We start from the raw sequence: 60,490 nt of genomic DNA on the forward strand, positions 1-60,490 counted from the left end.
CTGATAATCTTTGAATATGTTTGATTTTGGGTTTAAATCTTATTTTGTTTCAGGAACAATTTTGTTTAAAGAATGTTAATCATTGTGTTTTCTGTTTATATTTAAAGGTTTTTCACCTACTACTACTACTACTACTACTAATACTGCTACTACTATTGTTGATTGAACTTTCAAATAAAAGACAAAAAAGGAAAGAATCAACTTTGGTGTGATGAGTGAAATCCTGTGAGATCTCTGGAAGCAAACTGCCTTTTCAAGTGGGGGAAACCTGCAGTTAAAATACCAAAACAAAGTGTGAACCACTTGACATATATATATACGTATATATGTGTGTGTGTGTGTTTACATACATACAGGAGTCATGGAACTGTGCTTACAGATCCTTCATATTTCATGTACACTAATAACTTGTGTACATGGTTCTTGTTGATGGCATTAAAATCATTTCAAATAGCATTAAATTAGAGTCACTCATTCCTGTATGAACCCTGTGAGCGCTTAATTTAATATGACATATTAAAAAAATCCCACCATCATCCAGCATATGTTCAGTTTCTGCCCAAATATATATTTATATTTTTGTAGATTTTTGTAACGGGGATAAGGATAATTCGAAACTGCTTTTTTTGAATGAACTTGTTCTCTTCTCCCAAACATCTCTTTTCATTCCTGTAATAAGAATTTTCTTTTGAATGGATTTGATTAAAGTTTAAGTCCCTCGGTATAAAATAAATATTTTGATGGAGATGAGAAATCTGCTTCCTCGTTGGTGAATAACCAATAGTTTGGATCCAATCATTTAAATAAACGGTGTTAGTTTTTTTTTTTATATATATATATATATATATATATAAGAATTGTGCTATAATTTCTAGTCACCGATCTGTTGCTGCTATATTTTAATTTGACGAACCGGAATTTGTCGATGTTCTTTTTCCTGTTTGGTGCGATTGCAATTGCGGATCTTGACCTGGCCGGACCTTATGACCACAGTGTACCAATCTTCTGATGGCTACTTCCAACAGGATAATGCACCATGTTATAAAGTGAATCATCTCAGACTCATTTCTTGAAACTTTTCCACTTAAGTTATTGTGAATTGAGCATATTGACAGACAACATTTTATTTTTTATCTTAAATGCAATTTTTTTTTTTTTTTATAATTACTGCTCTAAATGTATTGCTCTGTCAGCTAAAGATCTGTTTTGGTCTCTATACTTTAATTAAATAAATCAATTCAAGCTAAAATGTAAGAGGCTATACTGAGCCTGATCTCTTTGTATCAGAGATTTTCTTACCTTTTAAAAAAATCTCACTTGGAGTAAAACCCCCCCTGCAACCCTGATTTGCATTTGTATAGCTCACAGCATGTTCATTTACATGTTAAAGCCTCCCCTAGAATTCCATGGGGGGGAGGCATGGGGGGAACACTGCCTAACAAAGTCTACGTCGATTTCTGACAATTTACGGGAGTTTTCGGCGAAGCCTGCAAATTGTCGTAAACTGCAGTTCCACGACAATCTACAGTGCCGCATATTGACGAAAATCCCACTTTTCATGCAGTGTCTGTCATGCAGAAATGTCTACAGTGTGTTAGCACTGAAAGGTAAATTTTCCTTAAAGTCTTAGTTAGATTGCCCAAGATATTACTCATTTCAGTGACATGTTTATTGGAACATACAGGGTTCTGCAGGTTCTTGGTTCAGACGGGCATGGTGACACAGGAAAGACAACAATCCGGTTCAGAGTGGAGCTCTACTCCAGCTTAAATAAGGAGAGCTCTTAATGAACTGATGGAAAACAGCTTTCCATGCTGAGCCCAAGCTCCCCAGGCATGGATCCATGGCGCCCTCTGGTTAGCAAGGCCCCGGATCCTAACAGTCATACGTCTCAGATGTAGAAGCGTTGTCTTTCTGCACTGACTGCATAGAGGGATAGTGCACCACCTTTTTCTCTGTAAATTACATATGAAAATGTTTATATTGGCTTTAAACTAGTGTTGCGCCGATGCCATTTTTTGGCCCCTATACCGATACCCGATACCTGGCTGTGCAGTATCGGCCGATACCGATACCATAATAATGTAAAATTATTGCCATCATGGCTTTGTCAAGCTGCTGCTTAACTTTGTGTAGCAGGAAAAAATCTAATACAAAGTGAATCCTGTAGAACTTTTTATTGCCTACCAGGAGTGGGTGACAATAATTGAATAAACTTATGGCTCTCAAAATGGTATCTGTGCCCTATTTGTTGGTACTTGCCGATACCACCATTTTAAAGCATGCATCATAACAACAACATGTTGATCTTTGCCTTGCAGTTCGCAGCTCAGCTGATTTTGTTTTCCAGTATAATGTCCTTCAAAAATGTAAGGTCAAGCGTCCACTCTGTGTCCTCCAGCAGTGAGATATCTTCACCTCTGCGGTGCACCCGAAAGTAAGAAAAAAAGCAAAGAACACTCATCATCTGCTTAGCCATCAGATTTTGGTGTGTAGCAGCCAGTGTTGGGAAAGTTCTCTTTCTACGTGAACTAGTTCAAAGTTCAGTTCACACATTTTAAAATGAACTAGTTCAGTTCATAATTCAAAATTTTGAACTAAGTTCACGGTTCCAAAAAATGAACTACTAGTTCATAGTTCTTTTTTTTTTTTTATATATTGCTCAATTACACCATAGCCTACTGTAGAACCACAGAGAGCAATTATTTTATCAGTTGTAACACTGAAACTGTGCGTCAGATTTCATCTTCATATCCAGTTTTGAATCCTTATCCAACCAGGGTTTACATTAGCATTGAGGGGACAGCATTTCCCCATTGTTGCTTTAACGCTTTGTTGCTGTCCATTCACTTCACACTAGTAGCAGCTGCCACTTTAACCCCTACAGTATATTCTCAAAAACATCAGGAAAAATGTGCTGCTTGAATGGTCTTTTTTATGATGAATTATTAAAAGAAAAACAGGAAAGTAGTCTTTAAGGTGCAAATGTTTTTTTTTATTTTAATATTTTTTTTCCATTTGAAATTCCATTTCAGTATATATCCCGTTTCAGATTTGCTTTAGATGTTACTGAAGTGCGGATTTTTTTTACTGAAAGCCGGCGGGCAAAGTTTGCAGAGAAATGTAAGATTGTTGCCATCATCCTCACCAACCACCTGGTTATAAAACTGTTTTAAGTGATCATACTGCTGCTTTGTCACATCCATGGTCGTCTCCATGCTGCTGTGGCTTCAACGCTGCATTTTGTTTTGATGACGCACGCGTCTGTAGGCTACGACGCTGGTAGCTGGTGTTGCCAGATTGGGTGTCCCCCCCCCCCCCCCCCCCCCCCGCTACATATTAAGGCCTGTTTACGGTGTGATTTAGCCGGGGTTTCGCCTGGAGGGCTCTATAGAAATCTGGCAACCTGTTGAACGGAGTTGAACTGAGAGAGCGTGCCGTTCACAGACACCAGAATGAACGAGTTCACAATAACGTTCATCAGGCAGTAATACCGTACGTTCAGTTCACGTTCGCCCAAAATATGAACGAGTTCATGAACTTTTGTTCAATGAACGCGTTCAGGCACAACACTGGTAGCAGCAGATCACCATGTTCAGCTGACAGCACCTCTAACAGCACCTTGAAAATCCTGTGCTGTTTGGCTTTAGATCCGATGCTGTTTATTATTTTTACAATCGGAGTCATTACATTCTCAAAGCCGATATCATTTGCACATAATGCCTTCTAGTGAATGACACAGTGATAATGTGGACATTTTTGAAAGGCTGGGTCACCTTGACAGTGAGTGATGAAACCTGTATGTTGACCGATTATAGCATGAACTCTGTCTGTAGTCCTGGCTGCGAGCATTTCCATTGTTATCTTTCTCTGTATGAAAAACTCTTTCCCTGTTTTATAAATGTCACCTTGCCTTACGGTTGTCTTTAAGGGGAGTGATGTCAGGAGTTCCTCATTGTGGAAAAAAACATCATCAGGATAAAACAACTGCATTATACTGCTGCTGTCTACGGACTTCTCACACTTGATGCCACCTAGACTTAGCCAGATCCTGATCCAGCTGATTAGCAAGGTTACTAGAAATCGTACTGTAGATACCCTCAGCTGGAGAAGATCAGATTGATTCTGATCTCCACTTTTCTTCTTCATCAGAAAATATGTAGCTCAAACTAGGCTTTTGATGTTTTTTGTGAATTTTTATCCATTTTGTTAAGAAAGTCTGTTGTTCACCCAAAGCTGCCTTTAGCTCACAGACACTGTGAAAAAGATACAGTAAGTTTTCTTTTTTTCAGTCATTTTAGGGAGTGGAAACTGCATTAACCAATCACATTCACTGTGTCCACGAGTGTACTCTCCATGACGACTGACTGCCATGCACAATATTGAAATGACGCAGCTCCGGAGTGAGTTGTGCCATTTTTTGAACAGGCCTAGCAGGCGACTCAAACGATCTGTAGGGTCGACCGGGCACTGTGTTTGTGTCTCCTGTTCTATAGTCTGTAATCTATACACAAGCTTAGATCATATTTCGTTCTCATAAACTCCACACGGAGTGACAGTGTGAAGATTAATTCAATTAATTCTTGGATCCGTAGTTCCCATATGTGTGCTTTTACTTCCTGGTAAGCATGAGAAAGGATCACATTGTATGCTCTCTATATTAGCAATATCTTAAAGCTTATAGTCTATCTACCAATATTTTATTATACTTGTCCTAAAGTCATTCCTAATTTGCAAAAAAATCCCACTCCTCTGTTTTACCTGATGTTGACTCCTCATGTCAACAAGATCCTATGTCTCAGTTGGTGCCAACCGGCTGGATTGCTCTGTCCAATAAAAGCTTTTTTGGCCTTTCTTGCCTTCGATTTCCAGTGGAGAAACTAAAACTTTAGGCAACAAGCAAAGTTAATTCAGTTTAATTCAGAATATTTATATGGTGTCAATTCGCATCATGTCATTTAAAACGTCTTTATAAAGTCTATTCAGTCAAATCAGAATGTTTGAAAAGTACTTTAAGGAAACCCAGATTGCATGAGATCATTAACTGGAGCATTCAGTCCTTCTGAAAGAACAGCAGTGGACATTTCTTTGCTTTATGTCCTTGATGTTCATTATACTATGCATGAATGTTGAAAGAGAGGTAAAAAAATATATATATTTGAACAAAAATAAAACTTATCAGAACCAGGGTGAATGTGAATAGTTATCTATCAAGACCATTATGGGATTCAAGCTGGTACATCATATTTGTGCCGGGGTCAAGGGAAAGGCCGGATTAAACAAGGGGTTGGATCAAGAAACTCACCTCTTCCAACACTCAATAAGCATGCGCAGAACAGCTTTTTAACCAACAGATGGTGCAGCTGTGCCATTTGAGGTGGCTGTGTTTTCACCTTTCTATTTTATCAATTTCATCACCTAATTGAGAACTGGAGCCCTGTCTTTATCCAACTTAACCTTGGAAAAGTACAGGTTAAATGAAGCAGCAGACATGTCATTTAAGTCTGGTCCAGACAGTACCAAAATTTGTTGCATTTATGTCTTTAAATAAGCTTTCCTGTACATACAGAATGTTTTCATCCCTCCATTATACAGTGTGTATTTCTTTGTATATTAACAAATACACACACACACACACACACACACACACACACACACACACACACACACACACACACACACACACACACACAAAGAAAGAGAGGGACTGTATTGGTTGCTTTATCTCCCTGTCAGTGTTTAACAATTGGAAAGATGTTGTTTTTGTTTGTTTTGTTTTTTTGGAACTTTTGGTTTGCCTACATCTTGTTTTTTTTATGAAAGATTAGTTTTATTTAGAGATAAGTATCTCTTTTTTAACCTACCTTCTCGGATGCTAAACAAAGCCCAGTTAGGCAGTAAAAGTTTCAACTCATTGAAGGGATTCAGCTCCTGGGGCTGCCTTGCTCCAAACTTGTCACTGGTACTATGCAACCTATTCTGTCTGCTTTGGTTAGAGAGATGTTGGTATAATAAGAGCTGAAAGTCCTCAATTAACGTCTATGCATTGCAAAGAACAAGGTTTATGAAGTTAGAGGCAACTTTTATCTTCAAGGTTTTTTTCGTTAAATGGAACCACACTGAAACATCTCATTAGCTGAATTATCAACACATGTGGATTGCAAGTGTTAGTGTGGGTGTTTAACAGTTACCATGGCATGAAAATTGAATCTATAGGAGTAAAATCTGACTTTATTAAAGGCCACCTGTAGGTGTCTGGTCAGATATATTTAGAAATAAGAATGCTGTCCTGCAGTAATTTCTCTTGGGTTGTGCTCTTATGAGTTGTTATACAGAAAAAAATAAAAAATAAAAAAATAAAATATATATATATATATATATATATACATATATATACTTGTTGAAATATGTTCTTAATAGCCATTAAGTACACCAACCATCGTGAAATGAATTATTTTATTTTTTTTTAACCAGTGTGTTTAAATAGTTTAATATATATGCTCATTTGTAAGATCCATGTAACATTCACTTTAAATAATCAATACAGCATCACTGACGGGCTGCCTCCTGGGAGTTCTACACTTTAGTTTTTTGGCATATTAAATGCCCCAGCCAGAGAAAAGTTTGCTCTTTTTTTTTGCAATCCGCAATGTTAGAGTAGATTTCTCTGTTGTGAGTATTAATAAGTAGTTCATTAAAGAATTTTACTAATTCTTCATTAAAGGTTTGTTGATCTTATAATACAACTCAAGCTTTTTCATACAGGATGTCCAGAAATTTCCTCAAATAGATAGTTCTGGTGTCATGTTCAGACTACGGTAGGCTCATTATGGCTTGTACACTGTCATCTTTCATTTTTCCAACCATTTCATCTGAGCTTTCCTGTTTGATGTAATAACTTAGCTTTGTTTATAGAGAAAAAGCTGCTATCAGGGTTAGCTTCGGTTGCTTTGACCTTCTGGTTCACACACCTGGTGTGACATTTTTCTTTGGTCTAGTGTGAAGAAAAATACCACAAATACATGTTTATGAATGAAAAAATATAGTTTATTTTAGGGTACATAGAGAAGAAAATCAAATCAAAAAAGACTATACAATATAAATGGGTTTGCTGCATGCAACCAAGTTAAGCATTTCCTGAGAGATGTATTCCCTCTTAATAGGGTAATTTGTGAAGAAAAAACAACAACAATATTACTCACAGCTTAAAAAGACTGGCTGAGGAGACCAGCCCTTGACTAGTGCCTTTATCTGAACAGTTTAACATACTGGTTCAAGTAAAAGTGTTGCTTTGTGAAAAACAGCCTATGTTAAATATTCCAAAAAACTCCTTCATCAATTACCTTTTTGGTGTTTCAGCCTGTTATAGTGAAAGACACTGAGATGTAATACCAAAGGTAAAAGTAAGGAAGTCTACACATCGTCATTCAAACATCCGCAGTACCAAAGAAGGGTTTTGTTTACCAGGCTTCATCAGCTTACATGACCTGAACTCCAATCTGAAAACAGGTTTTTCATCAGCAGACAATCACAGGTGTGGTTTTACATACAGATGCATACAAAACTCACAATGAGTGCCCTGACCCCTCAGGTTTTTATCTGTGGTCAATACAAAAGAATAACAAATCATCTGGTTTTGATTGTCTCAGGTTTAAATCAGTTTTTACGCCATATGCCTCTGGGTCAGCCAGGAAGGCCATCATAACTGTCTGTCCTTTGAGAATCAGTGTTTCACATCTTAGTGACACTTTGAGGGTTGTCGATTTCGATCACTTCAAAGCCCCGGTTGTCAAGTCCGTCTCTAGAATGCAGATGGTGTCCCTTTATGTTGTGGTAGCAGTATGCACAATGTGCAGTGGCTACCGGCACCACTTTGGAGAAGTTGGAGAAATCTACTCTGTATTTGCCCTCTTTGCTTCTGGAGATGATCGGCAAGAAGCTGTAGCCCCACATGATCTCCTGGGGGATAAAGGAGGTTCTCACCTGACAGGAAGAACTTGTAGACTCTGCAGTACCATCTAAGAATACCACAAGCTCAAACTCTTTCTCATGTAGAGTGTCTACCGCCATGTCGAAGAATGGGCTGCTCTTGTCAATAACGTGATGCAACGTGAGAGGGGTTACAAAGAACAGGTTGTCCTTTCCAGCATCTACCATGAACTCAATATTCACTTGATCCATGATGATCGTCTCACCATCTGGTGTGGTTGTCGTTCTCAACAGCTTGCCATAGATGTTGCTTCCAATCATTAGGGTCTTGCGAAGGTTGGCTACTCTGATTGACAGGCAGAGAGAGCCATTTCTGGGACTGATGACAGCCATCTCACTAAATGTGATGGTCTTGGCCCTCTTTTTTGGCAAGGAGATCTTGGACAGGATGATTCCACACATGAAGCAGTTGATAACCGCCCCAATGAGAGACTGGATAATGATTAGAGCAACAGCACCAGGACATTCAGGAGTGATTGCTCGTCCACCGTACCCAATACTTGTCTGGGTTTCAAGTGAGTAAAGGAAGGCTGTAGTAAGTCCAACAACATTGTCAACGCATGCAGTGTGATCAGCAGTGGGCTCTTGCCATGTCAGATCTCCGTTGCTTCGGGCAATCCAGTACCACAGCAGGCCAAAGAGAAACCAGCTGAGAGTAAAAGATGCAATGAAAAATAAGAGGACAAAACGCCACCTGATCTCTACAAAGGTGTTCCAGAAGTCAACTAGGAAGGCGAAGTGGGTGCTATACTTGATGTTTCCGTACTCAATGTTGCAGCGCCCATCTTTAGTTACTAATCTGGTGCGTCGCCTTCTCCTCTCCAGCATATAGTCTTGGATTCGCTTGTTTAAGGTGCTCATCTTTCTTTATAATTCAGTAACCTATAAGACAAAAATAGAAGGACATATAATGTCAACACAATGCACATCAATTAAATATCATGCAAAATAAGCAAATGGTATTAATAAATGGATGAGTAGCTGCTACTTTAAATAACAGCATCTGACTTGGGTGGATTAAATAACATTAGGAGGTCCTGCAAAAGGTTGACTACATAAAAAGAAGAATACAACTTTTTTTCTTTAGTAAAAAAGTAAGCTTAGGAAAATACTTTTGGTTTTACATGTTTATATTTTCTTTTTTTTCCTGCAGCTTTAGGATTGTGCCCATTATGCTACTTTTAGTATATAAAGCAGTACACACAAGTGTACTAAACTTTAAGTTTCTAATGAAGACTCTGCTATGCATGGAATTCTGCTTTAGGTGATGTGTCTTGACAAAAGAGAACTTAATATGGCAATGCAGTTATTTTGGAGACCATTACGACAGGTCCCATAAAAAAATCTAGTGCAAAGCCCTTGTTCTTGCCCAGTCATGGAAAAAGCCATGTTAATTATGTCATGTCTGTTGGTGAAATGTGACTAAACAATCAGTGTTGTGAGTTTACATTTTTTTAGCAGTGTTCAAGCACCACAGTAAAACAAAATTGGATAAGCACACAGCATTTCTTGTTTCACGAGCTCTAACCCACTTTGAAGTAGACTGTGTCATTCCATACCTAATCATTAGGTCAGCAGGTTTTCATGCATTAGTTTTGCAGTGAAATCATTTTAAGCATTTAGGGATTTTGCGTATCATAAGTCATACTAAATTATAGCTTTGCATGGAAAATGACCACATGCAAAAATGAAGAGATGTTGACTGAGCCTTAAAAGAGGCTTCAACACAGTTTTAAAGTCAAAGTAGAAGTTCTTTGCTGGTATGTGCAGTTATCCCTGTTTATTTATGCAACTATTTAATTCAAAATATCACAGAAGACTTTTTAAACAGTTTGGTTGAATTAAATTAAAAGCATATAGCAAATGCCATTCATGCATTATATATTTTTTTCTTTCATCAAAGACCTTTTAAGTCAGTCTAATTTTATATGCTGTGTGTGTCCATGGGATTCGTAAACCTTTTTTAGTAAAAACCCTCAGAAACATTTTATTTAACTTAAATTTTACACTTGAAATCCAGCCTTAGTTTCTGACTTAGTTGCTGTTCTGCTCGATTAACCAGTTCTGCATTTTGGTGCAAAATGAAAAGAAATCAACTGGAACTCACCAAAATGAAGAAGTTTGTGCAAAGCATCCAAAGGTGAATGAATGACTGTCTCCTCCGTCTTTGTGGTCTAAGGCAGCTGAGGTGTGTCCTTTTCTGCCAGAAGAACCACCTTGTGTGGCTTTATACTCTAGTGTGTCAGCGTGTCAGAATCAGTCTTGATGTTAACGCCCACAGGTACATCAACCCCCCCACCACCATACCAAAACACACCCACGCATATGCGTACAATTTTCTGGCACTAAAAAAGTCTGTTTTGTCCACAAATGCCATGCACCGAGGACCGAGATGACCTCTGGCGTGCAACTACTGCATTAAGTCTTGCTCTACATCCAAAGTTGGTTGTTCCGTGTTTGAACCATGGTTTTGTGTCTGAACTCACCTTAAAGAAGCCAGTGGAGCTAATGTTGACAGGGTAAAGGCAAAGCCAGTACCTGTAAGTGACTTTGGTTTTCAACATTTAAAATGTCAAATAGACATGAACTGTGCAACGTTTCCATGCATGCAGCCCTAAGCACTCCCTTTAGAAATAAAATTCAGCTCTTACTATTTTGAACTTTGAAGATGTGAGATTTAAATGTGTTTGATCCAGAAATGGATCAAACGAAGGTGTTATAATTGAGCTGATGCCCTAATATGTGTATTATAGTTAAGCCAAATGGTATCATTTACTGCAAATAGTTTCAAAACTGTCAATCTGTAATAAGCATTTCTTTACTCAGTGCAGTATTTTTCTAATAATGAAGTAATTAAGAATTTCCCTTCAGTCTAGGGGTGAGAGAGAGACATCAGAAGCTGTAAAAGATGAGAACATGACAAAGCCAAATAGATTCTCTCTGGGTTTTTATTTGGAAACAACCTATTTAGGAGCTGCAGATATGTGAATGCTGGGGGTAGAGAAAGTTGTGAATAGTGAAAGGATTGATTTTTAAAAAGTGAATCTCATTACATTCAAAGCACGCTGCAGTATTACCTTACATGCTGTCCACTGTTTATTCTTCCAATATTTAATTACTATTGACATAGCAATGAGAGGGCTCACAATTATTTCTTTCAATTTTAGGAGTTTGTACCCATATAAAATGATTGGTATTTGCTTATTTTAATTGCATGTCTATTTTTAGTGTCAATCTATCACCAAATTTTATTGACAACTTTGTTTTATACTGTTAATTTGCAATTACCTGTGAAAATATTGCCTTAAAAATACATACTGTATTGTAGCTGTCTCGATTCTTGTAAGGGTGCATCAGCAAAAGAGCGTTTAATATGATAAAAATAACTTCAATGCAAGAAAAATATCTCAGCTTTATTGGTAATTGGTGTACAGATTGAATTAGTTCTAAAGAATCAAATAAGGAAAAAGCTACGCTTTGACATTTTTCTAAGGAAATATATTATTTTGGGGCTTTTTGGATTTCTATAAACAATTTGTGAATAAAACATGAAATGAGGATTGTTTATTTTACTGACAGAGATTTATATGCAGAGAAACTGTGATGGTGACAAACGTCTTGGCAGCCTCTGCAATGCATATTGCTCTTGAGATTTTCTTAGTTAATCTAGAATAGTCAGGTGATTTGCCCCGCATCATCTTTCAAGTCATCCTTTTCTGCCACTACCAAATCCTTAAAAACAGTTTTGATATTTTCTTCTCCAAACTAAGCTGTTGGTATGATGTTCATCAATACATTGCTATCATTAACCTGACCAACATTTTTAATTGGTTCAAATATTTTGTAAAAAACCTTAATTCAACTCAATTCAATTATCCTTTATTAATCCCCGAAAGGGAAATTCAGTTTCAGTACAGCCCGTCTGGGGATTGGGGGTGGTGGTGACTGGGTTGTGGGGCAGGGGTCTGAGGTATCCGAGGCCTTGCTGCCATAAAAGGTGCTGCCGTAAGTCAGCTTCAGTCTGCTTTTCTTATGTGAAGAATCAAATGCATCAAATACTCAGATAGTATCAATTCATTTATTTCAGCCATAGCTCTTAGAACAAAGTTTCCTTTAGAAGAAATAATGTTTCGGTGGCCAGGCATTGCCAGAAACTCAACATAACTGTCCTGCTTTTGTTGGGTTTGGGACTTCCAGATGTTGCCACTAAGGGAAAATCAAATTGTTAATTACCCCCACTTTCGGTTCAAAACAATGGAACAAAGAAAAAAAGGCTCTTGGATGCAGCTTCACCTGAGCTAGAAGTTTCTAAGTAGTTAACCAGTTTTATATTTTAATGTTTCTCTAATTTCAACATTATATTTTCACTTGTTTATTACCTGCTCCACAGGTACTTTTCTCCATTCCGCGAAAGCAATCTTAACCGCAGAAGATGTGTAGAAGAAGAATAAAGAGAATATTTTAGGACCCTGTTTTAACTCACCCAATTAAACTTGGAACAACATTAATCATCCAGGTTTACATCTGAGCTAACTTTATATTTTACTGTGCAATTTCTTCGCACAGGCCACAGATTCCCCGACATTCAGTTCAGCAAAAAGGGAAGAAGTGAAAAAGCTCCTGGATGTAACTCTATCTTTTAGCCCATGATAAAAAAAAAGAAAAACATTTTTATATATTTCATCAAGTTAGCAAATGTTTAATTTTCTTATGTCTTTAGTAAATGTACAAAAAAAAGTACATTCCAGGTAAAATTGATAAGTGGTAGGATAACAAAAAGTTTATGAACAATTCATATGACTCTTAAGTCAATAGAAATAATAATTTTATATCAGTTTTAACTTTTTGGGTGTATAGTCCAATAAGACAATAGCTCAATACTTTAAAGAGCTTGAAGGGAAACCAGTAAAGAAATAGTTAGGATATAGAGGTTTTGCCCTTGAGTGAACGTGAGTATTTGTGAGCAGAGAGGGTGAGAACTAAGAGAGGGTGCAACATTTTGCTGGGTCATCATGCCACTGGGCATTCATATTCCATATCCATCATTCTCAGAGTAAAAATGGCACAGAGCTAAATGCCAGCCACTACAATCCCAAGCTGTGCAATGTGCTTGTCAAGAGTTTACCTCCTGTGGCAATAGCAGTATTTTCTAGAATGAATTTCAAAAAGGGGATCCTTTGTCAATTTGCATGCGTTTCTGCAATGAGATATGGCTTGGAAAATCAAGATGCATGCTCAAAGGAATAAAACAAGCTGTTTAGATGAACTTAAGGCTTAGGTCTCCAGTATGGTTTGCCAGCGCTATGTGCATTCCAGTAGAAGGCTAGGACAAAAGCGTTAAGGCTTGAATGTGAACAAAGAAAACAAGTCCTGCCAGGCAGTTAGAGTTTGCAGTGATTTTCCTGCAGAGTCGTTTGATTGCCTGTTGAATACCTGTCCAGCTTCTTTAAAAACAAACAAACTACATATTTTCATAATGAGATATTTAATGTCCCATTATTTAAATGTCATCTTCAAATAAAGTCTGTGAATTATGAAATGAAAGAAGCCTGACATGCACCAAAATTACAGCATGGTTAGATGTCATCAGCTTACTCAGATTTTGTGAATTTAGAACCTAAAAGTTTATTGGATTTCATTAGAATTTTCTTAATGATAGATCAAAAATTACAAACAATTAACTGTGAAGTTAGAGTAAGAGCAAATTACAGCAATTCATTATAGCTACCGATATGTTTAGGTTCTTACCCCTGTCGGAAGGTAAAAATTGGTTCAAGTCTCCTGTCTATATCTTTTTCTAGAATCATCCAGCATTTGGCTTGATCCAATTTCCAATAATCTCTGCTGAGTTTCCTTGTTCCTGCAGAAAGAAAACATCCCCACACTATGATGCTGCCTTTGTGGGGATTGTGCGTTTAACAGTGATATTTTTACACTGTACATATATATCGTTTGTGGAGCACTTCCTTCCTCATGTTTGGTTTGTCTCTTACACTTACAGCAAACAGCTAACAAAACTTGTTCTTGGTTTCTTTCTGCTGTTCTACCAAAAAGTGAACAATTAATAGATCAATCAGAAGTTATCCCGTCAACGCTTTTTCTAAATAAATCTGTAGATTGCTGCAGCTGCTCCAGTGAAACGATTAGTCTTTTGAGCTGCCCTCTGATTGATGTTATTTTTGTTCAGGCTTTTTAAACGCATTTTTATATCAGATGACGTCAGCATTATCACTTTTTTTTTTAAAGCTGTTTGAATGAAACTTATAATTCATACCTATCTTCCATGTCTTTGGTTGCAAATATAAATAAAAGCATTAGTAACAACCTGTAGTATTTTAAGAAACCTCACCTATAAACCTTGGTGTGGAAAAAAACAACACATGACATTGTTAAAAATATGTGAAAAAGAATATCCTTCTGTATTCTGAAATGTTTCCTAAATAAGATGATATAGCACAGTGTGTTGTTTCTGAAGGCTTTTACTAATGAGACCATCAGTTTCTCTTATTTTATGTTTTCTCACCGTGATTACAGCTTTTCATTGACTTTAGCCGATTATGTGTAAAAAAAAAAAAATTTAAAAGGTACTAATTGTAATTTACTGATAATAATTTGATAGTTACATTTAGACTTCTGCAGTCATGCATTGCATAATCCCAAAACAAAACTCTGTAGCACTATAATTAAGTATAATTTGCATGGTAAGTATTTTCTTGGCTTTTAAGCAGGGTTGTGCATTGCTACCCAGGCTTGTTTGGAAAAAAGCTTAAGGTCAGGTAGAACGTCACAAACTTTCAGGTCGATTAAAGTCAGAGTCATTCTAACACATAAATAATACTTCAATCCAAGTAATATTCCATAGCTCTGGTTGTTATTTAAGGTTTCTGTCTTGTTGGCTGTTAAAACTCAACCCCATTCCCAGCTGTTTTGATGAATTGTCATGATGGGTTCTCAAATGGAGACCCAGTTATGCAGAACACCACTGACACAAGGATGGAAAGTTTAACAGTTTATTAAAGCACTACACACAGAATGTACTGATTCAGGTTCTGGTCTGGGTTCTGGTTCACCGGAGTCTGCGAGGGAGACAGCACAGTTAGTGACTGCTGACAGGGTTTGATTTCCACAGGTTCACTGATTGTACCTTGAGGGTTCTTGAGGTTTACTTTGGGAGAGTCACTGTTGGTTCTGGAGAAGAGTTTATCAGCAGAGTCCGTTTGCTGCTTCAGCGTCTCACATCTAGCTTGAGCAGACCTTGGCCTTGGTTTCCCAGCTCTAGTCCAGAGCTGCTTAGAGGTTCTCTGAGAATCTTCAGGGTTTGGCTCTGAGGGTCGGCTCGGCAGGTTAGCTCTTCCTGAGCTTTCACAGAGGAGGCACGGGTTTCCTGGAAACACAGAGACAGTGGTTAGAATCCAACCTGGATTCAAAGTCATGGAAATACAACAAAGATCTAGGCTTTAGCGCTGACCAACTGGAACAACACTGCGGCGTTGAGGCAAGGTCTGAAGACAGCTTATATAGTGGATCCTCTGATGATCTAGATGAGCTGCAGCTGTGCAGGAGGCTCCCTCAGAGGATCCACAGCGGACTCTGCTGGAGAAAGATGGGATTTTCTCCAGCTCCCAACAGTAACCCCCCCTCAACGACCGCCCCTTGGCGGTCCGGAAGAGGTAGATGGGCAGGAACGCTCGTACTCCTCGATGAGCGCAGGGTCGAGGATGTACGAGCCAGGGACCCACTGACGATCCTCCGGTCCGTAGCCCTCCCAGTCGACGAGGTACTGCCATCCGCGACCTCGTCGATGGGAGTCTACAATGCGGCGCACTGTGAAGGCCGGATGGCCATCGACCTCCAGGGCGGGTGGTGGGGAGTCGGACGGTGGGCACAGAGGACTCGAGGAAACAGGCTTGATCTGGGAGACGTGGAAAGTAGGGTGGATTCGGAGGGACTGGGGAAGTTGGAGACGGACAGCTGAAGGGTTGATGACTCGAGAGATTTTGAAGGGTCCCCTTGGGTCCCCTTGAGGGGGATGTCTCGAGTGGAGAGCCACACCTCCTGGCCCACAGAATACTCAGGGGCGGGACGTCTCTTGGCGTCGGCGAAACGTTTGACTGACTCGGATGACTGGTTGAGTGTGGCGATGGTCTCCCTCCAAATCCTTTGGCAGCGACGGATGTGTTGGTTAACGGACAGCACCGATATCTCTCTCTCATCTGCGGGGAAAAGAGGTGGTTGGTATCCGAGACTGACCTGGAATGGAGACTGTCCAGTGGATGCAGAACGGAGTGAGTTATGGGCATATTCTATCCACGGGAGATATTGACTCCAATCCACGGGGTTATTGGATGTAAGACAGCGGAGAGTGGATTCCAGCTGCTGGTTCATGCGTTCGGTCTGGCCATTCGATTGAGGGTGGTAACCTGAAGTGAGAGATGGTTTGCAACCGAGAGCAGAACAGAAAGCCTTCCATACCTGAGAGATGAATTGGGGACCTCTGTCCGAGAGGATTTCCTGGGGAATGCCATGAAGCCGGAAAACATGTTTAATTAGCAGCTGAGCTGTCTGGAAGGCCGTGGGAAGTTTTCTGAGGAGAACTAGATGGCAGGATTTCGAGAAACGGTCAACAATGGTTAGTATGGTGGACATACCTCGAGAGACAGGGAGACCGGTGACGAAATCAATGGCGATATGGGACCAAGGACGCGAGGGAACAGGAAGTGGTTGAAGCAGACCTGAAGGAGGTTGGTGTGAGGCTTTGTTACGGGCACATGTGGGGCAAGCCAACACATACTCCTTTACGTCTCTGTGGAGAGTGGGCCACCAGAAGCGCCTGGAGATGTGTCCTGGCTCTGAGGGTCGGCTCAAACATTGTCCAAACATTATAATTGAAAGTAATTGAACTTCATTTACTTTGAATCATTAAAAAATTAATCTAAATTAACAGTACAACTAGGGTAAAATTTTTAAATTACAAACTAATTCATAAACTGAATAAACATAGATAGAAATAATACGCCTTACCAAAATACAAGCAGAATATATCTAATAGATAGCTTGTCCAAGTAAAACTCCTTTTAACTGCTTTTTTTAAGTCACTGGTGCCTATGTATCTTGTGCTTTACTCAGACCTTTATCAAAGTTATGGAACTGCTAAATACAGTATGCTTATCTAAAATCTGGAAATTGAAAGGCCAGTAAACTCTACAACAAATGAAATATTTTGTAACTACATTTCTGTACATTCTTCCTTTATAATACTCTGCAATCTTTGTTTGTTGTCATTATTGCAAAATGGGCAGCTAAATGCAATGTATTTTTTTTAGAAGCTTGAATAAAGCTATACAGTAGGTTTAAAATTTGAATCTTGATTTTGCATTAATAAACCAGACTATATCTGAAAGTCGGTTGTAGTTGAAGTTAATATGTCTGTCTGTTAAGTATTCATTAGTCTCAGATTTGTGTGGGTGCAGCTAATCCTTGTGTTATAAGAAAAAAAAAAGTGTATGATTCCAGTGGAAGCAATAAGCATTGAGGCTATTGGAATGAATAAGGAGAAGAGAGCATCAAAGTGAGCCTGAATGGGTTCTCTGGAAGAAGAACTAGGAATCATGAAGCCAGGGAAGGTGGAGAGGAAGATAAATTATTTTACAATCCCCATGCTAGAAAAGGAAGATCTAATTCCTTTGAAACTATCCCCTCACCACTTCTCCCCCTCCAACAATACGGGGGCCCTCATGGTACAAAAGGGCTTCCACAATGTCCACATCAGATTTACGTAGACTCAACTTTATTTATCACTTGGGATTACTCCCTCAGGGAAGGAGTAATCCCAAAGGATAAATTGTGATCTTGATGTTATCAAGTGATGATGAGGTTTGTTCGAATAGATCATTTATAAATAGTATTTCTTTAGTCTGTGTAGATTTAGATTGTTTATAGGCCTAAATTGCCATAAACTACATTCAAGCATATTGGCGATCTCTACAGTCACTAATTTGTCAGCTCTCTGCTGCTGTACCAAAAAGATGTCTCCTCCATACATGGGAGACGTTCTCCCATGTATGGAGGCAGACCGGAGACCCCTTCCTATGTAAATATAAAAGCTATTTCTAAGACAAAGCAAACATAAAGATTTAGACTTTCAGTTTATAGATTAAAATAAATAACACACATGTATATATTATATTACATTTCTGTCCGTTAATCTCTGTAACTATTACACACTATAGCTTTAAGTTGAGGTAAAGACCTTTTTGGTTGGTACTTTGGTAGAGGTATCATGATTTGGGATTTTGTTGGATCTTTATACAGATAAATTATTAATTTTGTACATTTTTCTTATAAAGTTTGAAAACACTTTCAAGCTTTTTGTTTTTGTGGAAATCCAATATTTGTTATGTTGAATATTAAAACAAATCCCTCATCCTATATAGAGAAGGAGTAGGTAGTCTGATAATACTGTTAAGGTATATTAATTAGGAACCTCTTTGTTGCTATGAAACAGCTTTAACGATGAACACAGTTCTGCCCTGTATATAACTGTCTTTACTGTGCCACTGAGATTTATTTGTGTATGATGTGTGATTAATGTAAACATAGAGAAGTCTGAATGGATTTCCCCACAGAGTGAACAGCACTGGCAATAAAGCGGAAGGCGCTGGGCTTTGATCAATAGTGGAATAACCTCAGGAGGGGAAATTACACACATCCTTAATCTCAACAGTTCAGTTCCAGAAAAGGCTCTGAACCAAACACAGTATCCATTTAGACTTAAAGTTTTATTTTAAGGTGGGTCACGCTTGGTGATAATTGGCCCAGAGCTCTTATCCTCGAGGCAGCCTTTGAGATCTTTATTTGTTGCAGCCTCAATCCTTGAAAATCTTCAATCAAAGGTGATCGAATCCACAATGGCTAGAGGAAGATAAAAGAGGTAAATCCCTGCAGTGTCACTATGTTTTAGCCGGTGGAGTACATGCAATAGGAAGGAACCTGAGGGATGGCTGCAGAGTCATAAATCACATTTTAAACTCAATCCAGAAAGCAGCCCTCTGGTGGTAAATACTTACAGTGTGTTATTTGTCCCCTTTTTATCATCAGCTTTTTTATGTATGTCCAAGCATGACGCTCCTTGCAGAGCATGCAGTACCTATCACTCTGTCTTTGCCATCGAACATATTACAATAAAAACATCCACATTTATTACAAGCACGGCTAAATAAACTGAAAATCTGAATAATAAATGATCCCAGCGAATCCATTTGGCTGTTATGCAAGATTAATTTGTTATAAATTCCATCATAAGTTGGAGAGTGGAGTCACCATCATCATGACTGATTGTGATTGTTTTGTTAGGAACTGCAGTTACAGTTGTGGAAAACAATAACTAAAAGTATTTGTATATATGGTGCTTCGGTGTTGGTTAGCACAGCCGCATTTCCTTTATAAAATACATATATCCTCTTAAAGAATAGAATAAGTATAATTGTGTGTATATATATATATATATATATATATATATATATATATATATGGAATGCAGTTTCTTTTGTATAAATTGTCTTTTTTTATATACATATATAAGTTGCCATATACTGAATGAACTGTGAATATATGGAATGTAACTGAATATATTCAATGAAACTTAAAGGTATAGCAGAGGATTTTTGCAAATTTTTGAAGAGACCCTTAGACTTAGACTTGAACAACTTTTTGCGACCCGTCCTCTTCACTTAAAAAAAAAACATGCACATGCACAGCCGTGTACTTGCTCCATAGTGGGAACGCCTATTGAACACGTGCGAGAACATGCATAAGCCCATTTCTCCTCATGCACAGCTTTGTTTAAAAGTTGCTGTTTGCATCGCTCAAACAAACTTACTTTCCAAAAGAATATTTGTAAATTTTCCTCTATGTCAGACTCACCACTGGTAAGAGAAAATTGGGACGAGCACGTAGGGTGGCCTTATGTAAACATATTACTGACTGATTGACAATTAGGAGGATCGCTTAATTTGATGATCCACCCAGAAAACGAACATCCTCCACCATACCTTTATATATGTTTAGTGAAATATTTGGAAATAAAGTGGCCTCAAGGAATTATGGGCAATATAGTTTTCAAAAAACACGTATCAAACTGAATTTTCTTGGGACCATTGAAAGAACCATGTTTGGGATCTCGTTTTTCATTCTACCATATTTTTTAACACTCTCCTCACTAACAACTAGTGTTGCGCCGATGCCATTTTCTGGCCCCGATACCGATACCCGATACCTGGCTGTGCAGTATCGGCTGATACCGATACCATAATAATATAAAATAATTGCCATCATGGCTCTGTCAAGCTGCTGCCTACCTTTGTGAAGCAGGAAAAAATCTAATACCAAGTGAATCCAGTAGAACTTTTTATTGCCTACCAGGAGTGGGTGACAATAGTACAATAAACTTATGGCTCTCAAAATGGTATCGGTGCCCTATTTGTTGGTACTTGTCAATACCGATACCATCATTTTAGGGCAGTATCTGGGCCCTGTCCGATACTGGTATCGGTATCGGTGCAACACTACTTACAACCTTGGCCTATCTGATTATTTCCTTCTTCTTTTTTTTTTATAAATATATTCACTGCAGTTCTTTTGTAAACAGTTAAAGCTTAGCAGAACAATGTATGTAAGAACTAACCAAAACACAGTAACTGTCCTGTACAAGGTGGCTTTCTCATTGTGTTCTAAAAACACTTTATCTGCTTTGACAGCCGTTGGTGGTCAGAAGGCCAAGTAATACTGCTTGTACGGTTGTCTGCCTCAGGGTAGCTGTGACTACTGTACATGTACCTTCCCACTATCAGAGTGTAAATCGGTGACTGACTAAATAAAGTGCAAAGCTCTTTGAAGTCCTTGGACTTAATAATGCACTATACAAGCACTGAGCATTTATTACTTAAGTATTATTAGGTGACTTATAAAGACTGCTTTTTATCAATAAAAGAAAACATGAAAATTATCTTTCCTTTCCACATCACTCTAACATTTAACAATATTTTACATTGGTGTTTTGCAGCTTTATTAAAAAAAAAAAAATCGAAACACCATGTATCAGATTTCAGGTCAGTTTATTAACAAAACAACTTTTTTGAATGATTATCATCTAAAATTACTGTGCAAGATACACATATCCATGTTATTTTTATGTATATCTTCAAAAAACTGTCATGAAAATAACCACATAGAGGGACTTATGGGTGTTTGTTTGCATAATTGTTATTTTTATTATGCTTTGTTAAGCCCCTTTCTGTTCTTTTCAGCCTTTTATCCACTTATGGTCTTCTGATTTTGCATTTAATTTATTTGGTTTTAGCAGTATGCTGTTTTGTACCCTTTGTGTCTGGTGTAACATCCTCTGGATTATCTGTCCCCCGGTTCCCCTGCTCACTCCTCTAAATCAGCTTTTCAACACTGCCCTAATTAGAATCACCTGGATCCCATGTCATCGATAACTTCTGTTTTGGTGCATGAGCTTTCAATTTTCCATTTTTCTCTGCTAGTTCCTTCATTTTTTTTTCTTTCTGATTTTACATTGTGTTCTCTTTTGTCCTGAACTGTATTCTTTGTCATTTTTTGAAGATTTAAAACCTTCAAACAAGCATGCCTCCCCTAAGCACTTGTCTCTGTTTCTGTCCTACTTCAAACTCACAATAGGTGACCTTTTTTCGTTAAATTTCTGAGATTCCAATTATATTCATATCTTAACACAAAATAGCCATGTTCAGTTTACATTGCCAGTGGGCAAGAGGGTTTTCAATGTAAGAAAACCCAGTCAATGGCATTAAGCATGTTTGCTGCAACAGAAAAAAGAACATATGCATTTTAACAGTTTTTTTTATTTTTCTTTCTGAAAAATTACATATTTATTTGGCAGCAGGAGTCACTCTTTCAGGTCTTTGTCTAGAAGATAAACAAAGTTAAACACAAAAACACAGGATTAAGTGCATCAATCATAGAGAGAGAACATTAGGTTATTGGCATAGATATTGGAATAGATCAGGTAATGCCCCCCCTAGGAAGTTTTACAACCTAAAATTGCTACTGAAGTCATACAGATAGAAAGGATTGCTGCTGATTTATTTTTCTAATGAGAAATTACAGATAGAAATGTGTGACACAACAGCACCAGAAAAAAAAACTAATAGTTAATGGCACAGATTTTTATTGTCTTATTTATTGGTTTTATTTAAGTCTGTAGTTAACTCATAATGTATGGCATTCTAAATCCACCGTTTTTGATGCATTTTCCCAATTTTTTTCCCCTTGCTCCCTTTTTCATTTTATTTTTTTTTATCATCCTAGCACCCTGGAGCCTTTTCCTCAACAGCAGTTTTTGTGCAATTGATTATGGCAGACTCCTCTTTAACATGGCTTTTTTTCCCTTTCTGAAATCTCAATGCACACATACACACTCGTCCTTTCTTCACATCATAAACCATGCACTTGACTTTTTTGGCTGAAAATCTGTAACCCGTTGCAGCATGGGGGGGGGAGATACACACAAGGTTCAAATCCTAAAAGACAAGGGTGGGCGAAATGAGAACATCCAAGAGGAAACACGAAGCTTATAACATCCTTCACATCTCCTCTCCCAACCACACTGCCTCACTCGCTGTCTCTCTCTCTCTCTCTCTTTCCCTCGCTAACATGCACACAGACCCCCCTCTCGCATAGAAGTAGACAGAGAGCAGTGAAGAGCAGAAGGAGCTGGATGGCAGGAGGGAGGCAGGATGGTTGTTGTTGATTGAACAAAGCCAGGAAAGGAGCGCACAGTCCTGGGGAAAAGAGCAGCTGTGAAATGCCTTGAAGGGAGCCTGCCAGTTACTCCTGCACAGACCTGAAGGTAAGCCTCTGCTGTTGGAGACAAAAAAATAGACAAAAGAGGGAGATAAAGCATGAGAGAGGAGGCTTTTAAAGCTGCTGATGCATGGTATGACTGTGGCACCACATCCAAGCTACCCCCTTTACATTTGACTGCAGCTGGCATCGCATGCTGTTTCATCTCTCCAATCTTCTCTCCACTGAGTTGTCGGATACAAAGTGTGCATCACCTTACAGGGGATTAAAAACTGTGAGCGCCAAACAAGACAGTGACAAACAGTGAGAGGAGGAATGAGATTATACCAGGTAGTTCTGAAACAGGAGAGCAGGAAAATGAAAAGTGTTGATGAGAAAAGTACCCAAATTACCCTCCTCCATCTGCTCCAGCCCTTATCATCTCATCTTGCCCTTTTTTTATCTTATGCCTCTGCAGAGCTACATACATCACCTCTATGCATCCAGTAACTCTCGTGGCGGGGGCAGGGTAATCAAAAAGGCAATGAATCTCTGACGCAAGCGGAGAGGAGCCTGTCAACAGTCCTGGTGTTTGTGCCTGCTCGGGTGATGGGCTGTAGTTTTTTTCAGTGCAATGCAGGAGTTTCCACAAGCGTGGCAAAACAACAGTCAACCCAGAGCGAAGAGGGATGTGCGTTATAGTTTGAGTCAGTTTGGGAGCATCTGTGTGATGCTACACGGCTTAAACTGCTTTTGTACCCTGCATGATTTTATTCATCCTAATAAATCAGTATTAAGTATATAGTGGCATGGTGTAATGCCATGATAGCTGTTGGCAGTTTTGGTGAATATTTAAAACTTTAAAGAGACATTTAGAGACAATTCTTTGTCATTAAAACTAAATCCACCTCTTTAATATGTTTGCTTTGAGGTGTTTCTGTATCATAATTGGAATCATATTGTAGTGTCAGTTAGTGTCTGACATGCATAAGTACAACAGTCACAGAAAATTCAGTTTGGAAAACTGAGCAAACCTCAGGTGGGTAGATTAAATGTCGAAGTGATGCAAAGCAAAATCTGATTATACTTCCTCTAAATGAAAGCTTACTAAAGATTGGGTATAAGTTACAGCACTCTCATGACTTTTTTTGTAATATTCTTTATTAAAACTATTTTATGATCAATTAGTGTTATTTTTTTTATCTTAAACATGTTTGATGCTGCTGTTCTAACCCAATGTTCTGAAAATATACAGCATCTGGAAATTAGTTCATCCTAACCCGTCAGAAAGATCGACTTGTTATGGAAGCTTAGCAAATGTATTGGTTTTTCTGCAGACATTTCTTTTGCTAATCTAAAAAGAGTAAATTGCTCCTAATGTGTAATAGGATGCTTTAGTGACCACTGTGCAGTTAGCATAGCAGCTTACATGGTTTTAATGAGAGAACTCTTGCAAGATGAACACCTGTTTCCTTTTATATGAATAAGGCGTAGAAATAAAAATGAGAGCATCAACCGAAACTGAAAACAATTAGGTTGTTTTTTCTATCCTTATTTTATACATGGTGAAAACTCACATCTGAATTAGACCTCACCTGAGAAGTGTGCCCCTCAATCAAAGCTTTTGATAACTGCACGTCAGGAAAAAAAACAAAAAAAAAACAAGTTACTTTTGAACATCCCCTGTGCAGCTGCTTTTTTCTCATCTATTGTTTCCAGAATTTACTCCTATTAAATGAAATCAAAACCCACTCTCTGCCAAGCACAGCATGGCTGGAAGGACCAGAGAGCCAAACAATGAAATAAGAAGGTCACCATTTATTTGCTCCCTAAAAGAGTTTTCTACTTCTTAATTGCAGGTCCAGTCAATGAGAATGGGAACCACCGCTGGTTTGCACAGTGTGAGTACTGCAAACATATAAAATAGAAGAATCTTGTGATTAGATTGCTAATGGTGCCGATTTTGGTATCTGCTTTGCATTTTTAAATCTTTTAGACATTTGCATTTTATAAACAAGTTTGAGCAGCATTTCTTCGTCTTTAAAAAATCCTACAGCACTATTACTTGTTGAAGTTTAATAACTATTTATTCGATTTCTGATAACAAAAACAATACATTTCAAATTTTTTTTGGCCTTCGATTTCAAAAAGATGAGAAAACACAATATGCGTACTGGTAAAGGCTAAACAGGAAGACAACAGATGGTCTAAAAGTAATTATCTAACTGTCTGTCTATCTAATTATGCACATAAAGTCATGTTAGGTACATTTCTGAAAGGTTACATAATACAAGCAGTTTTGGTGCAGAGTGGGCTTTGTTATGGGAGTAGGTGTGTGTTTATCAGTGCGGCAGGAGGAGGGGGCTCACCACTCTTACAAGAACCGCCTCACAACATATGTTGTTGTTAACAAATTATCTGTGATTTTAAAAATTCAATTAGATAAACACAGCTTTTAAATATCTGCAGTTGATGTTGTGGTTCAAATGGATTTTAAGAGGCGTTAAACTGCTTTGCTCTCATGTGAGGACTCATATGTCTATCAAACTATCATTGCCCTCCCAATCAGCAACATGTGCACGTTTTCCAACTGAAAACCTCTGAAGCTAAAGAAACCAGGGTCAAACTGATTTCTTAATACTTGTCTCCGTCACCAAACCTGTCCATTTCCCAAAGCTACTGTTATCACTATAATCTCCTCTCACCCTGCTCCACAGCTGGCTTGGGCCTGATTGCTTATCCAGGGGGAGACACAGTCAGTTGCTTAGATCTTATGCTTTTTGATGGATAGCCTTTTGACCTTATTATCAGTACTATCACAGTAGCCATGGCTCAGGTTGTGTACATTTGTCCCCTCCTTTTCATCTGTCTTTCAAGACCTGATCATCAAAAAACATGACCCAGCGAGCTAAAAGGCCAGATATAATCCTCGTCTGTATCAGAGGAGACACTCAAGAGAAAAGACTCTGTGAATAATTAATTGGATCTGTTTTCTCGGTTAACAATATTTATCTCCAGAGGTTTTGCAGAATGCTCCGTTTTTCCAGCAGATCTAAATTTCCACATACCGCAGCAGCGCATTTGTGTGAAGAGCTTAGCCAGGCGTGAAGACTTTCTTTTTTGTGCAGAAGATTGTGTGCTCATGTCAGAGTGCTGTGGAAAGCTACAGAATTCTTCTTTTTTAATGATACTGTTAAAAAGTCTAAAAGCTAATCACTTACCCAAGCAGCTTTAGCTCTCTGATAGTTTGGACCTCCATATTTTATAAATGTTTAGCTTTGAAAGTCACAGTCTTGCACTTTGTGGGCTGTAGATGAATTCGATTCAATCCTAAGCTGTTTAATGAAACAGGCAGCATAACATTTCCCACACAATCCTTTCCCGGAAAAGGAAAACAAGTCTGTTCTTATAAATCTATAGTGAATGCAAATTGGTTTGTCAATTCTCTTTCAAAGTGTCACCTGCAAAGCTTGTGCAAATGATTTGTAGAATAGAACTTTGCTGTTCCAGATGCAGCTTCACAACCCATGAATACTACATACAGCTCGATGATGCATAACGCTTAAAAGTGAGAGTATGACTGAATAAAGGACATTAACAAAAACATCAATTTAATAAACAATAGTAATGCATAGATATGGGTGTTTTTCTGTTTTTTCTCTTTACCTGGATTCTGCTCTAAACCCAGGTTTGGATTGTTTGAGGCTATAATTAGTACTTCCTTGTAGAGGGACCTCATGTTACTCCAAGACATGTAGATCTTGTAAATGAAAGAAATCTTAAACCTGTAGTAAGAATAATATCGAGTCAGATGACTTCACTATTTCATCTGAGAGAAGAAATGTGGAAAAAGCAAACTGAAATGTTTTTGCATCCATTAGACCATATTTATTGCATGTTATCTAACAGTTTTTCATTTATGCTCTTGCATTGAAGTTGGTATATTCTTATTTCCCGTAGTTTTGTTGTTGTTGTTGTTGTGTTGGGATGATCTCAGTAGGCTCACCCAGAAAAACTTTAGCATAAGAACGTGAAAGTTGGCTGTCAGTAAACTTGTCATCCTTTATCTTTTGGGACACCCTCTTTTTTACTTTCATGAATGTCATGTTGGCGATATTGATCCCTGTGATTCACTGATCAGCCCTATCAGCTGACTTGAAGCCAGCCAGAATATCCACCATGCTGAGGTCTGGAAAAACACCAGAATGCAAAATATCTTTGATGTCAACCTGGATGTGTTTGCAAAATCCAAAAGTTTACTTCATGCTAGACAAGTACAGAGCAGACTAACAAGTTGCTGCTGATGAAGTGGATTGATAAAGTCAACAGAGTCGACCTACTTAATCTTAGAATAGGAACAAGGAAGTTGTTCAGCAGACAAACTGTAATAACCATATCAGTGTCACTGATACAGATTGTCATGGATATAAACATTTACAGTTTCAGTTACCGGTACTCTAAACACTTATTTTATAGAAGGAGGTGCAACTAAGAAGATTAAAACAACTGCTTAGCAGAAAGATCAGAAAAAAGGTTGATATTACACAAGCATAATGCACAAGTCAATAAACCTTGTCATGTTGATTTTTTTGAAATTTTGAAAGTTTATGCAGCATTTCTATATTTCTCTGTATAACTTTATTAGGTTTGATCAGCCTGTAGAATACAAGGTTTTTAAATTCCAAACACTGCTTATGTTATACTGTCTCACAATAGGAAAGACTATGATAGAATGTGTTTATTTTTAATCCCATATGGAGGAGCTTCAAATGGTGGCTGCCTCAGAATTAATACATTTTTCAATCGCTGCATATTATGTTATATAAAATGATACATTTTCGAGTTACTGTTCAAAAAGCATACAGTATGACTGAGGGGTCAAAGGGCCTCCTGAACATCCCCGCCTGTAATGAGACTCTCACTGCAGTTGTTCTTTGTCCAATCAGGTTGCTTCTCAGGAGGGATTGTTGTTCTCCTCTATAGAATGTAACTTTTCTTTTCTGCTGCTCCACCACTTTTCTAAGAGAGTCCCTTTCACTACCCATTACAAAGCTGGTCATTTTCACCAGTTTGTTGAGATGCATGGCGATGTCTTTTTGTCTATCGCACCACTACCCCATCAGATGACAGCCCGGAACAGTAAGCTTTCAATGACAGTGGATAAACACTACACAGCATGTCGCTGCCAATTCGTTGAAGTACCTGAGCTGTCTCAGAAAGTGACAGCTCTTTCTCTTCCTGTACACTGTGGATATGTTGGCAGACCACTCTGGTTTTTTCAGCACACTCCAGCGTCGTGGTGTCAAAACTTGTGTTAAACTCTGCAGTTTTCTGACATCTTAAATAAAGTATTTTATCATGAATAACTTCTTGGAAAGTATAGTAATCTATATATGAATTGAAATTAGTGGTCAGGGTGCTGGTTGATTGACTAAAGAGTCAAACTTGATCACAAGTTACCTAAATATCTCACAGCTGTCTGCTTGTCCTCATCATCCTCCTGTCCCCAGAGACCAACTGTAATAAGTAGTCCCTGTAACTGGCAGTCTGCTTAATGTCAGACTGATATCTCTATCAGACAGGTCTAGCACGATTCTACTACAGCAGGCGAAGTCAGTTTTTATTTCTCCATCTTTATTAGATTTTATCATACTGACCTTGCAGAAAAGTTCAGCATGACTTTTGAAACCAAAAGTGTTTGCCAGGGTTTGCAAAAAATGGGATCTACATCAGGTGAGAGGACAGAGCTCTATATCCACCTGCATGATCAATGCTATAACATTACTGGCCAGGAATGGCTTCCATGAAGCAAACGTTGATATTGAGGGTCGACCAGATTGCATTGTTTAGGTAAGAGTGTGTATCGTCCATGCAGTATGGTTGTGTGATACAGTAGATATTTGTCAAAATACATTTTAGTACAATCAGGAATCTTTGGCATTGATCGGTGTTTTATGAAACAGAAAACAATGTGTTATTTTTTATTTAAAAGAAAATAAAAAACGTACTATTGTGTTGGCACCGGCTTTGTGGATATAGGTAATAACTAGAAACCTTTTATTGGAGGGAGACATTTTCATATACGTTCTGATGAATCATGCACACGTAATCAAGGATGAGTTTAGGTCCAACCACTTAAACATTGTTTGACCAAGATCAATCCCAATACTTCAAATCAGTAAGGACACTTAAGCTAAGGTGGAAGAGCGTAGGTGGTCACAATAACAAGTGCAATAAAAATTATGCTGGCAGTAATGAACGAGTTAGGACGAGGAGAAAATATCCTTCTAATTATCGATTAATGAAGCACATGCTTAATGAATGGCTGTATAACTGTTGCTGTAGCCACTGTTGGGAGCCATATGTTTTCCTATAATCCTTTGCCAGGATATTTAGACACAGCCCACCTCATGAATTTTAGTAAATATACATTATTCTCACTTTTCATGTGCTCATGACATATGCTAATGCAAACACCTTCATATGTTTGAGGTTTTATAATGGAAGTGTCTATATTTTGCTACATATGTGTTAGTTTTGTTTTTTGAATTTTTTTATTTTTATTTTTTTTTCAAAAGGCTAGTTTAAAATTGACCAGCATCTTTCATATCTGTGTCTGTTGTGCAAAGACTTCAATAAGGGTGAAGGCTTCCCAGATTCAGAACAGCAGTCCAGAGCTCCTAGCATTTTTGCTGAACCCATTAAAGGTGAGAAGATAGGAGCTAGGAATGTGAGCTAAGAGGTACAATTTGAGGTATTTGAACCAAGCCATTGTGTTGAAAGTTTTATATTCAGGGCATGTATGCACTTCAGATACTGTCTCACAAGTGAATGCAGATTTGATCGCTGTTTGGTGATGTTATCAAAAAAGGAAACTGCCACCCCTCTCACTTTAACTGGAAGGTATAACAATAGATGGATTCTTAAACATCTGCAAACACAGCAGCAGGCTTATTAACATGTTTGGAGGGTATCACACTTGGAAATAATTTATTGGTTCTGTGCTGTGGTTTAAGTGAAACTGCTCATTGATCTGCATCACTAAAAATGTGAACATTCTCTCATGTATAGTGTTTAGAGGGAATTTGCACTCTTTCTATCTCTAGGTTTAGACTTTCTTATTGAAGCAGGCTCATTAAGGAAAAGTAAAGGGAAGCAGACAAAAACAAACTGATTTAGATACTCTGGGCTATTTTCTTTTCACAGAGGCTTTCTTTGAAACATCTTACATGCAAAGTTAACTTTTTAATATACCCTTAGTGTAATATTCTTCTGCTACCTCTTAAACCATTGTGTTATTTGTAATAAAAACAAAAGAAATTTCAAAGAGTAGAGTAAATTTGTGGAGTATTAAAATTTCAGTTGATAATTAATTGTGAAATACAAATGCAACAACTCACAAATTATTCTTAAACCCAAATATTTGAGCTAAAAAAAAACAGCATTGCTTTTTTAGAAAATAATTATATAGTAATTGTAGCGGTGGGTTGTTACATTTACTCAGTTACATTTACTTGAGTAATATTTTGAAATAGATGTTATTTTAGGTGTAGTTTTAGAGCAGTGGTTCACCCTTAAGTTTTCAATCTGCAAGAAGCTTAGCGTCTTAAAACCATTCAAGTAGTGGTGTCATAAGTAGGGAAAGAAATAGTGAAAGTTGTTTACATTTAACATTACCATAAACTCTTTAAATTAGTTGACTTGGTTTCACATTAAAATTAACCAGAGGCTAGGTGGTAAAACTAAATAGTTCTTGGGTTTAGGATATTAAAGCACTTAAAATTACAACCCCTTAGTATGTCATCCTATACTATGTTGTCTAAAAATATTAGCCTTTTATGTAAAACAGTTCTGCCATGAACCCACAAAGATGAGCTCCATCTCAGCTGCCTCTGGCCATTCATCAATAAGAAGAGTTTATGACGATGCAAGTTTTCAAAAATAAAACCAGTGCAGAATAACAGACGTTGTTTTATTGTTGCTGTCAGCGCTATTCATAAAATTTGCATTGAATATTGGTATGCAACCCATTCCAATCTTTTCTCAATAAAATAAAATGGTGGATGATCTAATCCTGTTGTTGGTTGAGTAAACGTTTCCAATTTTGATTATACTGTCTATGTCATAGTCTTACTCCTCCTGGATTTGATTTCTGAGTCTTGTTTACACGTATAAATCCTATGGCTACCTGGTTGCACATACCATTAGTCATCAGTAGACTCTGTCTTTGACAAATTATGCCAGCTTTGCCTCCTCACGAGTCATCAGATACAGGCTTGTGAAAATCTTGCCCAGTGAGTAGGGGTAGGCTGACTTCTACCCTGCCTCTGGCATTGGTTTCTTCAAAAATAGACAGAGATGGCAAAAAAAGTATCTTAGTTATGCCTTAAGAGGTTTGAAGGGGGGTCATGTCAAAATTGCAGGTTTGGGTGTGATTTAAACACAGTAAAAAAAGTTCCCATCATGATCCACAACCGTTTGGGTTTTGTCACCTACACTCCTGGGTTCTATGTAGTTCCTTTAACCTCAGTTGAATTTTAGTTATCTTTTCTGTCTCTCTATTTTTATGCTACTTATTGCTGTCATTTCTTTAATTGTTATCCATCCATCCATCAGTCTCCTCCTGCTTATTCCATCAGGGTCGTGGCGGGTTCTGGCAGTCTATGGGTGAAAGGCAAGGTACACCCTGGACAGGTCACCAGTCTGTTGCAGGGCAACACAGAGTCACAAAAAGACATACAAGCATGCAAATACAAACACCAAAGGACCATTTAGAGAAGCCAATTGATCCTACAGTCATGCTTTAGGACTGTTGGAGGAAGATGAAGTACCCGGAAAGAACACATACATGCATGGGGAGAACATGCAAAGTCCATGCAGAAAGACCCAGGGCCAAGAATCGAACCTGGAAACTTATTATCTGACTTCAGAAAGGACTAGGCAACAGGAGTCGCAATAATCACTCTGTCTGAATACCTAATAGGTGGACATACCCTGTGTTCCAGTTCCTTAGCTTCTTCCATGGGTTCCTGTCTACAGAGCTTTTCTTTGAGATAATGGGCATTCATAGCTTCTACGTGGGTCCCAGCCTCATGAGCTCTTCCAAGGGTTCAAGTATCTGAACCTCTTCTATGGTTCCTGATCTCTAGAATCCTTGAATGACCTCCTAGTAGGGCCCTCTGCACATTTCCATGTTCCACTGTCAGCCTCAAGCCAAAGTTTCTTTGTGAGTTTTCATTATACCTTCATTTCTGCCCTTCGAAGTTCCCGCTTCTTCACCAGCTAGCCAGATTCCAAGGTTTTCCAAGGTCACCCTCCTAAACTCTGGCTTTGTTGCTGTTTTGTCTCAAACCTTCTTTCTCAGGACTCCTCTGCCCACTTATTGATTGAGTTGTTGAAGGCATCTGGTGTTTACCCGGGGGAGATTGCCCCAGTTGATGTTTGGTCAATTGCACTCACCCATGTTCCATGTGTCAGGTTGTCTGTTGTTGTCAAGCCAGTTCGCTATGATTTTATGCCAGTTCCAAACCTTTAAGCTTGTCATCCACTCCTTAGTTGCAAATGTGTTGTACTAATTACCTGCAAGAGTAAATAGAGTAGCCTGAGTATCAAACATGTAAGTGACAAGTCATAATCTAATTTCATTCTTAGTTGATATGTGCTGGTCATAAGGAAGGAGGAGGAGGATGCTCACTGGTAAGGAACGGAAACACAATAAAGTGCAATGAGAATTCTAATTGGGCTATGCTGACCTTTGGGTCCCCCAGTAATCCATGTGTACCACATGACTCAGCAACCCCATCCTGCTAGATTTATACACCACCTCCCTGTTCTGCTGTCCTCTGCAGCAGCAAGCTTTATGTCCTTTGCAGCAGCAAGCTTCGGATTTATCAACCACCAAACCACATCTTAAGTGAGGTTAAATCCTGAAAATCTGTACCTTGTGTGCATTTTACTCTAATTTAGAAAGAACAAGGGGAAGTTTAGCTGGGGAATGCATGTGCACTAACTACGCGTCACACATTTTAAGTGTTTTTAATCTCTATGTCATCTCCTATGCTGCAAGGGGGGTTGTAGAGAGTGTTTTTTTTGGCCCCTGTAGGTGTTATAAAAATCCCCCTCCAACTTCAGCAGCGAGGTAAAATAATTCGTTATCATAAGAGGAGGAACCTTGCAAGGTGTGGAGTGTAATCTCTACTGATGTATGTGAAATGTGTGGTAAGGAGGTAGAGATTAAACAGAAAGGAGTGAGGAAGATACATGTCACTGTGTAAATGAGAAAGAAAAAGAGAAACATGGAAGTATCATTAGGAAGATTGTTTCTCAGCAGTGATTTGAGCGTCTCGATGCAGTGTCGTGTCATTCAGGAGAAGGTCACCCATGAGAAGGAAAAAAAAGCACACACTCAGCTCCATATCAGCAATGATGGGAAAATGTTTTAGTGATGTAAGTGTGACTGTGTGCGTGTGGATCTATGGGTGCATGAGGGTTTGATTGTGTGTTTGTTGGGCCAAGAGCCAAACTAGCTGGGGATGATTTTAGTCTTTTGACCGAGCGACCTAATAGTGTCATAAGAGAGCAGAGATAGCTTGGAAAATATTCATGGCAGGTCTGGTAACAATGGCCCAAGGGCAGGAATGGGCGAATGGATTGGAGTTAGAAAGTTCTTATGCTTCTATGAGCACGAAGAAATGAGAAGCTTTAATGATCCGATCACTGTAGGTACTTATCCCACACAGTGATACTGCAGAGATACTTGGTACTTTGATAACCAAAAATCTCTCTATTCAATCAAAAGTACTAAAAGCAATCATGGTATACAAAAGCAACACCATAGACGCAAACATCACAGCATTTCAGCACAAAGCTGCAAAAACTGATGTTGAAAATGGAAAATATGGAAATTATTGTGTGCCTTTGGTTTAGCCCTTTTAGTTTGAAGCAACAATGTATACGTTTTGACCCAGTTATTAGCTTAATTTGAGATATATTGAATAATTTTGAAGTTGATATACTGTATTGTATACAGCACTTGGTGTGCTGTATACAATACTCCGTACAGGCTGTATTTTCAAAAACTCCCCTATGTGACTTGTGCGAGTTGAATCCTTTCCTGAATGAGCCATTTGACCCAGAGCACTGCTTTATGTTAATCTCAGATTCCTTTGAACAAGAGAGCAATAGTAACTAAGCTAAAAGTTGTTAGGCATCAAAACAGATATTACACTTACCTGACCAGGCATATATTTGGTTCTCTGTGACCTTGTCTTAACAAATAACTTCATAACTTCTCAATCTGCTGTTCCAAATTTGTCTCTTTTTTTTTTGCCGACAGATTTCAAACATGTAGGAAGACGGTTAAATTTTGCAGCATTGCAGCATTCAGGGATGCTGAACCTTGAAGTTACAGGTCTAGGGCACCTAGTGGCTAAAGGTTACACATTGTTGCTTTATTGCATCAAAAAGCAATTGAAAAAGCTTCCTTGGTGGTAAGCGAAACATCTTATAACTCGGAAACAAAGCCCAGTGGATTGTTTTTTAACTTTTTTGGAAAGACTATGGCATGGATGACAGAGAATCTTCACCAACATCAAAAAGCTGTGTCAAACACCTGCTTTCAAAATTCAGCTTAACAGAGTAAATATGTAGACTCCAGCTCTGTGCAATATAATATATCAGTATAAATCCAGATGTTTTATCAAGGCCTCAGGGGACCAAAGAGAACATCGTTGGACAAACAGTATCATGGAAACAAAAGAAAGAAAGAAGGCTGTCCTAAAATAAAACTATGGAGATCATGGAAGTAAAAGATTAGGTTGTAAAATAATATCAAAAGTTTTTAATAGAGTACTGTTCTGTAAAATTAAACAGTAGTTACTACATGAAAACTGACAGGCTGATACAGCAAAATACAGGCTAGAACACAATACTCTGGCTACCCTTTAGTTTATTAGCCTTTATTTAACACAGCGTTGGAATAAAGGATGCCATCAGAAAATATGCTCAAACATATCTTCCTTTGTGTTTAACTCAAACATTATTTGATCGCTCATAAACCTCGACATAATTGTTGGTCATCTTGAAAAAGTTCCAAAACATGCTTCTAATTTAGAAAATGATTGACATTGATGGTTTTTGTGATGATTTTTTTTCCTTTCAAGCTGATGAAAAAATGACATTTAATATTAGATTAATACATCAGATTAATAAAAGAAATTTTTTGCTAAAGAAGTGTGGACTTAATTGTTTTTTTCTTAATACATTTTTTTTTGTTTTAAAAAAGTGCTTTACATCTAGTAAATGAGCCTCATGTGAAGGCATTTTCTCATGTATTGAATATTGCTGTAAATTGCCCACATGCACCACTGGTTTACAAACAGTGCCATATTGCCACTTAATTCTTGCAGTGCTAACCTTTAAAAATAGACATGGAAAAATTGAAGTTACTGTCTGAAACTTCAGCTAATATAACCAGTTGGAGGGGCCTATGGAGCACTGTGTATGTATTCCCTAAATGGCAATTTGATTATTATAATGAGAAAAACAGATAACGTGTTGGTGTACATTTTTCAAAACAAAACGAGACTTAGACATTTAGACCCACCCAACAGTTGCTCTTAAAACACAAGCATATATGGCCAAATTTAAAACAGCGTGACAGTAGTTTTGACCAGAGAAGCAGATAAGGGCCTCACGGTACATATGGAATTTGTTAACAGCACCATCTAAGTAAATTTTTTTAAAGAAACCATAAAACATCCCAAGTTTTTAATGGAATATCAAACACAGAATAAGACGTTTAGATCACATGAGAACAAAATATAAACTTTCATTCTAAATGCAAAATACTACCTGGTAAAATGCATATCACCCTGAATACACAATCCCCAAAAAAAGCATGACAAGCTGGTTGTAGAATTATAGTGTGGAGGGGTCTTCTATTAATACAAGAAATACCTTGTATTCATTTGTAGGGAGGATAGATGGAGCTAAATACAGGGCAATCCTTATAGAAAACCTGCTTAACCAACAACAAATATGAGATTGGGGCCAATTCTCCTCTTTCAGTTGAAAATCGTGTCAAAGATACAGCCAGTGCCACAGGGGTTAAACCACAACATATACACTGAGGAGTGAAAGTACAAACATAATCCTAAAAAGATTATCTGTAATAAGAGATTCAATTCGACTCAGATGTTCTCCATCCATAGTGACTGAGCTTGGGCTATAGCTGAGCAAAACCTCTCGTCTATAAATAGGCAGCGCTTAATCGGACATTCCCAAAAGACCATCAGCTTCTGTTGGAGGAAATGGTGGCCCTACATATTATTGGCTGATGGATACATGTTATACCTTTTAGATGTGGATTTCTGAAAGCAGTTATGCTCTACAGTGCGTTGGTCTATGAAATACAGTTTTTTTTTAAAAACTATACTAAAGTGATCATAAAGGACAAATACTGGAAAAGTACTGTATTTCTCAGCACTCCTAGGATTAAAGTTTTTCTGTGGGTTATATCATTTTGAATTAAGACTAGAAAACACTGATATATGTTTAAAGTAAAAAGAAAGTACTTCACCGAATAAAACTTCTCTGAATTATGCTGATCAAGCATAATTCAGAGACAAGATTGGTGTTGTCATAATTAGAAAAAACTAACAAATGGAAAAGGAATAGTTGGCTTGATTACAAAGCAGCTCACTGAGCATTTGAGTTCTGCATAAGTAAATAATTAAATCCCCAACAAGCCCAAGGGGGAAATCATAGCACTTGTCAGTAGTTAGAAGGAGGAAAATGTTTTCTACTGAAGAGTGTTGCTCCCTGTTCAGATGCTTTACTGTTTGCTGGGTCAGCAAATAAGGGAAAAATATGTGGCAAAGTTATCCCTTAGGAAACAAGTTCTGAGGTTTGTTTGTACCCATTGACTTCAAGCACAATGAGTGCTTTCCTTATCAGGACACAAACACAATTCAGCTAAAGCATCCTGTCACTCTCCTGGTAACAAGATAAATGCTTGTTACCCTCTTAAAACATGGAGATAAAACATCCAATCTGGTATCTTCGAACGAACACCTCTCATTTGGGCTCGTTGAGTGTATCATGAACATACCCAGCAATTACAGCCTTACTGAAAACACTCAACAGTCGGGTAGTTCACAGATCCCCCAGGGAGCTGTGTGTAATTCACAAGAAGACCTAAAATGAATCAAAATCGTACACCTTGCAACACCATAGTTGCATTCAGTGAGACTTTGATAGCATTTTTGTGCGTCCCATGCCTCTGCCATCCATGTGTCCCTCTGTCTGTCCCTGCCCTGCTTGGATTCTCGTCACGTCGCTTTGCCCTTTGCTTTGGACCATCACTGTCAACACTACATTCCTGTTTGGAGCTCAGCTGTGACGTGTTTTCTCCCACCTCTACAAGCTTTTGCATTCACTTTCCTCGCCTGTCAGTGATCAAATAGAATAACATCAACGAAACATGACAGAGAAATGTCAGAAGTTGTTGAGGTCAGGATGCAGCAATGAAAGCATCTATTTGCCTGCTTCATCAAAATGCCCAGTGTATCCATCTGTTTGGTTGACCAATTTGGGAGATTTTTAAACTGAGTCTACAGTAGGTGCTCACCAAATGGATCACTTTGTGGATCTCCGGAGGTGATCAGCTGCTAATATTAGGAATTTATCTGACACCTTCATACACACTCATGGCCATTTTCTCTTTATGTTAGTGTTATATTTATTTAATAAATTTTTTAAATCCCACCTGACTGAGATTTCCCTTTTTTTTTACTTCTGTTCCTAAACATGAAAGATGTCTAAAAATACACTTTTTAATATATTTTTTTTAGAAAAACTGAGAACAGAAATAATCCATCTGTAGAGCGAATTGTCATCCCATCATCTGGCTCCATTGGAGCTAAAAACAACCACAAAGATGATATCCGCATTCATGTTTTCATGTAACATTAAATGTGAAGCACCTGGGTACTCACTGAGATAGATTATTTATATTTATGTCTCCAGTAATTGCCATCGCTGACTGGAGACACACATCAGACTAGAGTGAGAGGTGTGCAGAGAGCTTTGTGTCTGGATCTACACATGTGGGCACATGTAAGGACTGACAAGGCTGCCAATGAGAAGTCTGTTCTTTGGGAATATTACATCATTAAAAACACTGCAGCTGAGCCTACCTCACCCATTCTGGCAAATTAGCAGTGATGCAATACTTGAGTTGTGCTCAGTACTATGATATGATGGTCATAATTAGATCCAATTTGAACATTTTTGCTACATTATTTTCAAAGATTTTGTAGGTAAATCATTTTTTTCCCCTTCTGTCATAAAAAAAAACATGTTAACCAAAACCAAAGCATTATCAGATATCTAAACAATACAAAACAAATTATATTTCTCAGTATGTGTAAGTATAATAATATGTCTGAGGCATCGGAACCTTAATAACAAGACCAGCAGCATAGCATGCTTTACTAATTGCTATATCAGGATAAACAGGCATTACAAACAATACTTATATTTTAGAAAAAGTGTTCCCAGCGTGGGGGTTTGCGAGAAATAAAATGGGGGGGTTGTAAGATTGTCATAAACGAGACAGATGGACGCAGTATTCAAGGCGAGTCAGACAATGGGATGTTTCAAATCGTTTAATGACAGAAATGATAAAACAGAACAGACCAGAAACGCAGGGTGCTGAGGAAAAGCGGACCAAAGCGGCTGCAGGAGGGGGGGCGGGGAACCGCCCATCACTGACACTCTGTGTCACAGTCTTGGTTCTCTTATGTTTTCTTTTGAGTATTCAGGTTTACTTTGCTCCATGTTTTCTTTTTTTTTTTTTCCTATTTTTTGTGTTTTCTGGATATATTTAAGTTCTTAGGTTTTTATTTGTTGCCGTCTGTTTCCCTCTTGGGTTGGTCTCCTTTCCTCTAGCTCCTTTCTGGACTCCTCTCTTCACACCTGCTCCCAATGAGCTCGTTAGTCCTCTCTTTGTTCAGTCTCCCATAAATACTCTCCTTGTGCAGTTCCTCAGTGCTGGTTCCTCGTCTTACTTCATCTTAGCTCGTCTTACCCTAGCTCCTCCTGATTGTTTTCCCCTAATGTCTCCATGGTTCTGGTTTGTTTTACATTTTTCTTTTTGGATTTTTGGATTCCTGCCTCAGTTGTTTGTAAACATTTCATTAAATCTACAAAAACTCTGGGTCCACAAACCTCAACCAAACCCTGACACTCTGGACGGAGTGACACAGGTAAGTGACCATGATCATCTGACAGGAGATGATTATCTGAGTGAGTCACTTACCTGGTTTATTAGTTCAATCCATCCTCTCCGAGATAGGCAAGATCAAGCCGATGGACTGCCAAACGAGATGCATCGTTCAGAGTGGCCCTGATGCAGCAACCCCAGTGAGCAGGTAGGTCAGAGAAACGGTTCAGAACCGGACAGTTCCGAGATCCAGGAGTCCGTAGCCCGACCAGGGGTTCCAATCCGAACAGGAACGGACAGATCCAGGGTTCCAGGAATCCTCGAGGGTGAAGGCATGTTCAGAGTTCTATGAGTCCAGCAGCGAGTTTAGTCAGACACACTCAGATGGAGACAGGCAGGCCCAGTGGTTTAGAGGAACAGAGACAATACATGGTAGCAGGATAACTGCAGAACTAGACTCTCTTAAGAGCCAGGATCACGGGAATTAAAACTGACATCCCCCGCACTCCGAACCAAAACCCTGAGGGCTCTGTGGAGAAGGACCAGAATCCGCAGACATTAACCAGGAACTTAACTCTCATGTAACTAACATGAATAACTGATACGAAAACATAACATGAATAAACTAAGAATACAGGAATAAACAAAGAATAAAAATCTGGCCCTGGCTGAACAATATATATAGCAGAGGGAGCAGGTGAATAAGATAAATGATAATTACAGAGCGGGGAGAGAAGGGCAGGTGAATGACGTGAGAAATCAGATAAGCTACTGGGGCTGGGATCATGATAAAGATGGCTTTCAAAATCATTATGATTTATTGAGTCTTTCTGGTATAAGAGGCCAAAATGATTTCGAAACACCTGTTTTATAATAATATCTTTTAGATGCTCTGGTATCTTTACTCCACATTCTGTTAAACATGGATGACTGATTGCCCACTAAATATACAGTAATTACACACCACTTTATGGTTAGGGTTAAACAACTGTTTGAATGACATCATTGATTCCGTTCTAAAATCTAAAGCTAAATTCCCTCTTTATACTTTACATACTATTCAGACATCTAGTTTTTTCTATTTTACATGATTAATAGGGGATAGTTATTGCAGTTTTTCCAGAGGTTTCTGTTTATTTTAAGTGTGACAGAGGAAGATTGCTGACAGTAATACAAAAAAGGCCCAATTAGCCAAACATTTGAAAGGGGAACTGTCAGTGTTATTATTTTAGACAGAGTCTCTGATGTGGAAACATTTTTGTTTCTAAGTTGTTTATAGAGTTTGGGCAAGAATGGGTATGTAAGCAAGTATAGTTATAAATCAAATAAAAAAGGATAAAAAAAAGCTGTTATTGTAGATTTCAGTAGACCTGCAGAAAAAATGTCAAGCACTTGAATCTCTGTTTACTCAAATTATTCTAAAAACTCTGTTTATGGATATATAAATATATGTTTTTTAATGAAAATATTTGTAAATGTGTGTAGTGTCATGATACAGCAACCAAGATTTGGGTCCAAAGACTGACCTATAACCTGCATGTATTTAAACAAGTAATATTTTGGGTAAAATAAGTAATCCATCAATCCATTGTCTAGTGATTCCTAGCCCTTAGAGGGCTGTACTAGTTTCATCCCTCAATGGTTAGTGGGTTAAAGACACGTATTTGGTACTTTTGTTTTTATTTGAAGTATATTTTTTCCTAATACCGTACATATATTGTATTATTTAACCTAACCAGAGTGACTTTGAATTGTGAGAGGAAACTGGAGAGACTCTGTCCATGCACAGAAAGAACATGCAAAAGCCACAAAGAACTGCCCAAGGAAAGCTGAAAAGTGTTGCTGCCGGGCAACAATACTAATGAATGCCAAGATGCAGTTACAAATTAGATGACGCCATAAAATTATGCATATATATATATATATATATATATATATATATATATATATATATATATATGGAGAGAGAGAGAGAGAGAGAGAGAGAGAGAGAGAGAGAGAGAGAGAGAGAGAGAGAGAGAGAGAGAGAGAGAGAGAGAGAGAGAGAGAGAGAGAGAGAGAATATATATAGGTAAATGTAAAGGTTAGAATTGGACTTAGAAAAACTTTTTGTCATTTTGTGCACACGGGGTGTATACAAAATAAATTTCGTACAGTACAGCTCTCAAGACAGCAGTGATAAAATTTAAACACGGTGATTGAAATATAAACAACAGATATGATTTAAAGTTTTCCAAAATTCAGCGATATTTCATTTTTCTTTTTTTTTTTTTATTCAACATTCAGCAGTCGAATGTCAGTGGGGAAGAAGCTGTTTTGGAAACCTTACATATATCATCAGATTAAGTTAAAAGTCCTTTAATAACTGAATCTGTTTACAAGAATTTATACTTTAAACATATTATCATTATAATTGCTAAACCTAATTGACTCACTGATAAAAGGCTTTGTTCAAACAGTGAATACTGAATATAACTAACACTAGATGGTGCAGGTTAGGAGGTACAAAAAATAATTTTATATATTGATTAAAGTTGAATAACTATATCCGCTGATATTAAAAGTAGTATATTGCACAATTTGTGTTTCTGTCATATTTTATTCTACTGAAGAGATTTACTGAGGTCTGATATGGTTACAAATTAGTTAGAGGCAAGATCAAATGATACTGCCACCTCTGGTCAAAAGCAGAACTGCAGTGATATTCTGCAAAGTCTTTTTTTTTTTTCTTTTACTTTTCTCACTTAACGTGGAGCTGCCATTTTTGTCTGAATTGAGATGAATGCCAGTTGCATCTGAGTACTCAGAAAATTCCTATTGAATATAATGCCTTGATTGGTTGGACTAATATACAGTAATATTGACGCGCTTGATGTCTCCTTGAAGCTGCTTCTCTCAAACCACAAATTAGGTTTCAGTTTTTGGCTTAAGTACTCTCACTACAGTAAGTGTAGCATCTACCCCAGAAAAACATTGGTTTAAAACACAAGTGTTAAAACTATCTTTGAATAACTAAAAATACTCTAAGTAGAGGTGGGTAGTAACTAGTTACATTGACTACTCTAAACACTGAATCATTTAGTAAATTAAAAACAAACGTATATTAAACAATGATGGACCAAGGAGACACACACCTGAATGTTATGTTCATGTGAAACTTTGTTTTCTTTTTTGTTCTCTAGCTTTATTACTGTGCAGTCTGATGCTATATAGCTGCTCCCAACTTTTTCTAACTGGTTGATGAAAGTGCAATTATCCAACTGATGGTTCCAAACATTTATTACAGGATTTTCCGTCATACAAACGCCCAAGACCACCGTGAACACTGCAAAATACACGGTGGAAAATATTCATCAGTGAAACCGTCATATTCCCTTATATGAATTATCAACTGAAACTTATTCAACAAAATATAAATTCTCTCAATTGTCCATACCGTATGCCCCTCCAACCAGAAGGTTAGGAGTTGCTAGAAGTCCTTACACGTCCATTTCTTCTATATTTCAGTTCTTTGCCTTTACTCTTGCACACGCCGACCGAGCATAAAACAAAACTCAGAATTTTCCATCCAAGGCATCACGTGATCAAGTGATAACCTAACCAGTGACGTCTCCATCTGACATTATTACAATATTTCCCAAAGTATGTACATATTAATCAAAAAACACAAAAATATGAACTGGATATTAAAAGTAAAACATATTCACAAAAACAAGAAATAAATTCACACAGAAAAATGCTTGTGTAACTGCGTTCGCTACATGCTATTTTCATTCAGAAGTCAAGTGCAAAAACAAAAAACTGAAATTAGTATTTTGCAATTTCTGTATGTTATATATATATTTTTTTCCCTTTCATTATCTGAAATACCATAATTTGCTCATAAATGTATGTTTAACACATTTTTTTAATATTAAATCAGCTGTTATGAATGTAAGCAGAAGTAGTAAGAAGATCAGTTACTTAGTATTCCATTCCTTTTCACCAAGTATATTTTGACTATTATATGAATAATTTTTTGAATTACTACTTTTACCTGAGTAGAAATATGATGATGCAGTGCTGCTGTTACTCATACAATTTAGGTACTCTATCAACCTCTGTCCATTAAAAGCCAAACTTTAGAATTGCTCATGAAATGGTCTTTATCACAATACTAAAGCTTGGATCAATAAGACTTCATTTAAGAATTTTCCTTTCTTTTCTCAATTGTTTTTAAGGGTTAATAGCAAATAAATAAAGACAATCAAATAATGTTCCTGTAATTGAAATCTTACAAAATATAATAACAAAATATAATTGTTTTACAATTAAACTAATGTACCTGCTTTATATTTCACAGGTGAGCCTCAGCTGAGGATGGCAGGAGATTCTCGAGTCCTCATGGACCACAACATGGAGATAGGGGTAACGCCTGCACAGGTAAACTGAAAACACAACTCTTTCTGCTGAAGGATACACACTTTGCTAAACTGCATTAAATAAGGATACAGAAGTAAAAAGCAACAGACTGGGGGCTTTAGAGAAGCTTGCAATGGACAAAGTTAAAGACCTTTTAAATCAGCAACAGGTGTGCTGTAACGATCTGTCTGTATTTTTAAGAAGTGCTTACTGACACAATACAATTAGGTTTCCTCAATATGGAGATCAATGCAAGACTTGGTTTTCTTAGCCCTGAGGATGCAAAATAAAAGCTATCCAATGCTTGCCTATAACAGATGGTGGAGTCCTGCTTGTTATCTGCACTCATTCCCCAGCTGACGGGAACTTTTGGCTCCCACTCAAGCCTGACCAAAAGGGCTAAACAAGGAAAAGAAACAGAATAAAAAACCTTCCACTTACTGCTGCCACACTGAGTCTGCTAATTAATTTGTGCATGGACCACTACCCCTAGGTATTGACTAGAAAAGGCAGTAGTGCTTGAGACAGCTACTTCTATGACTCAATTAGACCAACCATACACAATAAAATGAAGAGAGTTGTTTTCACGGGCAGTGTCGTCTCTAAAGAAAGGCTTTCTACACCAGCTTCAGGCCTTATAAACAAAAAGCAAAACTGTGTCAGATATTTATGGGGGAGAATATCCCATTTTTGATGTCATAGGAATGCAGTATGACAAAATGCTACTGTTACACTGTATTAAAAACAGCTCAGGATTAAAGGTAAAAGAAGAGAAGATATACAAGGTATCTTGCATTACAAAGTGAAAAGGGTACACTGCACAAAACGATCTAAAAACCAGTACATTTTCTTAAGTAAGTATAATTACCCTTGATTTGAGCAAGTAATTAAGATGATCTGCACTTGAAATAAGAGACTGTAGTTTTTTTTCTTATCTTAAATGAAAATGTTCTAATTCCATTGACAAATTGCTTCACTTACCTGCTCAATTCAAGAAGAAAAGCACATACTGGAAGAAAAATTTATTTGATAAGATTTTAATTTTGCAGTGTAAGAGGGGATGTAGTGTAAATGGAATTGTCATACTGATTTCTGATGATACAAATTTAGTGGTAATAATAGACATTGATATCACAGCAGTCATTTTTGCATATATATTATCACTCCATGTAGGATATGAGTCTCAACTATGCCAGAAACTTAAAAAAATACATAAAATTAAACTTTTACAGATTACCTTTAATTTCAAACATCTAAAGCACAGATTGCCTTTCAGCGCTATTAGTTCAAATGACACTGGGCAGAAAAACACATTTTTCTTGCTTAGACCTACAATATATTAATCTTGGTGCTCTCAATAAGTAGTTACAACTGAAGAAGAGTCTTGGATGAGAGGCGAAACGTCTTCTAGAAAACTTCACATCCAGTTGCCTAAACTGAGGTTTTTCAAGCATTTCTGCTGAGAGTAACTTTTGTGCATTTTTTTTCTCTACAAACTCTGCAGACACAGAGGCTCAACTGCTAAGCAATGACAAGGCAGATAATATTGCGAGATGGCGAGAAACATAAAAGAAAAGGCAACAGAAAAATGGGGGGCATGAGGAAGTAGAGGAAAACGAAGATGTAGGCTTGGAATAGCTTCATCCATTCATCCATATACAATGTTTGAGGAAAGGCAAATCTACAGATGAATAAAAGGAGGAGCCATACGCCAGACCAAAAATATTTTTTCCCCCTGACAAAGACAATATATAATAATTATCCCGGCATAATATGTTACACCGGGAAAGAAAGCAAATATCAAAACACCATTTTGCCTCACATAGCATTTTATACAGCATCAATCAAATTTAGATCTGATATACTCTTACAAGAATATAGAATTCATTACAGTAAGTGGATTGCAACAGGATATAAGTCACTCTGAAGTGTCTTATTTAACTTACTTACAGATTAAGATGTGCAGGTTAAAAAAAACTTAGGGGTGATACTTTTGCAGTAATTAATAGGGCCTATTAAGGCTTCCAAATTGATACAAAAATAATCAAACATGTCTTTTAACATTTGTGCAGGGCACACTGACTTTACCTGAGAGACCCTATAAAAAGTGTGAGATATGTTCCTTAGTGTCCAGTTTCCAGTGTCCCCGTAGTACTTTTAATTAACAGTTCAAATTACTGTAGGTCAATAAGAACTATCATCAATTTTTCATTGAAACGAGGATCACTTCTAATCAATATGAAGAAAATCTAACCTTTCTGACAGACTTTAATTCTAGGATCTGCAATCAAAGGCACTGCAAGGACACTACAGTATAGAGCCTTTGATTTATTTCTTTGCATCTAACCTGGGAGTGGAACAATCAGGACAGAAAGAGCCAGCATGGAAGTCTCCTGATGATATGAGCATATAGTTGGAAGACTTTAGACTACAGGTGTTGAACTACCAGCCATCTGTAGTGAGATTGCTGGAAATTCCACCTCTTCATTGATTTGACTTGCGTCTTGGTAGCATTAAAATTAAAAACATGTTTTTATTTTAATGCTATCCACCCTGTGTGACTGGAAAGCAAAAAAGGTCAGTTTTTGTTTAAATACACCAGATTGTGAAGCTTTTGTGCTATTTTCAATTACCCTCGTGGAAAATGACATTGAACTCAGCATTAATGCATGGGTGCTCATAAAAGCAGTCTGTTGTATTGATAACATAAGGGTCTTTTAGGAAAGGATGGAAAATCTGTTCATGCTAGTGTCTCTTAGCGTGCTAAAGGAGGGAACACAAGGGATGTAGAGGGAGCAAGGACACAGCTGTGGAGCCAGGCTGCCTAGCTAGAGCAGGGCCAGCACAGACAAAGACCTTGGTTTCCTTGTGCTCTTCTGTCCTTAGTCTCTGTTTCTGTTTGGGTCTGGTTATATGCATACATGGGCTTGCACCTGCAATGTCATTGACAGCCAAAACAGGGAGGCACCTTCATAATTTTGCTCTTGATTGTATTCAGTCTGTTTGATTTTCCTAGAGTCCAAATGCAAATCATACATAACAGGTTAACACGTGTAAGTCTGGAAATACTTCTACAACTTTTTAATAGAACAACCAGTTTTAAATAGTTCCACCATCTTGACTAGATTTTAAGATGTGTTCTTTTCTATGTCTAGTGTATAGTATGGTATATATTTGTGTTGTATCACAAAAAACACTAAAAAAGCAATAAAAATAATGAAAGTGTGAGGATGTTTTTTATTTTATATGGATCAAATTCAGTTGTGTTCAAAAGATCATATTTTGTAGTTTGGTATTAAAAAGTTCACAAAATGGTACCAAAGGTCATCATTGCAGGTAGGAAAATGTTGACCTCAAAACCTGGTATGGCTTCTTTGTGTACAAATCTTAGTGATGGCAGGCATAAAAATGGCCTTTTTGAACTTTTCAAGATTTATATCTGTATGTTTTACAACAAAGTTTGAAAAGTTTACATTCTTAGCTTTGTTAATAGCAGTTAGCCTGGTCATAAGAAAAAATACATTAATAAACAAAAATTTACAAAATTGGACACTACAGCAGGTTTAATTTGATTTGCAACCCATGCAGATTCTTAGATAGTTGAAAAAGTAGCCACTACCACCTGATCGTGGTTCTCTAGGGATTCTAACATTTATCTCCATATCACTTTTTTGAAGTTGCTAATATATTAGTTTGCTTAAATTTTTCATTTTTATAACAAAAGTTAAAGGAACAAGTGCAGAGAAAGATCTCCTTTAAAGTTACTTGTGTTTATTTTTTTTCACCCTTTCCTTGTTTTCTGTTTGTTTTCCATCGCAGGCGAAGAAACTCCCAAAACATCTGCGGGAGCCTCAGATCTCAACTGAGCGAACCCACTTGATTTCAGAACCAGTAAAGAAGCCACGTCAGCGATATGTGCAAAAGGATGGCAAGTGCAATGTTCACCATGGAAATGTACAAGAGACCTACCGTTACCTCAGTGACTTATTTACAACTCTGGTGGATCTACGTTGGCGTTTCAGTCTATTAATTTTCACCTTGGTTTATGTTGTCAACTGGCTTTTCTTTGGGTTCCTATGGTGGTTGATTGCACTTATCCGTGGAGATCTGGTGCATGGGGATGAGGAGGACTGGACCCCTTGTGTAGAGAACCTCAACAGTTTTGTCTCAGCTTTCCTCTTCTCAATTGAGACAGAGACAACCATTGGGTATGGCTATCGAGTAATTACAGAAAGATGCCCTGAAGGCATTGTCCTACTTTTGGTACAAGCAATCTTGGGATCCATTGTTAACGCAATAATGGTGGGATGCATGTTTGTCAAGATTTCACAGCCAAAGAACCGTGCCGAGACCCTTATGTTCTCGAACAATGCTGTTATATCGGTGCGGGACAGCAAGATGTGCCTGATGTTTCGAGTGGGAGACTTGAGGAACTCTCACATTGTGGAGGCATCAATTAGAGCAAAGCTCATTCGCTCACAGCAGACCAAAGAGGGGGAGTTCATCCCACTCAACCAGACTGACATAAACATCGGCTTTGACACCGGGGATGACCGACTGTTCCTGGTGTCACCACTTATCATCTCTCATGAGATCAATGAAAAAAGCCCTTTCTGGGAAATGTCCATGGCGCAAATGGAGAAAGAGGAGTTCGAGATCGTCGTTATCCTTGAGGGCATGGTTGAAGCCACAGGTATGAAGAGAAATGTGGGGAAACAAATAAAAAAATAAAGGGGGGTATCAAACACTAATAATAATTAATTGATTACAGATTAAAAGATAGAGAACCAACATTAATAGTTAATGGATGAGTGGACAAATACTTTAATTGTAAGTGGAGTGAAGGTGAAGGAATTGCCAAGATTTTAATGCCGTAATTCACAAATGATAACTGTATTCAGTTAAAGTTTAAAACGACATTAAGACAATTAGTTCAGTGATAATTAAAATTTGACTTAGAATTTTGCATTTTCTACTCTGCCCACTGCACTTTAATTATAAATCAAAATGTCTCCATCCCTTTTACTTAAATGGGGTGTGAAACTAAAATCTACAAAAGTGTTTCAAATGTTTTCCTGTGCTCACTGCAGCCCTCATTCCCATTGTTGCTAGTTAAAGGTTTTGCCTTTGATAATGTTTATTTAAAAATGAATGAAGTGTAGCTACCCACACTACAAGTTTTTGTTTTGGGTAAATCCTGATTTCCTGGCTGGATACATTTACAAGACACATATGTCTGTTGATGCTGTTGTGAGTCGTCAGAGAAGGACTGAAATGCAGAGTTAGATAGTTAGAAGGTCACAAATAATCTTTATTTATGCTAACAAGGAAAATAAAGTGCTGTTAGCAGAAGATCTGGCATAAGTAGATAAATCAGGTAAATGATCATGCATCCTCATTGTGTTAGTTTTTCAAGTTATTCCTTCTTTTCTTTGGACCTATTTTGCCCTAACCTTTTTTTGCCACACTAATGTGCTTAATACAAATTACCTATGATATTTTTATTTTTTTCTAAAAATATTTAACATTAGACCACACTTATAAATAACAAACTTCCAGATTGGCCCTGCTTACAATGTTTTCATGCAGAGCTGTGTGCCCGACTAACTAGCATATCCACTCTCTATTTTGACATCTAATGAATTGGCTCAAAACACATTTTAGCAGTTCCAAGTATGTTTAGGGAAAGATTTGTTGGTAAGATTTATTAATTAGTCTGTTTGTGTTTTTGTTTTTTTATAAGAAATGTTGTAGATATTAATGGCTACTTTTTCATGTACTTTCTTTCAAACAGACAACAGCCATAACTAATAACACACATGCAGTAATTACATGTCTCTTTGGGTATTAATGTAATTGTATGTGTGAAAAGCAAATATATTTCTAGGGAACACCCAAATTTTTACTACATTACCAAAATTATGTGACACAATACACCATCAAAATTATGTCTTGAATTCCATAAATCCGACTCTGGTTTTTCTTTACTTTTTGTTAACCTTTTGTAAAAGATGCATCACACTAAGGGTGTGCAAAATAGTCGTCATGACGATGCATCGCGATTCTAATTTTTGTGATCTTCTGCATCGATTCTTGAAGGCAAGAATCGATTATTATAAAAAAATAAATGAACAAATAAAATACATTGGCGCACATCAGCTAAACCAAGTGGAATACAACTTCCAGTCCAGCCGATGTCGCTGCGGATGTGCTGACGCCCGCTTGGGTTGTTATAGATACTGCAACATCTATCTATCATCTATCTATCTAGATGTATACTCTGTGTGTGACATAAAATATGGATCTCCATCCCTGCCAAAAAGGCCATTAAATAATGTTTAAAATAAAAAATACAGTAGGTTGAGAAGGCAGAGTATCTATCCATCCATCCATCCATCCATCCATCCAGATTTCTCCCTTTCTCCATTTAGGCTATCATTTCTGGCTGTTGTCAGGTTAATCATTTGATCGTTCATGCTCTCCATAGTTCTCCTGTGGCGCGAGCACAGGGCGACTGTTGCACGCCTTTAGAGAGCATGCGCGTTTCCTGTCGCTTGCGCGGTGACTTGTGCCGCCTGCGCTGTGCGGAGATGCAGGGGAAACCGTATCTGATGGGGAAACGCAGCTCGACGTAACACCGGTATTTCCATCAGGAAAACGCTGTTTTGCTGCTGGAGTCATCCTCACTCTCCATCTCTCTGTGTGTGCTGTACGTTAACACCCGCCAGCAGAAACACCCACCTACCCAACTGACAGACGGAATCTCACTATACATCAGCCATTCTCATCCTCCCTCTCTCATGACAAGGCGCGCACCTCTGGATGACCTAAAAAAATAATCTTTAATATCTCTTATACAAAAGTAGCACAAACTATATTTTTTTCTGCACAAATCTGCACTAACGTTGCACTAACCATTCAGTCTATTTGCAGAGTTTTTTGACGTGGGTGGGGTGTCAGGTTCACGCAGCTGCGCACGAGTCCTATCATGAAAAAAGGTTCATTGTGCGACCTGAGTAACGCGCAGTAACGGGGTGTCTGCAATGGTAACTGTGTTATAGTTACAGTCAAAGTAATTAGTTAGATTACTCGTTACTAAAACAAGGTAACGGCGTTAGTAACACCGTTACTTTCAATGCCGTTAGTCCCATCACTGCTTGTGTCACAAGCATTTCCGGCCGTGGGATACTGCGACGAGTGATATGAAATAAAACATGGAGGACATTATGAGAATTCGCCCCGCGGCTCCATCACATTTCAAGTGAAAATATCTCAATGCATCGCAATATTTCAAGTATCATGATGCATCGTGATAGAATCGCATCGTCCATGTGAATCGTGATTCGAATCGAATCGTGACTTCTTTGCCAATACCCACCCCTACATCACACCCAATAAAGAGATGTGACTAGGTTTAACCTAAAAGTGCAGCAACAATGCTTCCTTCCGTTTTTGCATATTGAACTTAAAATATGACAACCTGTATGGTTTTGCAACATGATGATAGTAAAAGGCATAACATAACTGCATCACATTGTTATTTGTTAGGTTGTTTGTTGTGTGTAGAGTCAACAATGCGAACCCAATTTAGTTCAACTCATTCTTTTGTTTGTGTTTAGTCTTTATAGGTCAATGCTAAGATGGTTGGTAAAGAAACATTTCTATGAAAAGTGGCAGGATACATGGAAATGGGAAGAAAAAAAATGAATGGTGAGGCTAAAATAAAAACAATTTTAAGAAGCCTGCAGCTTATGTTTACAATATCATAGCAAAGTATGGCCCTTGTGAACTTTTTGTTAATTGCTGACTTCTCTTTTTCTTAACCATAAGCCTACTGTGTGAGATTCAGTTAAATTAAGATAAAATGGAAATTAATCAAAAGGTTTCCACAACATCAGTCACAGCAGGGAATAAATGGGAATAAAAGGGGTTTGTGCTGCTAATAACACACTAAGCAAGTGCTGTTTCTCAAAAATCCAAAGATAAAATGAGAAGGAATACATTCTTTAAATTAAAGTTCAAATTGTGCATCAGCAAGGCAAGGTAGATTTCTTAATAGCACCCTTTTTGCAGACTAAGAGATTCAAAATATCTTTCATGTTAACACTTTATTTTTGGTCTTTTTTTGAGAGGAAACACTTTATTCTACCAAAATGTTAAAGATGCAGGGGGTATCCAACTTACTAAGTAACTAAGCTTTTAGGCATAGTCCTAAGTTAAATTGACCCAAGTCCAACAACTCATCTAAGTTTATTAAATGTTCCGTGATCTTCAGCTCTAACAAATGTATCTGTTCAATAAGCTCCTTTAATAAAAAACTGCATTATTAACATGAAGCTGTAGGAATTGCTTGGCCATCCTCTCATGAAGTCCTGCATACACCGACTTAGTGATTGTAGTGCTCTATGGTCATAAAAAGTGTTATCAGCATGTATGCAATAAGAGATATTGTAGTGCAATATAACCTAAACCAGAGAGATCATATGGATGTTGAATAAAAATCACCTTAGAATGTGCCATGATCGGTTTAGAGATAAACCCACATGCAGAACACCACTGGAGACTTGGTGAAAGATTTAACAGAGTTTATTTAAGTTTCACACAAATGTCAAGAACAAGATTCTGGTTCTGGTCCAGGCGGGATTCTCTGGCATCTGCAGAGACGGATAGTTGATTAGCTTGGTTGCAGATGAGTTAAATGGGTTATCAGATATTTCAGTGGATACCTTGAAGAGGTCCAGGCTAGCTCTGAGAGAGGGAACCGGTTGGGTCCAGAGACTGTTGGTTCAGCAGAGTGCTTGAGCAGCTGCAGCGTCTAGCTTCTGACTTCCAGTGAACAGACCTTGGTTGGAGTGATTAGCTCTTTCCTAAGAGCAGCTGGTGGATTCCTAAGTGAGGACTTCAGGTTTGGCTCTCTGGGGCAGGCAGGCAGGTTTCAGGTTAAGCTCATCCAGAGCTTCTCTCGAGAGACTTTCCTAGGAGCGAGAAGACAAAGGCAATTAGAATTAGGTTTCTTAAAGAAGATAACGTATTTAGTAAATTCAGAGGCTCAGGTTCGCTAACCAAATTTGGCTAACACTGCGGCGTCGAAGGAAGGTCTGGCAGCTGCTTATAAAGGCCGGTCTCCTGATGAGCTGATGAACATCAGCTGTGAGGGCTCCAGCCCAGGAGGATCCATAGCGCACTCTGCTGGAGAAGGTGGAGAATCTCCAGATCCCAACAGAATGGACCCATTGGAAATCCCACAAAGATTTTTTCTTACCTACAGAATAATTACCATATGACACGATGCAGTCATTGGTTTAGTGCATTACCAGGCAACCCCACCTAATAATCTATTCAAAAGATTAATTTAATTAAATGTAGTTCATTCTTATTGTGGCAATTTACAACACATGTCATCAGAGGGTACTTTTCAAAGACAAGTCAATCAGTATTAAAATTCATTGGAGTCTGACTTTGCAAAATTCTGTTCTCCTGGATGAGAATGTTGTGATAGTAGACATTTGCTTGTTAACTCTGTAGGAATCCCTGACATGAAGTATGCATGCAGCGATAATGGAGAAAAAAAAACACATTTTCAACCGGAAGAAACCTTCAGTAGAATCAGGCTCAGTGGGAGAATTACAATAAAAAAGTAAAAATAAAAAAGTAAGTAAATTCTAGACATCCAATTAGTACACTACAATCTATTGTGATAAATGTTGAACCAAATCTTAACATGACTGTTAATGTTAGTGTAAATTATATAAAACATTTTTAAACAGTATAATTGGCTGTTTGGAAGGCAGCTCCATTAACGTTGAAACCAAGACTTGTCTATGAAAGGAAAAATGCTGTAGCACAGGTGAAAAGGGAGCTAAGTGGAAATTAAAATAAGCTGCACAGGATAACAACAACCTGGTTTGTGACTGTTTAATGAGAAAATATTTTACAAACTAGTGTAAGAAATGTTTTTTTTTTATTAACTAAATATTACTCATTTATCAACATAAAAAAAAATCTCAAAACCTTATAAGATGACTTTCCAGGTTGTTCTGTATCTGGTTCTTCATTTTCCTTCTGCTTCTTTTTTTTATTTATATCTTTAGGAATTTCAATATGTATAAAGATACAGATTTATTTTCTACTGGGATATATACATTCCCACAGACTCTTAAATGAAATGGAGACTCTTTATTCCCTTCAATATTCAGACTGAATTAAGTTCAGTTTACTTTGTTTTCTCCTTATCCAGCTGTTAGTGTAATGGGAATTTTTACTCGGTGCTTTGTGTCTACAGCAGAATATTACTGTCACAAGATGTAATCAGCTCTGCTCAGATCAGGTATGCTCTGACGTTTCACATCGCCGTGGCATCACGCTGAGGAAACGCCATTGCTGTCTTTGAATGCAAGCCAACAGACAAACACAAATTCCTCTGCTCACTACCTTGATTTTCCACTGGTACATAGAACTTAGTAAATAGAGCATAAGCCAGAAAGTTATGAACTCACTTACTATGAAGGATTTTTCCATCTGAACATTTCCATCATAGCACACTTAAACAGACACCCACACTATATACATATATCGATATATATGTACTTAATGGCTGTCCAACTTTAATTATTTAGCTAATGACAAACATGCCACTATTGCATGTTGTTTTAGTAGTTAGCACAACTATAACATTGAGCTCTGGGCCCAAAATCCTTATATTTGGGGGGAAAACTATGAAAAACACATTTGAAGCAGTTTTGCATCACAAGCAACTCTGTTTTTTAATAGGCCTATCTACAAACATTCATTTAGACCCACCTGAAGTGAATGAAGCGACTAGAACTAATAAACACAAATACATGGCAGTGGAAACAAATGATCTATTCGTTGCAGATAATGTCAGTAAGTTAGTGTTTGGTTTGTGAAATACTTGCTTTTACGCAGATCGTATATTTTTTAAAGCAACATGACCTGAATAAACTAATTAAAAAGTTTTTTACTTCAATGAGATAAAAATGTTATTAACTGAAAAGCTTGCAAAAGCAGGGATGTGGTTTAAAATAAGGCAAATATGTTAGGAAAAATATATACAGTAAAGGCCAATTTTGCTATGATCTTGAAGGATATTAAGATCAGTGGTTAAAAATAAACAAAACTGTTGTTTCTTTTATTATCTAACATCTCAGTGATTGACTAATAGAAAGCAAGACATCAAATATTTTTTAGAAAACATTTTTATCAGATGAAAAATGACTCTTCACGTGTAAATCAAATTTATATACACACAGGCCTTGAATCAACACATTTCCTACACGTCTAAAGGATCCGTAAAACCTACACTGACCATTTATTTTGATATAGTTGGTTTTTGTTTTGTTTTTTGCAGCAAATGTTTAGATTTAGAGAGCTACATAGTTTACTTTATTTCCAAAGCAAAACATTCCTTTCTAAACAGTATCTTATTGTGTTCTGGCTATATTGCTCACTCTCATATTCATTTCATTAAGGTAGAAATTTATTAAATCTAGTGAAAAACAAAAAGCTCCAAAAGTGTTCATAAACATCCAGTGCAGCATTGAACCTAATCCAATGCTTTTCCCTATTTTAACCAGCCAGGTATGGTACATATGGTAGAACTTAAATGAAAATCTATTTGTCATCTTTAAAGTTGAATTTTAAAGTTCTTTTAACTTCCCATTCATTATATGATGATTCTATACTTTAGATAAAGGTTTTAGTGTTGTGGCGCTTGAAAATTATCTATTTAGAGAATAAGACGAGAATGATACAATTTCCAAGAATCCATTCTATTGTTGTGAAAACAGTGGACTGTGTTTTCTATTCTTTTTCTTTTTTTAAAGTTATTGTACTTTGCCATCTTTCCAGGAAAATAACTCAGAATTGGATTTCTTTGGGGTCCTATGTCTTTTAATATCAGAGTTGGTTTTATTTTGTCATTTGGCTTAGATAAATCAATTGCTTCTTATCCTATAAAAACAAAATAGCAAAGTAAGATAGATTTGTTTCTGAGATTGAGCAGCATGAATAGAAATAAACTAACCTGAAATGGAAAACCAATATTTCCAGCTTAATCCATAACATTAAGGGTGGTAAAACTGAGTTTTGTATATCCAAAAAGCTAATTAGACAACGTGGATGACATTACAACAGTAATGCAATCAGCCGTTATGTTTCTGTAACATATTTAATATGTTAACTTTGTCCTTTTTTTCCAAACTGTGAACAATTGCTGGAGGGGTATGTCAGATTTTTTTAGGACAGAGCACAGGTGTACTGCAGAGAAATTAAAGATCAGCCCCTGCTGCAGTAACTCCAGCTGTAGCATGTTGTTCTATGCAGTACTAATGACATTCATAAGCCTTTAAAATTGTAGTAAAATGACTACATTTTTTATCACATTTTCAATAAAGTAAAGCAAATATTCATAATAAGATCTAGATTTCAAGCTGTCCAAATCTGACATCCCTTAAAAGACTTGAGGCTCTCACCTTAGCTAAAGACAATTCTGTAAAATATTCACTTTCTTAGGCAGGATAACAAATGCACAGCGCAGTTTTAGATTTTTATTTGTAAATGTAAGTAAGCGAAAAATAGCTCTTCTTTTATTTTACAAATATAGAAACAATTCTGTAGGTTGCAATGTGCTGTTTGGTTACTTCTTTCTATTATCTCCAGCATTACTCATTACAGATCAAAATCCTTTTTAGCAAACAGTTTTTGAGAGTTTTGCAACACAATACAGATATGAGCCATATTAGGGGCAAATTGTGATTGGATCATAGATAGAAATAACTATGGCCTCTGCAGCCCCTAAACAGCTGCTTTCACTGCTACAGTAAGTATCACTACACAAGAGAAAGGCATGCAAAAAACACATTCTTTATAAGAATTACAACAGCACAATCTCAGTTTGTCTGCATGCACTGAGCGCACTTTTTAATATCAAAGTGTTAACAGCACATTCAGAGGAACATGGTGGATGTTTTTGGTTATCCCAAAGTATGGTGCTATTATATTAGTTCAATTTGTGACAACATTACCAAATACACATGTTCAAGATCAGACAACTTGTTTATCTAAAATAAAACTATATTTTCCTTCGTTTTTCATAGGCAGAGATCTTTCTTTCCAAAATCACCAATATTTTTATCATATGTTTAAAGATTTGGTAGCCGATGCAAACTGTTTGAAATAAGAGAAATTGACCATAGCTGAGTAAATGGTGCTTTCTGAGCTCATTATCCTTTGTGTTTAACAAAACCTCATTCAACTGAATGCATTTAAACTAATAATTTAACTATGTATATTATCATATCATTTTTGGAAGGAGAAATTTTAATTTATTACAAAATCTTATGAAGAAAAGGAAAGTTAAAGAAACTTAAAACATTGTATTTAATGATAGTTTATAAGTTTGTGTAATGAGAAGAAAACAAACAACCAGGTGTTCTTTAGTAAAATAAAAACTTAAAATGGTTTCTGACAGGCCAGGCTGTTTTGAAACTTCAAAAAATGTCCACAGTGTGTCTACTGAGGTTCTGCATGAAGCTTGAAACCACCTGTATGTTTATATATCCATCTGATGTTTCGCCCACTTTGATAAAATGTTACAGAACACTTCACCTAATTTAACACCGGAATCCTGACAAATATTATGCATGTGTTTTATATCTTTCTGCAGCATTAACTCACTGACCCGAGAAAAGAACATGTCATGCTGAAGACATGTTGTATATATGACTCAACATGCATTTAGCGTTTATAGTTGTTTCACCAATCTGCATCATCATGAAAATTATATCTATTTAAACCATAAGTTATGCAGTATATTTCCGAGTGTCATAAATATCACAGGTAGATATAATTTCTTCCATACTATTTTGAGATTTACCTGCATGGGTTATGTATGGCTCCATTCTGTGTACTCCTATACGTACAGTACGCATGGGTATGGGTATATAAAGTATAGTGAACACTTTTTAAAACGTTATCCAATTATTTATTTTTTTAACCCTAATCTAAATAATTATAACCACACTTTACTTTCAATATTGAAATTGAGACAATATTAACTTTGAGATTTAATTTAAGGGGTGATAAAGACCTTAGTAAGAACATCACTTGGCTACAGTAAATCTAAGATTCCAGAAAGGTTGGTAAAAGGTAAAAACAATTAAATTCGGCCATCATGAGTTGACTTTCCTCCTCAAAATTACATTAAAATAAGGTTTTACATTTATAAAAAGAGTTCAAATGAACTAATTTGATTGGTTGCAATCGTCTCCTTTACAATAAACGTACCAAGCAACTTTTTTATAAAAACCTCAGTGTTAATGAAAGGAAGCCAATAATAGACTTGTTCTTAAATTGTAAGTAACATGTTTAATTTTTTTATATTCACAATGCATTCTAGTTTTTAGTCTCTTCAATGAAAGCACAATGCTTTGAATTATTTATACTGATATTTTACCAGGCAAAAGCTTTAATGAGAAATCCACAGCAAGTCTTGGTATTTATTTTGTCACCATTCCTCTAAAAATGTGATGAATGAACTAATTTGGTACCTCTTCTCTTCCCTTTTTTGTGTGTGTTTATATTTGTTTTTCTTGTCCACTTCGTGTTTGGTTGTTATTTTCTTTGTTAAAATGTTTATATGCTGTGTAATTAATTTGTGCATGTAAACACAAACACCCATTCTCTTTCATATCTGTGACAGGCATGACGTGTCAGGCTCGGAGCTCCTACCTGGACACCGAGGTGCTGTGGGGCTACCGCTTCACACCTGTTTTATCTCTGGAGAAGGGCTTCTATGAAGTAGACTACAACAACTTCCATGATGTCTACGAAACCAACACTCCCACATGCAGCGCCAAGGAGTTAGCCACCAAGCTTCGGGACGAGCCACTTTTGCCTCAGCTCCCACTTCTAAGCCCTAAACCCACATCGCCGACCTTTGACCCCCTGGACTGCCTTTCAGAACTGAATCAACTAAATCAGGATGAAAAGATGGAGGAAAGAGATTCAGGTGACAGGGGTGAGAACAATGGCTTAGCTGCTGCTCTTGAGGAGCCACCGCTCGTTGATGGAATGCCTGACTGAAGGGCTACATCAGCTCAAAAAACCCAGCAAAGACTGTAACCAGACAATGCTTAATCAATGGCCATTTATTTACACTGCAGTTATTGGAGACAAAAGACTTCTGTCTCCAGGTGCAGACTCATGCAATATTTCTCCATAAGAGCATCAATCTATAGTGTAGATTGGTTTTGTAGACAGGTATGTTACTCAGAGCACACATGTACAACAACTATATCTACTCTTAAAATTTGGGGGAATTTTATAATCACAATGATCACCTAACTGCTATAATGCATCAGTTCAAATTGTGTTAGTTTAAAGTTAGGCTGGAGCTGGTAGCACTGGAGGTACACTATGAGTTCACCCTAATATTCTCATGTGAAGGTGTTGTAACTCAGCCTTTTTATGCTTTCATTCACTCCCATTAAGAAATCTGTCTAAACAGTCATTTGAATTAGCTCATGTGTCTAACAGCAGCTTGCATGTGGTAATAAAATCTTGCTTGTATTTCTTTAATTTTTGAATGCGAGAAATTATTGGTTCCTGTTCCTGTTAGTATTAATAAAACATCTTTGTCATAAAGATTAACAATATAGTTTACAAAAGAAAAGCTTGAAACTTCTAAAATGTTACACCTACTTGCAGATATGGGGCAGTTCTGTTTCCTTTGCTCAACTCTTTTCTTTTGCTGTGCTGATCTACAGTCACATCGTGTTTTCTGTAAGTGATGTCTTTGAGACACTGAGAGAGTTGAATCAAAACAATAGTTAATCATTTTATGAGATATTTTTGAGGTTTTAAATTAAGAGAGATAACAAGCAACAGCTGAAAATTCTCTATATATTATGCTATGGAATCAGTTATTTTTGTCATCTTCTTGGTTATGTAAAGACATTATTCTAATTTTCGACGTGCAGGCAAAGAACCCTAAATCTAAGCCTCCTTTGGGGACCAAAAAAAGCACAATTTCTTGTAAGGGGATTTTACAAACACCCAAACAACCACTGAATTACTGCTGCTTCTCCTGCTACTGGTTGATGCATGTCGGTCCTACCTAGAAGTTGCATAAAGAATTTTGTAAAAGGGAAATATTTATACCCAGCAATTGTTTCAAATGTTCCTAAGTTTTATACACAATTCAGTATATCAACACCTAAAATGTTTCACAAACAAAATAAAATATTCTATGAATTATTTAAGGCCCTTTGTTGCTTATCTTTATAAATTTATATATATATTTTTTGCCATGTACAAAAGGGAAAAAGTGAAAAAATTCTTTGAAATCTAATAATGGCAAATAATTGTTTGCCTTTTAATAATCTCCTTTAAAGATGAATCTTTTAGCCTTTGCAAAAACATTGGTTTACAGTGCACTTTGGTTCTGTTCAACCAATCGCTCCTGGGTTTTTCCTTGTTATATCACACTGTGATGGTCCGCTCTGGTGAGAAGTTTTCATAAATGTTAATGAGCATTTTATTTATGGTTTCTAAATTATTTTATTTGAACTATAATTTTTTGCAGGTTGCATTGATTATACAGCATACAAGCTATAAAAAAAAATCATCTTTGTACCAAGGATGGATTTTTTTTTCATTTCTAATTGATTTTCTCTCGGATATGGTGGCGGTAGTTAGCACTGTTAACTTGCAGGGAGAAGGTGCTGGGTGTGGATACTGACCTTTCCACATGATTTGAGTGAACTCCCTATACATGAATGGGTTAAATCTTGGAACTATGGTTTCTTCAAATGATCTATATATATTCATGTTAAGTTAACCATTAAATTTGTGTTCTGTTATCCATGCATTGGGAAAATTATAGAGAGAGGCTATGAAATTTACCAACTCACAATGCTCTTCATGTCCCATGGCAATTTGCACATGTACCATTAGCAATTCTTCCTTTAGAGAAGCTAAAACCAGTTTCCTTAAAAATGTGCACAATAAAATCTAATTAAAGTGACTGTGAAAGGC

The 60,490-nt window shown here is 37.3% G+C and overlaps 2 protein-coding genes across 3 annotated transcripts; one reads left to right on the forward strand and one right to left on the reverse strand.

Annotated features, from left to right (window-relative positions):
* Positions 1-7,021: 7,021 nt before the first annotated feature.
* Positions 7,022-10,225, reverse strand: LOC119776704 (ATP-sensitive inward rectifier potassium channel 1-like). Its single transcript, XM_038275279.1, has 2 exons — positions 10,097-10,225; positions 7,022-8,871 (listed from the first exon to the last, which is right to left on the reverse strand). Exon 2 carries the CDS (start codon positions 8,848-8,850, stop codon positions 7,732-7,734), a length of 1,119 nt encoding a protein of 372 aa, XP_038131207.1. The 5' UTR covers positions 8,851-8,871; positions 10,097-10,225; the 3' UTR covers positions 7,022-7,731.
* A 12,328-nt stretch (positions 10,226-22,553) lies between these two features.
* On the forward strand, positions 22,554-60,135 carry kcnj5 (potassium inwardly rectifying channel subfamily J member 5). 2 transcript variants are annotated; one of them, XM_038275277.1, is made up of 5 exons: positions 22,556-22,876; positions 24,669-24,710; positions 43,377-43,456; positions 47,255-48,128; positions 58,155-60,135. In XM_038275277.1, the coding sequence occupies exons 3-5, from the start codon at positions 43,394-43,396 to the stop codon at positions 58,535-58,537; spliced, it is 1,320 nt and encodes a 439-aa protein (XP_038131205.1). In that variant the 5' UTR covers positions 22,556-22,876; positions 24,669-24,710; positions 43,377-43,393; the 3' UTR covers positions 58,538-60,135. The 2 variants fall into 2 exon arrangements, with proteins under 2 accessions (XP_038131206.1, XP_038131205.1); XM_038275278.1 differs by lacking the exon at positions 24,669-24,710 and having other exon boundaries at positions 22,554-22,876; positions 58,155-58,537.
* The last annotated feature ends 355 nt before the right edge of the window (positions 60,136-60,490 follow it).

The sequence above is a fragment of the Cyprinodon tularosa genome, unplaced genomic scaffold (assembly GCF_016077235.1).
Source record: "Cyprinodon tularosa strain WSP-4 unplaced genomic scaffold, ASM1607723v1 ctg950, whole genome shotgun sequence".
Classification (NCBI taxonomy): domain Eukaryota; kingdom Metazoa; phylum Chordata; class Actinopteri; order Cyprinodontiformes; family Cyprinodontidae; genus Cyprinodon; species Cyprinodon tularosa.

Coding starts and splice junctions, on each gene's coding strand:
- LOC119776704 (XM_038275279.1), bottom strand. CDS start 8,850: ATGAGCACCTTAAACAAGCGAATCCAAGACTATATGCTGGAGAGGAGA.
- kcnj5 (XM_038275278.1), top strand. CDS start 43,394: ATGGCAGGAGATTCTCGAGTCCTCATGGACCACAACATGGAGATAGGG. Junction 43,457..47,254: donor TAGGGGTAACGCCTGCACAG/GTAAACTGAAAA, acceptor TTTCCATCGCAG/GCGAAGAAACTCCCAAAACA. Junction 48,129..58,154: donor GGGCATGGTTGAAGCCACAG/GTATGAAGAGAA, acceptor TATCTGTGACAG/GCATGACGTGTCAGGCTCGG.